The following is a 72,089-nucleotide window of genomic DNA, read 5'->3' as shown; positions in this document are numbered from 1 at the left end:
AAGAGATCAGCTTTTAAGAATTCAGATTTACAACCTGGGTTCTGGAAGGAAAATATTTCTGTCAGAGCATGCTTAATACAAGATTATTTTCTTATTTTTTCTTTTCTTATTTAACCAAAACTACAGTCAAGGAAAACTACTAATTAAGGTAAAGACATCCAATGACAAAACTCTTTAAAGCCTTTTCTTATATTTACAATTTGCTTTGGTACAAGAGCATTCTTTTTCTTCATTTTCTTTCTGTTTTCCTTCCTAATACTGAGCAAGCAGTTCCTTATTAGCAATTCATTTGGGCTTAGATACGGATCATAATTAACAGAAAAATTGTGAGCAGGCACTAAATCCCTGCCCAGGAGTAGAAAAGAGTCCCAGTGGCACAGGTTTTCCCAGCATCAGTTTAATGAACTGCTACTATCTAAATAGACCAGATGACCAGGAGAGGATATGTCTTTATTAGACATACTGCTCAAAATATGCTGTGTGACTGAGAAAACTAATCATCACATTCTATCCTTTAGGAAGGACGTAAGCTTATACTCAACGAGGAATGTGGAAAATGAGTCATACTATAGTCTTTAACAAGAGCAAATGATAGAAAAGATTGTAGTAAGATCTGACTAATAATCCAGACTAAACTATTTTTCCTCTTCTATTTGGAGGCAACATTAACATTTTCTATATTTTGTTTGCTTGCTTTTTTAGTCCAATTCCAATATCTGTATATAGAGTGAGCCGTATAATTAGCTTCAACAGCCAACACCTGATGGTTGAACCTTGCCATTCTGTGAATTCTGTGAATTCTGTGAATTCTGTTGAATTCATTCTGTTTCCACTTAGGATGTCAAGTGAAAGAAATCAAGTTCAAATCAGAAGAAAGAGAAACTTAAAATACTGGTCTTCTATTCAAGGGACCTAAAAACTTACCTGTTGACATCTTACTCACTTAAGTAACACAATAAAGTAAAATAAATTAATCGTAGCTTTGAGACATTTCTAGGAAAAACAACAAACAAACAAACAACCCCCCCAACCAAACAAAACCAATCAAACAAAAAACAACAACACAAAACCCCACCAAAACTGAAATCAAAACAGAAACCAAAACCTAAACCAGAATCAAAACCAAAACCAAAACAAAGAAGCTGACTCAAGACTGTTTCCATGAGATTTGCTGTCTCGGATCTGACATTTTCTGACTGAAATTGAAGTATAGACATGAAGAAGGACCATCCAATCTACCAGAACTGCCTATAGTATGAATTATTGTTTGTACTGTACAGAGCCTAAGTCACAAGTAAGGTTGTGTTGATATATAAGACAATTTAGCTGTGCTTTCCTAAGCTAAAAGTTCTTTAGATAGATGAATTCAATTTATCACATAAAGAAAACAATAAATTCTACTTCCATTATTACATTTATCAAAGCTAAATTATCAGTGCAAGTCAAAATATTATGCCCAGTCTGAATATCCACACCATTTTTCTCTCATTTTCTCTCATTTCTCTCATTTTTGTTTTAGACTACTCACACAGACATCCTCAGCTAGGAAAAAATATGCATTATTTTAAAAGTGTTGGGTGTTTCCCATCCTTATATAATCTTCCACTGCCACTTATTTTGTAAAAGTTGCTGATAAGTTTTGCAGATGTATATTGGGCACTTGTTACTTTGCTAAAAGGACCAGATTCTACAATAGGAACCTGATTTGGAAAAGTGTTTTCTTATCAATTCTTCTAGTGTACCCCTTTTCTTCAATGAAAAATGTTTTCTGTGGCTTAATTTGTTATTTGTAAATTAAACTTGCATTTTTATCTCAATTTACTTACATTTTCTCCCCACTATTAAGGAATATTATAGTATATTGAGATCAGGCAAATCTGTTCTTTTTAACCCACTTTACCCATCATTTCTCTTTTATATTTGGAGAGCAAGACTCTTGTTTGAGACCTAAAGTGGATAAATTTTCCAGATATTCCATATTTGCAACTTTTTCCTCACAGTTCTTGGAAATTTTGTGATGCAGATTACTTGATTTTTATAGCACAAGCACACTATTTTCTTTTGAGTTTTCATTGTTACATGTAGCTTTCAATTCTTTTGTAGTAATAATAGACATTTCCATAAAAATCTTTTGCAAAGTATTAATCTATTTTTAGGAGCATTGAGAGATTATAATTTTGATTATAAATCTTTTCCTGTAATGCACTGCTGTTTCACTCTGGGTTTTCTTGGTTTTTAATCAATTTCTAAATCTAAGGAGGTTTGCTTTTAATTTTTTCTGCAGGGTCTGACTCCTCTAAACTTTTTGACCTCTGACCCTGAAGACAGACTCTTCTTTGCTGGTTTTTAATACCCTTTCTGAAGTCCTGTTCTACAGTATGTCCCCTTTGTCTGAGATACCAATTCTAATTATTCTTTAATCATTAATGTTTTAAATAAATTCCTATCTTACTTTAATTATCTAATCTCAAATCAATTGATTCAGTTGACTTAGTAAAAGATTTCCCTTATTTTCTAGAGAGCTAGCCTTTTGAAGGCATAAACTCTTGCTTGAATTGGTATGTCTTAAATTAGACTGGTTCTTTGGTTACTCAGCTTAATAATTTTCAATTGTTTTGTCAAACATATATATATTCTGTCATCACAAAAATGAAGTTACAGTCTTGTGTTTTGGCCCTTAGTCTTGATTTAATTGGTGCCACTACTAGCAAAATAATTCATGAATAAACTTTCTAAATTATTTGGATATTCATCTGCATTTGAACTTGGACAAAATATTTTTGGACAGTCAGATACTATTTTATGGCCATAGACAATTGTCATAAATAATCAAATTTCCCTGTCAGAATCTGTAATATTGCCCCTTTTTCTTGTCTCTTTATTTGTAACTTTTCTACAATTATAATAACATAAATACAATTTCATGTGGGGAAAAAAAGAAGTAGAGCTGCTGAAATTAATTATGAGTAACATTTTTTTGGGGGATGAAAGATCTGTGAGTGTCTTTGAGATGCTCATTCTACTGCGTATGTGGAAAATGAAAGACACCACTGAAAGGTTCAAACTGATCATTGGAAGATTCTGGCTGTAACAAAAGACAAAACTATGGCTCTCATTTCACAGGCTTCCAAACAGAAATAATTTCAAATTAAAAAGCATGAACACTTCTCTGTCTTATCTCCACAGTAGAGTTCTCTGCAATTCCTATTGAAAAGTGGATTCCTGGGGACAGCTTACTCTGCATAGTGTCAACACTACGGCAAAGGCTTGAGCTACAGAAACATACTATCATCTAGTTGAGCTTGGCCTTCTTAAGACATGTTCAATCTCTGTGATAGAATTCAGAGCAAGAAAAATGAATGCTTTCAGATGCTTTCTCTGTTGGAGACCTTTCTTAAATTAATCTGCAACTATAAGAAAATTAATTTCCAAAAGAAAAAAATCCTGCCTGCTGGGAAGTGAGTACAGCAGAAGCCTGACCTACTTATAAAAGACACCAAAACTGGTTTATTATGGTTTTTACTGTTAGGTATACATGGTTCTTACTTTTAGAAGTAAGGTAAGGTGTACCTTTCCTGCTTTGAAATAAAAACAATTAAGTCTTGCAGCAGACCATTACTTATTAATTTAAATTTAATTAATGATATTTGTTTTAGATGTAAACATGAGAAACAAGATAGACTGATAATCTTTTTTTGATTCCTTGGCTAATTACAACATGATGTTATAGTTTTTAGCTGGGACTCCCTAGAAGTATAATACCAATAAACTGCAAGCCTTTCTTGTGATGAAAGGTTGATTCAATCTCCAAACACAATCATTCCTGGCATTGTTCTTGCAGATACTGCCAACAGTATCAAAAGATATATTAGTTTTAGTCTTTAGTTTTTCTGCTCCCCTGGGACCTTGGATGTTTCAAATGCTTCTCATTTATTCTTGAAGTAAAATTAAATCCTCTCAAAGGAGGAAAGCTGTTTAGATAAATCCACTGAGTTACCTTGTGCTGTTTTCTCTTTTAGCTCACTTTTGGAGCTGTTTCCATAGCCGTGAGCTTTTAATCCTGTAAGACTAGTAAAAAGAACTGAATCTTACTTTGTGTAAAGAAGCTGAAAACACATCTCACTGAGATTAACCTCCTGCTCTGCAAGTTTGAGAAGAATGCTTTAAAGGCAGAAAAAGCTAAAGGTTTACTCAAGTGGAAATGAGAAAACAGTGCAGAAAAATCCAGAGGTGAGGAAAAGGTCAGTAGGAAAAAAAAGGAGGCATTTTGTTAAGATATGGCAGGTTATGCACAGCAGTAATCCCCTTTAATTAGAAATACTTCTGTCTTATCTGTTCTTAAGTACATAAGTATGTACACACAGAAACTTTAAGAAATTATTTATCATTTCAAATTACTCTAATTCTGAATGGGTATGGGAAATCATCCCTTATCAGGCACTATAGTCCTGAGCCTTATATATATATATTTTTTTTTGTGTACTGTTTAGAATTAATATAACAGAATACTCTGTACCCCAACCCAAAGTCAACCAAAATCACTGAGATCTGCTGAACATTTCATTTCTGACAACAAAAGTGCTTCAAGAGGAGGCACTCATAAAAGTTCATCCTAGAACCTCAACAACCGATGGAAAATGTAGGAGCTTCAGGAACACACAATGGGCCAGAAAGGCAGGTTCTATTTCTCTGCATATCTCCACACAGTACCCTAAGCAGACAATTAATGACTGTGCTTCCCCCACACTAGAATTTAGCTCTTTTAAGTGAAAAGGAGCTAATAATTTTCACTGAAGAGAAACAACTATCTGAATTTATTTCTTCTGGGAAGTGACCTGTAAGTCATTCACCTCCACTATATTTGTATTATTCTGTAGTTTCAACTGGTTCTTGAAAAATATATGACTAGTAATATTTCTGTGCCTTGATTAACTTTCAAAGTCATAAGGCATGTTCTGAAGAACTGTTCAAACAGTTATTTATCTTAGGCACCTGGAAAGACAGTTGATTTTGTTTCAGTTCTCAATGGAGGAAGATTCAGTCTTGCCTCATTTAGATTATTGTGCCAGATCATAACCAATGTACTTAATCTTAATCTTGTCCTACAAAAAAAAGAATATTAGTCTATTTTAAAGGCTATTATGAAATAAAAATTGGGGTCATTAGACACTACAGTTATGAGAAATTCATAGACTAACATCCCTAGCTATTTGTTGCTGATCATTACAAGCAATACCATTTTATTCACCAAAATCAACAAAATACATTTCATAATGGATTACTTTAAAAATAGGCATGTTTTCACTTTTTATTAGGATGTTATCTTAGCTTCTGCAATGACCATTAATCTATGTAATTTTTTTTCATGAATACATTAAATCTCAATTCAAACCTGAAAAACATCTGTAAAGTAGAATAATGGAATTTCAATATATGCCTTTGTATTCTAAATCTCCTTTTAAATTAGTTTGAAAATATACATCTTGTTTTATGTATTCATATATATGATGAAACATGAAATTTATATCAATTATGAAATTATGCACAAGAAAATTTATAAAATGAACAGCATGCAACTCAATTACACTACGTTCTCTGTTTCCCATTAAAAAAAAAAAATCACTGTAGTATTCATGATAAAGAATTACAAAACCATAGCTGAAGTTAAGAATTCCGAATGCTTCTTCTTCAGTCAATCTAAGATAAGTAATCACATATGAAGGCATACACACAGAGAGCATAGGAGGGAAAATTCTCAGTTTACAGTCTTATTTTTTTGGGAATACATAGGAGGAGTTAAAAATAAGAGTTCAATATTAAAACAAGATACACTTTCAGATTTAAACATTTTTTGGGTTATGCAAGACAGAAGTGTCGAGCTGTTCCGGATGAAGAGTGCAACAGCAACAATAAAATTGACTCCTAATAGCCAAAAAGAGGTGTCATCCTAACTAATCTACCTACTATGGAAACAAATTAGCTTGAAGTGTCTCATAATTTTAGCCAATATTCCAGGTTAACAGATTCTGTTCAAACTTCATATACTTCATATATATTCTACTGAAAGTTAATCATGCACTCAAAAATAAGACTCTCAGTCTGTAAGTTTGTCACTGATTATAAATTAGAACTTGCAGGTTCTATAAAATACTTTAATAGAATTGAATTAAAGTAACAATCAGTGCCAACATCTCTCCCTTCCCACAGGCTTAGCTCCTGATCCATTTAATGATTTGTTTCAATTACTTAGTAATGCACTATGAAAGCCTTGCAATTCAAGCATCTTTGTAAAACATATTTTATATTACTTTTTACTTACTGACATGTCTTTAGCAGTATGCTGTAATGCAAGGATCTGAGGAAAAAAAAAATTGAAATAACATCTAACTTTACACTTTGTAAATTTGTGAACAGGACTAAATATCTTGCACCCTTTGATCCAAGTATCAGCTATCTAGTGTGCAAATATGATTTCAGTTTTAAGGAGAAGTGCTCTTTGTTACTGCAGTGTAATTTAGTTTCAATATAAACTCCTGCAAAGAGTTAATCTAAATTTAAATTCAGACCTCAACCAAATTTCAGCAAAGGAAAACTTTCTTTCAATCACATCTTAGATAAGAAATGTATCAAATAAGGACATGTTTTGAAAAGAAATAGAAGTAAATTTAATAGCAAGAAAATACTATTTCTATAATTCTACTTGTGCTTATGGGAAAAAGAAGTGTTTCCATGTGTGAATCATCCTGTGCCTTATTTAACAGATTAAGCTAATTTAAAAGCTTCTATTTAATTACATTTTATATTAAAACCTATTATGTTGTTCAAAATGTCAGTGGTATGACTTGTCAAACTTTTATATTTAGTAAGATTTGGTGATGCAACTAAGAGTTAGCTTTGAACAGAAACACTGTAGAACAGAAACTTAATTACAATCTACTTGTAATTCCTTTTTAAATTTCCATGTGCAGGCAAATCATGGAATGCAAAGAGGCTCAAGTCCGCTTTCAGAGTACATGGCTGAAGCAAAATTATATGAATAAGATGAGACATTATAAAGGAAATTGGAGAAAACATATGCAAGAGAGTAACTCCCTTTTGCACAGCATCATAGAGACATAGCACCTATAACAATCACCTTTATTGGTGTTAAGTTTTCAATACATGCATAACATCATTATGAAAGATGTAATTGCTCTCCCACTGCACCAGACAGGAAAGTCTCTCTAACTGTTTTTCACAAACTTGGTAGCCATTCGTACACCTGGTTTCTAGGACAGCTTAAGATTACTGTTTTCAGGTCCTGTATCAGGTTCTGTAAAGACAGATGTAGAAGCATTTTGTACCCTTTTACCCTTCCTCTGGTTTAAAGTATCATATGACATAAGGCATGCTTCATTTGACCAAACCTTTTAATTGTGCATTTCTTCTACTATGCTTACTTCTAGAATTGCATTGTAGATGGATGAAGTAGTTGTACAGTTTCAGTCCATGGGAAAGTTATTAAATTCGCAGTTTTCTTTTCTCACTTGTAATTGATTCCAGAGAGAAAACACACACATTAATACATATTATCTCATTTGCCATACAGATGTCTGATCACAAAGTCATTCCCTATGTGAAAGTCCCGTTGAAGCCAGTCAGTCATGCCTACAAGTGGACAGCAGGTCAGAAGCACATTTACTTTCATAAAATTTTTATGCATTGGCAGAGTGTGTTTACTTTCTAATACATTACAAGGAGTGATTGGTAAACCAGAAAGTTTCTCAACATTTGGAAAAGCACCAAAAACTGTGGATGCTCTTTTGAACTGTATTCCAACTGTCTAAAGCCACTTGATTCTCCACAGCTGGGCTGGAAGATTTGCAAGATTAGATATTTCAGCACTTCTGCTTCCCATCCTAGCCAAGTGAAGACAGTTTAAATTTAAAAAGAAGGAGATTGGGAAGGAGGATAGTCAAGAACAAGACCATGGCAAGCAGTATATATGAACTTGATTTGCATGTTCTTAATCCCAGTGACTCTGGCCCCAGATCATGCAACACTTTGTTTTCTCACTTACATTACCTGTAGAATATTCATTTCTACCCTAGGTTGTAGATTTAGATCCCAAACAATTTGGTCTGATACAGACAGCAGGATGTCAGGGTCAGTGAACCCATTACTAGCAGACACTGTAATCATGGCAGAAATGAGACCCAGTCTCAATTTCATCTGAGTTCTCCTGAAAGTAAAACAGAAGTGGAAACTTTATTTACCTTTCTTATTAGGGATAGTATTCTTTTAGATACTGGAAAATAATATGGCTCCTGGAGGAAGCGTTGTTGAACTTTGCATGGAACCCACGTATCCATCTCTCTGAATCTCTCATTTTCACATTAATGTATTAATCAACCTGAAGTTTAAATAAGCCAAACTAAGTCATATCTGAATTGATATTTTAATACTGATTTTTCTTCATGACAGAATTATGCATCAGATGCCATGTGAAAGTAAATATTGCGCTAGATTAGCACTTTAAATGATATTGTACTGTTTCTTGGACAGATGTTAGGAGAGGCTTATCCTAGCAGATACTGATAATTTTCTTTAAAACACTTTCACAGTCAGTTTGGCTGACTGCTTCAAATCTTCATAACAGATATAGGAAAAGTTCATAGTTAGAACAGCTGCTTTTTCTGCTCCATTGCCATCAATTAGACTATTTCAATAATATAAAAAACTAAAATCCCACAATACATACCTACTAATAATGTATTTTAATACCTAAGTTCTTATACTAAATATTTTAGTGAAACTGCTATTCGCTTTAATAGATTAACAAAAAAAAGTATGCTTGGGTATTTAATTTATATATGTTTAGTTTAAATTTCTTTTTTTTTTTTTCAGAAACATTCCAGCTGTCAGGGAGCAGCAGGAGTGGGGCTGCTCTGAGACAGAGATGAGCCAAGAGCCATGACTACCTCAGCACTTCAGGTTGGGCAGTGATGCTTCCATGTTTCCACAGGCTTGCCATCCTATGGTTCTGGCCAGGGGTGGAGGTATCAACAGATTCATATGACAAATCCAGATAAGACAAGGCAATGTGTCAACCCATCCAGGAAGACCAGTCAAAAATGGCAGGAGACTGGACTGGTGGCAGGAATAGAGATAAGACTATAAGTAAACTGAGTCCAAACTCCATGCTACAAGTGCAGCCAGGAGGGCAGAACTGTAGGTAGCAGAACATGTGCACTTACAGTATCATTTGGGAAGGTGAGGGTGTTGAGACTTTAGCTTAAATTCAGCCCACAAATCCATAGGCAAGTCCCAAGTAAGGATCAGTGCACATTTTGCTTTTTGGTGCCCTCTGGAACCTAGCAGTTTTCATTGCAATGCACTGAAAGAAGAAGCAGGTCCCATATCCTTGAACCCTTGTGAAAAGTATCTCAATATTTATTATTTTTCAAGGCTGGAGAAGGGATAATATGTGGGGTACAATACTATGCAGAAAGGGAAGCTAAGCACTTCTGAAAAGATCTTCTGATGCTGCCCCATCCTCAGTAACAAAAACTTGATAAGCTTGCTCCTGCTGTCTCTCCAGTTATTTGGTTCTACAGTCATGGCAGTTTCAACACAGCTATAGAATGACTGAACCTCAAAATATCTCCTTCTAGCCTAGGTGTGGGAGGACATTTTCCCACCGAGAGCAGACAAAGCTGTCTCAGGCATATTCAAAGGAAAGAAGTAAAGGTATGGGGTAGAAATGAATAATAATGAAAGCAAAAAAAAAAAAAATCCAACACTGAAAATGAAATATTTTTGCATCGTAAACAGGTACAAGACATAAGTACAAAACAAAGTAATGCTACCTGAGTCCAAAGGTGCCTAATGTATCATTCTATCAATGAATTAAGAAATATTTCCTTGAATAAATAAATAATCTTAGGATGAATTTATTTGTTGAGATTTTAATATAATATGAATTTCAGTTTAAACTTTTCCCACATAGGTCTCTAGCTGCAATGTATCTGAACTCCCCCAGTGTCAGCTCATGCTATGTTTTTTCCCCAGTGTGGGGGCCTTAATAAGGTTTCTTTATTTATTTATCTAGCTGCCCAAAACTTGCAGGATTTTTTTATGTTTGAATTTCTTATCTCTTACCCACATGGGAAACTGGCAAAAGGCTTCACACATTATTGAATGCACAATTTAAGAACAACATGAGTGCATAAGCATTGCTTCCATAGAAAAACAGGTAAAATAATCTGGTAACAATACCTAGAATGTTCACTTAACTATTACCATTAAAATAGCAGTGGTTTGGGTTCTTTTTTAAAGCCACATCTTCATAGGCCTGTTACTCTTTTCCAGACATTTGATAGTTGGCAGCTCGGATAAACTGTTTCTACTTAACAGATGTATCTCAAAACACTCTTATATCTCCAGTTTATAATGGTTTAAATAATTTTGTGGCTTTTATACATTTGTGTATATAAAAAAAATCTCTATGTTTATAATCAGAAACATGGACAGAAAGAAATTAATCCTTGAGTTTAGAGACAGGAATATATTCTTTGGTTGTTGCAAAATGTTATGTTCTGTGCTGTACTTATTAAATATATTTTGGATGTAAACTGACATAAACTAAGTCTATTATTACCTTCCATTTTTGTGGCAGAGTCATTTCCCTTAGGTTCTTCTACCAGCTCAGTTACATAATCTTTTATTCTTCAGAAAGAAAAACATGTACCAATTAGCGTCTTAGGATGCAAGAAACCCAAAATACTGAAGTATTTGGTTCAATCAACCAAATTCATTGTCTTATTTAAATCAAAGAGAATAGTGCAGTGTGAAAGGATCCTAAAAAAAAATTACGTGAAAAAGCAAAAGTTTTGGAAATGGCAAGATTTATTTCAGCCAACAGTGTAATCTTTTATGATCATATTAAATCTCTTTATCCAAGTGTAAATTTGGCCAATTTGTTATTAAAGATTTTAGAGTAAAGACAAGGCTTGTTGATTCACTCAAACACCCAGTCAGTATTACTAAAATTCTAACTGTTGTCAGAATTACTCCAGTATTGAAAATATAATAAATTTGGGAGTGAATAACTAATGGAATACTGAAAAATGCTTCTGCTAGATAAAGATAGGCAAAATAATTTTAAATTTTTAACCTACTTGAAAGTTCTCACTTGAAATATCAGCTCAGGTTTGAGTGATTGGGCTTGGGCTTTTCCAGGGAAAGTATGAGATTAAAGGAGGAATGACAGATAAAAAGCTAGGGAAAGCTGTATTTTGGGAGTTGGAAAGAAGATAGTAGGCACAGTAATGATATGGATGTGTTTTACAGGTTTTTAAAATAAAAAATTCTGCACAGAACTGTATTTTTAGTGAAAGCATTATATTCTTCGTAAAGTGAGTTTGAAGTTAGTTCAGTTATGTGCTCATCTCTATCTCAGTTTTCCTCCAACAATTTTCCCAGGCATTTTTGAAGATAGCATATGGGAGATGAATTTACTACTTACACACAAAGCAAGTATCCTTCCTTCCATAAATCTTTTCAATTTTGAGTAAGGATGTCTTGGTAATTACTGTTGTACAACTTTTAGTCCTTTCAAACCTTTTTTTGGTATTCAAATCTTGGCATTTATTTTCTTAATTAAAAGGAAATTTTACTGTTGTGTTCTAACCAGCTTGTGCACTGGCTTTTTTTGAATCTGGTCAGTACAAAAAGGAGTGTCATTCTTACCAAAAAAAAAAAAAAAAAAAAGCAACATATTTTTTCTATTAGATTGCTTTCCCAGTTTATGCTGAGATGTAGAGGAATTTAAATAAGGTTCAAGCAAAACCTAACACCTAGGATAAGTTTCACTATGCTACAAAGAATCCTAATATTTTGTAACATTATCAAAGATCTAAGAAGAAATTTAACATTTAAGAAAGTTAACTTTTGACCTATGCTTCTAAAATTTGCTTCTGCAATCAGTTAAGGGTCTCAGATTCTCATCTCAAATAAATAAGTGCAAGTCTGATGTTTCTCAGATATGCTTGGGAGCCTATTACAAGCTTTTAACTGCAGTTCTTGGTTTTAACAATTCTTTTACTTTAACAGAGGATCTCAGTTGTGCTTTGATACCATTCATACTAGGTCAGATGAGTTTGATTGAATACAGGTCATTAAAACTTCTAAGCTTTTACTTACATACTGATATGCAGATGAACGCAATTTTTTTTACTGTTTCTTACATCACTGACTCTAAAAATGCTGGCACCTTAACTTTCACATAGAGCAAAATACTGTGATGATTTTTTTCCATTTTTACTTCATTCAATTGAATGGAAAGTATGTTTCTTGACCAAAAAATATATATAAAAACCCCAGCCTATGTTTTGTCTTCATTTCCTTTCTCTGGCATGCATTTAACAATCTAGGCAATATTTTAGGTTAAGATAAAATTTATTAAATCATTTTTACAGAAGCTACTTTACTTGCTTAAAACTTTCAAGTGTCCAGTTATTCCTGAGTGATCAAACTTGGATAACATAGTTTTAGCTTTCAGTTCTGAGTTTGGGGGTTGAGGGTTTGTTTAGACAGATTTCAAAAGTGACCAAACCATACCAAAGTGTACAAACAGATCTCAAATGGCAATCCATCCATCCCAGAAGTGGAAGGACAAAGTGACTCAACAGTGGGCCCAAAAAAGGACCAATAAGATAATGGGCAGACTCTCCCCTCAGATGTGATGCCTGTAACAGTCAAGTTAGCCAGGTGAGTATAAGGCCAAGGGGTCATACAGTGATTTTGCCGGACTCAGCCTGCACAGGAAGGGAAAACTAAGAGAGAGAGTGAAAAAGGCTCCATTTTGGAAAAAAAAATCCCTCTTATAACATGGAGCACATACAAGGATTTAGGACATGCTACTTTAACAGGTAATTCCTATTTTTATTCCTGTTAATTCCTATTTTTTACCTGTAACAATTAATAGGCAATGCTATTTCCTGTCCTTTCAATCTCATTTTGTTTCTCTAGAATGTTTTCCATCTTCTCAGGCAATAAGTTGCCATTACAGTTGTGTTTTCCCTTCTCAGTGGTATCTCAGGATATCACAGCTTTCTACATATCCTGAGTGCACTTTGAAGAGGGCAGCTGAAATTTTCAAGGGTGTTTGAAGGACTGGTTGCCAGGTTCCCTGTTCCAAGTGTTTCTGTCAGTACTTTCAGCAGACATGTTATTCTTCATTCTTTTAGTAATTCTCTTCTTCTTGTCAGGCCACTTTTACGTGTGATCACATCAGTGTTCTCCATGGTCAGCAATTCCATCGAGGTATGCATTGCCCTGTCAAGGAGCACCTCCTTCACTTCCTGCCTTGCTGTTCATTTTTCCCAGTCTTTACCAGCTTTCTTCAAAACATTTTTCTAGAAGAGGCTGAGCCATGGTAGGTGCTTTGGGACTGTCTGGAACTGTCTGTGATGGACCCAGAGCAGCTCTGGTTCAGTTTGTCCTCACCATGCCCTGCAGCCCCCCAGCTCAAAGGCACCATACATACATATATATGTAAATGTGTGTGTGTGTGTGTGTGTGTGTGTGTGTGTGTGTGTGTGTGTGTACACAGAAGTGTACACACATACCCAGTGCCTTCATCCATCAGCTTTTGATTACTGAAACTGCTGGAGAAAATGTATTCCTGCAGAACATAAGGATCTGATTCAGTGTGTTTACAACAGGAAAACCCAGTGCAAAGATAACCACCAATGTGTTAGTTTAAGAGAAAAGCTATTCACATGCTGCAATGTGTTCTTCCCTTGAGACTGGGTCTCAAAAGAAAAAGTATTTCTCATAGACACATAAAAAAAAAAAAGTAAAAAAGCCCCAGTTTATTACAAATATCATTGAAAAATAGAAACCCACACCCCTATACCAATGAGGACAGTTTTTGTCTACTTGTTGTCTAGTTCTGGGAAACTGTTCTGCGTAGTGACTTTCCCTTATTACATAATGCATGTAAAAATTCCAAATCTTGGAACAGTTTTTAATTTATACTATGCATATTACTGTTCTATGTCTTAGCCTCTTAGCCTAGTACAAGCAAAAGGTGCTTTTATAATATTTTTTAAGCAGTTTTGTTTTATGTTGAAATCAAGAATAAAAACCTAGACAAGATAGTTTGCCTTTTATGACTATATCTGCAAGGTGCCATTAGATTGTTAAATTATAAATTACACTGACGATACAACATGCCCTATTAATATATTATCACTTTAAACTAAGTGCTCATTAGGACAAGATGTGACATTACATTGCTGACTTCATGGTTTATCTAATCTTATTTTTAACACTATATTTTACTGATAATTACAGACTCTCAAACTAAGATTGACTTTATAACCCCATTTTAGAGTAAATATTTAATAGTTATTTCTTGTAAAAACATAAAAATTCTTTTTGGAAAATGATGTAATTGAACACAAGGTTTCATATAGTGCTAACCACTTAATGTCGCATATAGTTCAGTGAAATTAAGTATAAACAGGGATGCTCTTTTCAATTGATGCCCTTGCTGAAGAAAGCCAAGAGAGATTAAACAGTTCAGTGTTTTCCTGTCTTCTATTTCTACATTCCCATACCTGTTTTATGTAACAAGCTAAATCTAGCTGCTAATAGGTTTCTGCTGAATGTGTCCTTTCTAACTTGAATCTATTTGTTGGCAAAAGAAAGAAAATCTTATGAAAATTATTTACAATAGAAAAATGCATGAGAAGTCAGTTAATGAGCTGAACCATTTGTTATTTCCTCAAGAATACATTCTTTCAAGGTTGGGGTTTTTAAAGTATTTTTCACTATTTTTGTAGAACAAAATAAGATTTGTATTAATTAAATCCTATGAAGTATTGCAAATCTTAAAGGATAGCTATAGCTTCCTGAAAATTCCTGCACAGAACAGTCATATCTGATTTCATAAAAAGAAGATTACTGTCAGTTCAGTCAAATTAACACTGTAGACACTTCATAGGTATTTGGAAATAATCTTGTGTTCCTTGTCATAATATGGTATAACCATAGACTGCAGGTCAATAGAGAGTCTGTTGCTGTAGTTAAGGAATAGGATAAGCTGAAAGAAAAGGAAGTATTACAAGTCAAAATAAAGGAAAAATCCTATGCTTTGGTCCACTTTTAACTGTCTAAGACTGCCTTAAAATCTGACCTTTTGCATACAGTTATGATCAAGCTCTGTCTAGGCAACTCATTCCATACACACTCTGAATATCCTGATGTCTAGACCATTCCTCAAAGTGTTTTAAATTTGTCTGTTTTATTTTGCTGTAAAATGTCTAGTTTCTTGAGACTGTTCTAGTATCTTCACCATGATAGCTATTACTTGGACACAAAAAGGCCACACTTGACATGGTGCACCTACCTCTCACTTGATTCTTTCAGCATCTTGGATACAGGCGGGGAAAGAGAAAAATAATATGTCTTGTCTCCCATCACTTTCACACATTCAGATGCCATGTATGTGTAAATGCATCACTGTGATGTGATGGTTTCCATTAAACTAGGACCTGTTTCCACCAAAGAGGGAAAATTAGGGAGTATCAAGAAAAAGGCAAGGTTTATTGGCTGCATAATTTTTTTTTCAAAGAAAACGTTTAGCTGGCCAAGGGTACATATGAAAATCATCAACATCTTTTAAACAACCAAAAGTGCAGTTTTATAATGAGTTCATATCAACAGAACATATAAATCTCTTTAAATTCTCACATAGCAGTAATGATAATCTATTAAGAATATGAACACAGGTAATGTTATTCTTTATAAAAATCTAATAATATGATCATACACAAAAACAAAGGAATGAGAAAACATTTGTAGCATATTTTACTACTGATTATACATGACAGTGTAGTAGATGAGCAAATAAACATTTTGACTAAAGATCAAAACAGGCTGTCTGGAAAAACACTTTGGAAACCAGAATATTACTTTTGAATTTGTAAAGATTTATGTATATTGAAATCACTGCCAATTTCAACCATTCACAATTATGAGTCAAACCTCAAACAATCATAGGATCAGCTTTAAAATAGCAACACAAAAATGATTACCTGTGTTTCTTTTTACTAACCCTTTGCTTTCTGAGATCATACAAATCATCCAGTACACCCTGTATGGGGAGAAAAATCTGAAAAAGGTAAAGCCCATGGGTTGAGAAAGGAAAATGATAATGGTAATAATAATAATAATGGTGTAAAGGGAGATAAAAGAAAGTGGGACAGGAAAAGTGAAGCACAATATAACTGCTCACCACCCACTGACCAAGTCCATTCCTGAGCAGGAATCAGCCCTCCCATTTCTATGCTGAATATGAAGTTCTATGGTTTGGAATGTCCTTTTGGCCAATTTGTGTCATCTGTCCTGGCCATGCTCCCTCCCCGCTTCTTGTGCACCTTCTCATTGAGAGAGCGTGGAAATCGAAAAGGATAAGCACTATGGAACAGCAACTCAAACACAAAACAGTGTCGGACTTGGTAATCTTAAGGGTCTTTTCCAATGTAAACAATTCTATGACCAGTATGACATCAACATTATGCCCATATTAAATCCAAACCTGAGCACTGTACCAGCTACCCAGAAGAAAATTAACTCTATCCCAGCCAAAGCCTGCTATCTCTTAATTCCTGCTACAGTGACTTTATGAAATGACTAAACATCATAAGACTGTTGTTATGTATATTTATATCTACCTATATATAAAATGAGGGCTGGTATTACAGAAAATTAACCAGCAACTTTGAAGACACACAATGACAAAAGAAATCATAAAAAAATACATTATTAAAACTATTTACACATTTTTTGGCACAGGAGGGACTCAAGGCTCTTTCAAGGCTAACTCCTTAATTAGTGGGAAACAGAAGTGATAGCAACTTTTCTAAAGTGATGGAGGCATAGATAGGCAGTATATAAACAAAAGTAGCCTCTCTGCCAGAAGCAAGGAATCCAGACTGAAAACACAATTTTCATGTGGTTGCATTACTTTGATTTACTACAGCTGATGTCAGAGGAACCTGTGAGGTCACTGGTCCCAGCAGACACTGCATACCAGCCTTACTGCAGCCAGCCTTCCTTCATCCAACATACACTTCCCTTTCAGACTAAATAGAACATAAGTAATCTCTGGCAAATCAGGCAAACTCTCCTTCCTAACTGTCCTCCTTCTTCCCCACCTCCCCACCCTTCACTTTATTAGGAACCTTTCTACATGATATAACAACAATGTAATTTTAAATACAAATTTTCAGGCATCAACTATCTGATAGCTCAGTTTTAGAGCAGCATGGCAGAGTATAGCCACAGAATATTGGAGGAAAATACAAGTATTTTGACAGTAAGATCTCTAGAGCAAAGACTTAATCTTGAACAACCGTGCCTTAAATATATCACTGAATATATCACTGAATATATGTCGATGGTATTCTAATAATAGCAATACTGCCTGTCAAAAATATACATTGGAAAAAGAAGCCATTCTGTTTTGTTTTCCATTACATTTTAGTGGAGGACAGTTGATATTTGGCCCTTTTTTTTTTTTTAGTATGATCAAAATTTCAAAGATGAAAACTTTGGGAAACCATTTCTCTGCAAGTATTGTCACTAACACTGTTAACAATTCTTCAAATGGATGACAGAAATGAAGGCAATCATCACAGACAGAATGGGATATTATCTCAATCTAAAATGTCTGACACATGTGCAGAACTTGAAATTACAGTCAGCTCTATCACTTGGAAAGCCACTTACATGTGGATAAATGCCCTTTTATTACTATTTTCCAAACTGCAGAAGAAAGTAGAGAATGGGCCTTCTTCTCATAGCTCAACATACATAAAAATAATTAGAATATTGATTCATTGGCTCTATATTTCAACACTTCCTCATACAATAATTGAAATACAGTAAGATAAAATTTCACTATAAAGAAAATAGCTGAACAACAAAGTAAAAATTATGAACACAGTAGATGTGCAAAATCCTTTCTGTCACTGTTGCCATCTTAGGTAAAATACTAATTTATCCTTTCCTGTTATAATTTGTATGGTTTTTTATCTCTCTGTTCTCCCTCCCATTATTTTCTGGGTTATTTTGTAATTCTGTTTATCTGACATGCAATCAGACGTCTCCTTTCTCCCAAATCTAGAAAATTTTGATTTAGTTATGTTTAGTCATGCTGGTTGTGTCTTAGAGTTTTGAAAAGGCAAAGGAAGCAAATAACTTTATAAACAAGATTATTAGTATTATATGAAATCTGTGAGAATGCAGAAGAATGACAATAGTGGAGGAACTCATATTAGCACCATAGCCAAATAACACTGTGGAAGCTTTTTTCTGTGAAAAGGCTGATGTGGCAACTGCATAATGGACAGATTCATGTCACACAGCTGTCATTACAGTCACAAGTCACATTATGTCATAGAAGTTACATTCTGTCTGGATGAGTTTTAAATCAGATAGTGTCCATGAATATTAATGAAATCTTTCAAAATCACATAAATCCAAGAAATTTTGCTTGCATATCTCAGTATTAATACACATACTATCTCTTCAGGGAGAAGAAAATAAAAATTTAATTTCATTCATTTTTTGGAGATTATTTTCCTTGCACTTAAAAAAGATTATATGTAATAATATTGGGATACACATTATCTTAAAATGTAAGATATTTGGATCCTATGGTTTAAGACATTTTAGACTGAAACCTTAAATGCCAAAGTCTGGTTACTCTTTACTCAGAGAATGATAGAAAGGACTATTGGAAGAAGCTGGGAATTTTTCAAATCTTTTCAAAGTCAAAATTGATTTCAACTATTTTATGGTTGTCAGATAGTTTTATAACCTGCTTTTAATATTTCCAGTGCTGGAAACTGCATCATTCCAGTACATAATTATTTTTGCATTTCTGAAGACCGCCCTTAGTACAAAATTAGGAATTTTATGTCACCTTGGCTTTTTGCTGGTATTGGAAGTTATGAAGGCCCAGTGTAAACACATTTCAGTTGTTCAAGACAAAACTGAGATCACTGCAACATGGAAATTCAGAATTTCATGTTGCAGGGCTCAAATATGACGAGCAGCCAATAGTGGAGTGAGTAACATTCCTAGCAATATGTTGTTGGACAACTGTGGTTTAATTCCTAAAAAGTGTTAGATTTATTCTTATTTCCTCACATCTGAAACAGGCTAGCATGCAGCAGAGCAGGCACAGGATTATTAACAAAAATCAGGCTGTATTTTATGAGTTCTTTGGAGAGTTTATGAGGTTTTATCACATTTCTTCTAAGAACTGTGATGGAGAAGGAGTTTCTAGATGGGACTGGGTCATTCTGTTCTGCAGTGGACTAGAAAACTATGTGTCAGTATCCATCAAGGAGCCAGTAGGAAAGGCAGACCATGTCAGTCATTTCTTAATGAGCTGGTGATGCAGTCAATTCCTTATATTCTTCCAAAGTGACTGTGATCATTGTTCACATGAGGCTATTCAGATACTAACAAAAGATGTCAATAAAGAAAATATTTTATTAAATTTCCAAAATTATTTGCAATGCAAAGAGCTTTCTGATTTCATTGTTGTTATTCTTACCCTTACTTGTTGAATTAATTTTCATATCAACTAATTTAAGGTAAGGAAAGTACCTCTTTGATTAATGTTTTCCATAGAACTTGCACTGATTGGTACATTATTTCAAGCTAGACCTTAAAGGTCTCCTAGAGATTTTTCCTGTTCATAATTTGCTGTTAAAGCCCTTACAGCAAGTCTGTAATCAAGAGGTAGATGCAATGATTTGATGTTCTGTAGTAATTGTTTTCCATTTACAGCGTATTTCATCTTGAAAAGCACCACTATGAATTAGATGGATAGATCATACTGATGAATCTTTTAAACCCCAAGTTTATAATCTCCACATTATGCTGTAGTGTAGTATTTCAATATAGCACAATAAGCACAATAACTAAGATGAAAGAAAGAATTACTGTCCCTGTTTTATTGATGATAAAACCAAGGATTTATCACAGGACTTGTAAATAAATCCTCTGAAATAGATCAGCAAGAGAGAAAATATACCAGTTCTTATGACAAAATATTTCAGAAAAATGCCTTCCCCCGTGTAAATGGAAAGAGGAGCTTTCTCACTGGACCACTCATCAGTAGAATACTAATGGTAATAACTGGGTCCATTACCTAAACAAAGGCCAGTTCTCAAAAGGAAAAACACACTTGGACTCAAATCAGTCTAGCATCTTCTAAAGTACATTCTCAGACACAAAAAAAACACTGTCCCTCTCATTTGCCCAGTGCAATTTGTTACATTTCTCCTATTCTGAAGAAATGAAGGCTTTGAGAAAACCTAACTGTGCCCTTACCGTAACTTAAGGATACTTTGCATTAGCTATCTAGAATACTTTTATAGCCAATGAAAAAAAAAAAAGCTTTTCAGCATTGTGAATCACCCAACCTACTTTAGATTTATGTTTTTTAAAAGAAATCACTCTACCAGTTACTTTCACTGATAATAACAGAAGTCAAATGGCTTCCTCAGACAAAAATGTGTGGTGTAGGTGGGTGAAATTTTATATATTGCTATCTGAAAGCTCAGTCAAGAATAATTTGCTGAGGCAGAGCAAGTAGTCAGTAAATTACTCATTTGCTGAAATAAAACCAAAGTTATTACACTCTTAAAGTGCCAGCTGAGCCAAGGGTCATCATTGCCTCCACAGCACAGTAACTTCAATTTAAAATTGTCACTCAATACGCTTAATTATGCAGAGGTGCATATCTCATGTATGCTCATCCGCAGTGAATTGGGTGTTGGAGCAAGGAGTGGTAGGACTGGGCACAAGGGAAAGGACCATCTCATCATGTCAAACAGTGGGCAGAAGTTGTGGAGTGCAGTCTGGAATCTTGTTTGAGCTTGTACCCTGACACAGACACCTGCACCTCCTCACCACTCCACGCCACAGCCTTTTTGCTTTCCCTTTTGCTTGCAGTGGTTCAGTGAAGAGGCACTACAAACTGCATCAAGTGCTTTAAGGACACCTCTGACCACTAAGGAGGATGGATATGTAGTTGACCAAATAATTTTAATGTTTGCTAAATGTGATTTGACCTAACAACAAGGTTCTAGAACACTTTTTAGATTTCAAATTATTACTCCACTTCCATCTCTCTTCACTCGCAGCCAGGCCAATGATTAAAAACTTCCAATAGTATCACTTAAAACCTGCAAGCTACATACACATCTTAAGTCTTTTTTGTCCTTTCCTTTTCCTGCTGCTACTATGCTGTACAAAAACAACTACAGAAGGCAGTCTGTAACAAAACATGCACCTGTCAGAGTTTAGTTCCTCTTGCAGCTTTTACTCAAATTGGTTTCCTATCTGTTGCGGGGAGCTCCTGGAGTCTTTCATTTTCTCATGCCAGGAGAGTATTCATGAAGTCATTCACCCAGCCATTTCTTTTCCTTTCCAGGCCCCAGCTGACCCTTTCACCCTGCACAGTGTGACTTTTCACCTAAAGGAACTAGTCACAGCGAAGCACATCCTCAGAGTATTGGTATATGAACTATTAGCTCTGCACAGTTCTGTTTAACTATTAGAGAAATGCACACTGTTTTTTACAAATGCAGTGACTGAGGTGGCAGAGGTTTGTGTGGTGAAAACACCAAACCATTTTTGGGTGGTTTATGGAAAATATTTCATATAACAGGAAAAAACTATCAAATCTGAGACATTCAGCGAGTCTCGAAATTCTAATATCCCCTCTCTGCAAGTGGCCACTAACACATGCTTTAAGGGAAACTCTAAGAAAAGTTGAAGAAAAAGAACAACCTTTCCTCAGAAGAAATGCATTTTTTAACTCTCAGTCTTGGATGACTGCTTATGCTCAGAATCACTGAATCTCTGTCAGAATACTAATAAAAAAAGCATATCCTATGGTTAATTTTGTGGATGGTCCCATGGCTCACATAAATGTCTGATTCATTTAAAGTCAGCTACAGTCTCAATCTCTCTAATAGGCTGCGCCATTCCTCCTGAAGGGAGGAATTCCAGAGGTTAATTATATATTATAAATTATATCCCTTTTCTGTTTAGCTGAATTCTGCTTTCCCCCACCCCCACAATCTTTCCTCACCTTCACTCTTTTGTACTCTATCACATATCTCTCACTTCACTTTTGTTATTCATAGCATATTTTTCCATCTTAATTTTTGTTTTTATGGAAAGCTACAAGAAGACTTTAGGGCTTCACTTTCAATAATTCTGGAGATATGGATTCAAAATATATATTTAGTCTATGCAATCTTATAAATATTAGTATAATGCAAATTAAATCACATCCAGACTGTGAAAACATTGACATGGAGTTAATTCCATTTAATAAAACAGCCATGACAATAGCTCTGAAATAAAATTTTCTGGATCGAGAAATTCATAAATTATGAGAAGATTTCTTTTCCAAACAATGCACAATGAAGTGATCACAGATATATCTGGCAGAATTCCCAATGAGTGTTTTGTTTCCATCTACTAAGTACCAAACAAATTTTCTCTGTCCAGTGATGCAGTTAAGATTTAGAATATGGTCATTGTGTGTCATGTGAAATGTGTCTTATTGCAGTGTTTTATGAATGAAGGTAAAAATTTTTACTAAACTATCACGGTTTTTACCTTTTTGCAAGATCCAAATATAATATTTGCATTTATTAGTCTTACAAATAAATATAGAATAGAAATAGATGGAAATATTTGGATATAATATAATAGATATAATAGATATAAATATTTGTAAATAAATGTAATAAAATCTTGGTGTAGATGAAACTATAGAAATAATTTTAATTTTTTTTAGCCTGACAGTGGTATATATTTTTATGCAAATTTCTCCATTTTAATTTGTAAGTGCTTAAGGCCTTGGGGTTTGTCATTTTGAAACTCATTTAGTAGTAATGACCTGGATACTAAGTGAGTATTAACACATCAACCACTTCCTCTTCTCCTCCCTTTCTCTCAGTCCAATAAAGATTAAAGAATTAAAGCATGTTTTATTGCATGCTTTCCTCTTAAAAACAAAAACAAACCAAACTTAAGCTAGGTAACATGATACCAGGAAAAAAAGCAGGGAAGGAAGTGAACATAAAGGGCAGAAGCAGAAAGTAAATTAAAGAAAAAATAAATGTGAAAGAAGCAAATGTCTTTTCTTTCATGACAAACGTGCAAAATAATTATCACCTGAGAGGGCTGTGTGTTGAATCAGGACGCAGAACAGTTGTGAAATCTGAGAGACACGAATATGTTTCTCTTGCCATAATTGTCTTTCTCAAGTTCAGATAGCTCAAAAGTAGAGTTTCAGCAGTTTTATGCCTGAGAATTGTCATGATTTGGCATGATTTTATATGTTGTCACAACAGAGAGTATCTAATGAATTCTCTTAGTTCTGTATTGCTAATGCACTTATAATGATCACTGGAAAAAAGGAAGAGTCCAAGTTAGCCTTGATTTTAACCAATATTCTGCATATTGATTAATTGTAAATAGTTATTTGGTTAAATGGCAAGAGGTATTCTGAGATACTTTTATATGCAACTTCTCTATGTCTGTTATTCTATGTCTGTTCTTCAGTGTATGTTCTTCATCTGAGCAGATAGAGTACAACTGTTGATATTATTCTATCCATAACTTCACTGGCTGATAATCCAAAAGCAATTTGAAAGCATAAAACACATTACAGTGATTATTATAGCTTATTGCTGGTCTGTTTTTATTGTTTTCTCCTTTACATTGTAGAATTAAACTGATATTTGTTCCACAGTCATGTCCCACAGAGCAGAATGGAAAAACAGAATTTTACCAAGAAATAGAACACATTCACACATACTGCATAGGAAAAAATGAAATAACACTGTTATGGTTTTATGAGGTGTAAGTTGTGCCAAGTTCAGCTAGACAATGCATACACATCTAAAGCTTTAAAAAGCTCCATCTTGCAGAAATGTATTTTATGTGAGTTTAGTGTTACTCAGTAGAATTGACCCTCCAAGGAACACAATTTCCTTTATGAAAAAGAAATTTAACTCTTGCAATTTTATGCACAGTATGGTTTAAGAGAACTGAAACCTTTAGATAAGCTCGTAAAATTACAGCTGGAAAAGTATAGAAGCAAAAACATGAATAAAGAAACAAAAAATTGCTAACATTCTTTATGTTTTTAAATGTTAACTTTTCTGCCCTTATTTCTGTAACAGGAATCATTGAAGCTTAAGATCTGTTCAATAAATATTGTTTTCTATCATTTAAAAGCACTGAATAAATTAGATTGGAACATGTCCCTGAAGCCTATCTGATCCAAGGCCCTGCTAACATTATGACTAAATTTAATGTTTGATCAGACTTCTCTGGATCTTGTCCAACCTGTTCTGTCTTCATCTTCTTTATCACAATCTATTAGGTAGTTGAGTGTAGCAGCAAGACTGCGCTAAACTTAATTCCTCAGACTGAAAAGAAGAAAGAAAAATTCACCTAGTTTCTCAAACTCTTCTCAGAAGCGTTGTCAGGCACTGGAACAGGCTGATGATGGAAGTGGTTGGGTCATCTTTCCTGGAGGTATTTAACAGAAGTGTGGATGTAGCACTGAGGAACATGGTTTTGTGGCAGATTTAGTTCTGGGTTAAGAGTTGAACTTGATGATCTTAAAGGTCTTTTCCAACCTAAACAATTATTTGATTCCATTCTCTAGCCATCTTTGTAGCTGTACCAGTAGTTCATCATTTTGTGAATGCCTTACTTGTATTAAGGAGCCTAAATTTCAATGCAGCACTCAAAATCTGGTTTCAGATGCCAAATAGATTGGGATAATTCCTCTGTGGATAATTAATCCCTTCTCTCACCTTTCTGTCTGTACTCTCACTAAAGCTGCTCAGTAAGTAGTTACCCCTCACAGCTGCAGGAATGACAGTGCTGACTCAGGATTAACTCATGGCCTTCAGGACTTCCAGACCCTTTCCCTCAAAGCTGCTTTCAAGCCAGGTAGGCCCTTTCTCTTGCAAGGGCTTGTTCTACTCCAAAAATTGTTAAATTTCATGAGATCTCCATTATTCCCAGAACATTGAATTCCCTTTGTAAGGTCACTTTTTCCTCCAGGACATCAAGTACTGCTCCCCATTTTGTGCTATCCATAAACTTACTGAAAGTACTTTTCATCTAGTCATTCTACCTGTTAGTGAAAGACGTTAAAAAGCATCACCTATTTTTCCATGAAGAACACTTCTAGTAATATAAGGCAGCCTCTTCAGAAGTCTTGGCTTGCTGTATTGTCCCATTGGGGTACTATTGTCCTATAGAATTTCACTAACTGTGTATTCAAAAATAGTTTTATATTGCTTCAGTTCAGAATTCTCTCTTCATCCATGTTGCTTTTCTACCTCATTTTTTTGCCTTCCTGTACAAAATGGTGAAGAATTCTTGTGCCATGAAGAAATTATTCTTGAGGATCGTCCAACTCTGCTGGGACCTTTTGATCTTCAGAGCTACCTCCTAGGAGAGTCTCCAGGTATTTCCACAAAAAAGCATAGGTCAGCTCTGTTGAGGACAAGAGCTGCTATTCACAGAATCACAGACTATTTGAGGTTTTCTGTGACATCTTTACATTGTCAAGTTTAACCTCTCCTGCTGAAGCACAGTCAGCACAGGCAAGTTGCCTAAGATTTTGTCCAGCCCTAACCCCTGTCTCTTAGGATTTTAAACTTTAACATCATAAACACAATGGAAGCTTCCATTAGTCTCCAAAACCCTGACTATTTTTCCTGCTGTGCATGGAAAGCCTAGCTGGCTTGCCAGACTCTTTGCTTGTGCCCTGCATGTCAAGCAGATACCAAGTTAAATTTCTCGTGAGTACCACAGCTTTCAACCATGGGGCTTCTTCCTCTGAGATCTATACAGAACTCTTCATCTGTTCCCTCCTCTTGTTCAGGTGCCCTATAGGGAATGTAATACGGAAATGTTCTAGGGAAATGTTTCTCTCTTGTTGGTTTCCATTTTTTAACCTATGTGATTCCAGCTATCTTGTTACTCCTCCCAGAGAAAAACTCTATGCAGTCAGGTGCTTCTTGAAGATCTCCATCATGTCTTCCTGGCCTGCCTTTCCCAAAAAGCCCATATCTACCAATGTACTCCTATGTCTCTGTGATCTCAGTAAGATTATATATTTCTGAGTGCACAAGAACTTCCAATTTTACTTCTTTGTTTTCAGTGATGCACATATTCATGAACAGGTGCTTAGGACAAGGACACAGATGCACAGCTTTGTTCAGGAAAGTGTGATAGCTTCCCACATCACGCTGTCCTTGAGAGCCTCCTATGTTCCATACCATTCTTTAATTTTTCCATGTACTTTATGTACTTTTCCATTCTGAATATCCATTAAGACCTCCAACATCTGGTGAATCTATATCTTGTCATTTAAATATAACTTCAAGCCATCTGTCTTTTGATATAATATGGATTTGGGATTTTTTTGCACCTACAAGGTCTCGCCAAAGATACTTTCTGTGTCCTTCTTCTCCTCCCTGATGTTGCACCATGTACTCAATTTCTCCCACATCTCTTTCACTTGTCAGCCCTGTGACTCTTAAGGTGTACAACCCACAGCTGTCAGCCCTGAGGCAGGAGAAACTACAGACACCTCTGTCATCCTGGTACTTGGTCAACCTTGTCTTTCCTCGGGAGCTATGTCTTGGTCAAAACCAGATCATCCTGGGGTGGGGGATGGGGAAGGGCAGTCAATGCATATTCTGTTGGAAAATACACTTTTTTATATACCTTTGTTGTTGCAGGACCAGCTCTAGTAGTCTCATGTGGTCACTTTCACATGCCTCTGGGTGTCCTGCATGTCCTAATCTATCAGCACCTGCTGCTGAGTATTATTCTGATTAATATCTTGTCTTGATATGCTCCTCTTCTACAAATTGTTGGACCTAGACTGTCCTGGGAATGGATTCAGGCTTTACTTAGTGGTTCCAAGCAATAGGACAAGTGGCAACAGGCAGAAACCAATGCACAGGAAGTTTCACCTGGAAATAAGGAAGAACTTCTTTACTGCATGGATGAGTGAGCACTGGCACAGACCGCCCACAGAGGTTGTGGAGTCTCCCTCAATGGAGATATTCAAGAAGCATCTGGATGCAATCCTGTGCTATGTGCTCTAGGGTGACCCTACTCGAGCAGGGAGGTCAGACCACATGACCCATTGTGGTCTCTTCCAACCTTTCCCATTCTGTGACGGTGAAACCTGCTTTAGATTATTTTTGGTAATTAACTTAAGCTGTATGGTTTTTACAAATACAAATCCAGTGTTTCAGAACTGAGAAACAGCAAGAAAGAAGGACCTCCCTGCAACACAGTAACAAATGATCCTTCCGTGCTAAAGGAAAGTATTTTGCACCCACCTCAAAGAATTGTTTGGTTTTCCTTTATTTTTTTTTCCTTTCAAGAGACTTGGGATAATATATATAAATAGAAAGATCAACAACTGTGAAATATTTGTTTCTCGGGAAATCTTCCTGACTACAAAACTTAGTTCCCATTTATTTAATATGCTATAGCCTGTTTTGAGATATTAAAGGGCAGATGCTCCCCAGCCCTTACTCCTCTAGCAGTTTCAATTAAATGTTTTTAAATGGTAGCTATATGAATAACAATTTTCAGCAACAAAGAGCATAATTTTAGCTTGTCAGAAATCGGCACTTAGTGTATAAGTTCTGTGTAAAAGCTATTTATTGTTCTTGACTATTAAGTAATTTGGATTGGATGACTTGTTACTCATCATAATATTCTATAAATATAAATTAGGCTGAGCATTATTAAATAGCAGTTTTAAAATAAACAAAAGAAAGTGCAAGATATGATAAAATTATGGAAGTAATTTTCATAAGATATTGTAAATGCCAAAACATGGATTTAGGAAGGATTAGGAATATTCATGGAAGAAAAATCTGTCAAATACAGTTAAACACAAAGATATGGTCTATGGCTCAGAAAATACTAAAACTGCTGATTAACTGCTGATTTCTAATATGGCCATATTCTTATAACTTTTGTGTCAACCCAAACTCTCCTTGGTCAATACAGACTGAAAAGTTGTATTTGCTTTTAAAATTTCATCAGCATTCCTTTGCTCCAATCCAAAGTGCATAGGTTTTCTAATGCAGAAGGGATGTCTGACTGGGAAATTTTAAAACCACTTTTGAAAGCACTGATTTGAATGAAGCCAAATCTGATTTCATGTATACCTCATCTTAGGTGATTAATAACAAAACACCTTTGTGACAAATATGCCTCTGAACTTGCTTACAATGTACATGAATATTACATAACATAGATATGTCCTCAGTTTGAATCATTATATTTAAACTAATCTCACTTCATTGTTAACACACAAGGTTTACATTGCACAATCCTATGATTCAGTTCTTGACATTCCATTTATACAGATACATTCCATGTAATATGCTAAATATTTTTTAATCCTCTAACAAATTAGTATTTCAGCTAGGAAGCATGGTGTTGAAATTATTGTATTAACATTCATCCATGAACTGAAATAGATTTGTTTCCCAAGAAAGCAAGAAGTATTTTATGTCTATTCCAAATGCCTACCATTACAAAATGAGTTTAATAATTTCTAGGGCTGGATGAACAGTTGCACTGATAGTCGTAGAAAGGGACTTTTAATCTTGCACACTTGAAGGCTTACACAAGAGAAATTATCATTTATGTGAAATTACATAATAGATGGGATAGTAAGGATCCCAAATCTTCCAAATTTTTGACACAGAGGCAATTAAGCAAGCCAGGCAAGAGTCTGAGTCCTTCACAACTACAACCAAGTACACACACAATTACTTCACAGCACCTTGACATATTGCATTAATACCCTGTACTACACAAAAAATCCTGTAGAAACCTATTTTTTCCATCAATATTACCTTTGGAAAGGCCTATGTCACCTGGAAAGGTAAACCTGTAGCAGTTTATAATACTTTCCAATGCTCTTTTCTGATACCACTCATCAATTTTCTTTACCCTGTACAAGTTTCAGGGCTAAAATGACTACTGTAAGGTCTCCCTTTAGCAATAGTATCAAGTGGTGTGGCAATGCAAAATGTGCAACTGTCTCTATTTCACATTATTGTACATACTGCATCATGTATCGCAAAGCCATGGCCCTGTTGAAGACAGTGGAAATTTTTCCACATTTAGTGATCTTGTTCTTCACAAGATTTGAACAGTTTGAATATATAATGTCTTTTATGACCTTAACAATCATTTTTAACAGTGATCTGAAACTAAATTAATGTATTTTAAGTATCATGTTCAAAAGTAACAATTAAATCACAAATACAATGAAAATTTATTTTAAAATCAGCTTCCAATAAGTGGGAGAATATCATATTCTTTCAGAAGTTAGTAGATAAAATGGTTTTTAAATACTCAGCTACCTTTATTTATTTATAACTTCTAAGATGCCTTTCAACTTATTTCTAGACAATTTTCAAAGTCTGAAGTGAACGCTCAGTACTTTTGATCAGTCACAGATAACAAAATCCAGAAAATATAGTTTTGTGATGCATATTCTCTAGGCTGAAGCCAAACTACCACCAAGTTTATTTATAAATGATTTTCACCTCTTAATAACAGCATTTAATTAAATTCTGTTTCTTGCACATGGATTGAGCAGGAAGGAGAGGGAGGAAATTTAGGTAACAAGTAATCCAATTTGTTAGTAAACCCCATTTAATAGGAGAATGAGAGAAGAGATAGTGAAAAACCTTCTGATTTGCCACAATGTTATTGGACTGTTTTTTATTTCCACTCACCATATTTCCTATATTTTGAATTCACATTTTCTTCTTTGTCATATGATTTAATGAGGCTGAGTTACCAAAGCCAGAAAGATATCTGAGACAACATAAGGACAACTTAGTAATGAGTATTTTATTTCTTGGAAACTGTATGTAATGTATTTTCTGAATTAGAAATAACAGCTCTAATGGCAATTTTAAATATGACAAGAAATGGAAATGCCATTTCCTGATTTTCAATATTCATGCAAAGCAATCACTAATGATTATGCATTATATGACATTCCATATAAATCAGTGCATTTAATCAGCAAATATATATCCATCTTGAAGTGTCTTCCATTTGTTAATGTACATATCTGTAGTAGAAAACCAGAACAGTCACTTACCATTGGCTTACAGCTGTTATCTGGTGTGTTATGCCTATTAGAAGTTTTGCTAAAGGCAAGAGTTTCATCTTTGTAGACCATTCATTCGTAATTCTCATTATTACCCATGTCTTTCTAATCAATGCTACAGACTCAAGCCTGCAAAGTTCTTTTCTGGCTTTTTTTCCTTATTAAATTTCATTGATACTAAGCTTGAAATAAATAAATTAATTTTAAACCAAAATTAGTCCAAACGTACATACTTTCTGAAAATAAGACGAGTTCTCATATCAAAACTACTGACTTTTGCTGTATATTCAGATATACCATTCCCCTGTGCACCACTAACAAATTCCTTGGATAAAAAACAGCTGTTATCCTAAGAATACGTATTTTTGCACCTTCCTGTTCTTTTGTTTCTTGCCTATACCTCATTGGAGATCTGCGGTTTCCTTTTTTGAGTAAGACCAGCAGAAAATGTGACTGTAGCAGGTAGTAGCAGGTCTGATATACTTGGTTCTAGTTAAGTACTCTCTTTAGAGACATTTACCTGACATTTTCTGATTCAAGAGTCTCAAAAGCCATGAGAGGTTCACAGAAGGAAGAAATGAAATAGTAGCTATACAAGATTCTGAAATTATTAACAATCCTTTTTACAGAGCAGTGAGCTGGGAAAAGATGGAAAGGCAAGGGACAATAAACAGCAGGGACACAACAGACTCAGGCACACTGGATACACTCAAATCCCTGGAACAAAATGGGTTTCATACAAAAGGGCTGAAAGAGCTGGCTACTGTGGTTTTTTAATTCAACTGTCTGTCATCTGCAAAGAACTATGATGATGAAGGGAAAGTGCCTGACTAGTAAAAATTAGGAAACAATGTCTAATGCTATGACAATTTTGCCTTTATAAAAGACAAAGTAGCCCATAGTAGGTCCAAGTAATCAGCATCACGTCAACCCCTAAAAAGGTCACAAAATATTTACTCTTAGATTCTATTCCAAGAATATTAAGGATAAGTGTTTCTGGAGTAGCTGGCACAGATTTACAAAGAGCTTGACAAAACAAAACTTTCTGCTATGAAAAAGTTATTATTCTGATGAGGAGATGGACATGTTCTACCTTGTTATTAGTAAAGCTTTAACAGCATTTCCATTTGAAAATTGAGAAAACATAAACCTGGCTTTGGAAAAATGAACTACTAGATTAATTGAAAATTGGCCGTTCCGCCAGGCACAAATAGTAGTGATTATTGGCTTAATTTTGGCTGAGAGCCTGCAGCCATCAGAGGCTTGCAGAGCCCAATATTTTGCCCCATTTGTATTCAACATTTTCATCAGTCACTTGGGTAATAGCATAGAATGTACCCACATGGAAATTTGTAGATGACTATAAACTGAAGGGAGTTGTTGGCACAAAATTTCAGACCAGAGGGAATTAAAAAATTTGAGGCATGCGGTCAACAAACCCTTCCTGATTTGTGTTGTGACAAAATTCAAAGTCAGAAACTATGATGGAAAGTCCTACACGTTTTTACAAAGTAGGAGTTAACAACCAAATAATGTCACTTCTGGGAAGAGCTTTCATTGTGTTCCCATGACCAGATTTTGGTAACAGGATGAGTTCTGTGTGAAGCTGCCAGAAGCTTCCCCCATATCTGGCAGAGCCAATGCCATCTGGCTCTAGAATGGACGCTCTGCTGGCCAAGGCCAAACCAATCAGGAATGATAGCAACACCTCTGTGATAACATATGTAAGAAGGGAAAACAAGTTAACGTGCAGATGTAATTTTGTACAGAAAATATGTGAAAGGAAAAAGTCTGTGGACACCAAGGTCAGTGAAGAAAGAGGCGGAGGAGGTGCTCCAGGCACCAGAGCTGAGATTCCCCTGCAGCCCATGGTGAAGACCATGGTAAAGTAGCTGCACCTCAGCAGTCCATGGAAGTCAGTAGGAGCACAGAGATCCACCTACATTCCATGCAGGAGACCAATCCTCCAGTTCAAGAAGAATATGGAGAAACTAGAGAAGTTCAACAAAGGGCTTCCATGATGAGCAGGGACACAGAACACATGTACTGTGAAGGGAGGATGAGAGAATTGCTGTTCAATAAAGTGTGAGGGGAAATCAAGTAAAAAGTCTATGGCCATTTGCCATTTGACAATTGCAAAGACAACAGAACTCTGCTCTTCAAAGTAGCACCAAACAACATAACAAAACAAAGTTGCCATAATTTAAGTCTTTGACATTTTAGGCTGGAAAAAAAATTATTAATAGGTCAATAAAATTGCCAGCATGATACAGCATTGGAACTTGTTGCCTATTGAGGTCAAGGGACTTCTGTTCTTGGAGATTTTCAGTGCTCTTCTGCACACAGTCATTGCTGATCTGGCCTGATATAGGCAACAGTATCCGTTCAGATAGACCGTTGTACTAGATGACCTCCAGAGGTGCTAATTCTTGTTCTTTTATTGCAAATCTGAGCAATTTTTATAGGTTAGAAGAGATTTAAGATCAAAATCAAAAGAGATATTGACCACAAGATAGACCAAACTTTCATTAAAAAAAAAAAAAAACATAAAAAATCAAATGTGTGGAGAATCTTCATGCAAAGCAAACAAAACCAAAAAAGGAATCAAGACACAGAAAATATTTATAAAGAAGCCCACCTGAAAAGTGTTTTGATATTTCATATGTTTTCCTGGTATTTAGGAGCCTTACCCATGTTCTGCAAAATACAAAATGTGATTTATGCAAATATAATACAGTATGTAATATCATGTTCTGGCACAAAATGAATGTGCCAGAATAGAAATAAAAATTATTTCTTGTCTTCAGAAACAGACAAGAAAAAGAATAATTATTTAAGGTGATTTTGTTTATTTATTTGTACTTATATATAGGCAAATTATTTCTTGCATGTCACCTATACAATGAAATTCATACATAATATGAGTTCACAAGAAAAGCAGCAGCATCCTGAGATGTTCAGAGGCTTTAAAAGAAACAATAAGGCATTAGATGAGGTAACATAAATCGGTCACCTCATCAAGTGCATTATAAAAAAGAAACTGAAAAAAAAGTGGGTTGCATTATCCAACAACATTACTCTCATACCTCATTATTATAAAAATTTTTCAGAGATTTAAAATTATTGAATAAACATGTTCTTTCATCTTGTAGGATGCAGTTGCACATGCAAGTATGTTGCACTGGAGCTCAGATTTTGCCCCGAGTAGTTAAAAATGTAGAGCAGTAACCTGATATTTTTCTGAAGCCCAAGGACATCAGGCTTATCCAAAACTAGGCAGCAAGCATTTAATAAAGGTGTAGTGGTAGTAGATGGAATTGCTCTTTATTCTGCCTGCTCCTTTTCAGATAATTTGTTTCCAGGAGCCAGCAAGCACCAAGATTCCTGTGCTCATAGGAACAGACATCATCAGCCTTGTGCAAAGGCTAAGCAAAGAACATTCTGACTCCACTACACTTCTGTTTGCCAAAACTTCCTTTAGCAACCATAGTTGACATCCACTTTTTTTTGGAAAGCTGCCCACCACAAGATGTGCAGTAGAGTTTATATGACTTTGCATTGTGTAAAACTAGGGTGCAATAAATAAACTCTGTTTTCCTGCTTTTCAATTTTCACACATTCAATAAGCATTACCTTGGATACCTTTCTACTATATATTTCTGGCAAAATGGCAAATGATGCAAAGAGAAAATCAAATCCTGATGTTTAGTCTGAGGCCTGAAATTTCTTTCCCATAGAAGCAGCTTGAACAGGAGTGTTTCCAGAGGTTTTGGCAAATTTTGGTTGCTAATGTAAATTTCTAAGTACAGTAATAAAGAAAATTTGAAGCTGAAGACTGGCAGAGTGATTGCTTGCTGTTTGGCTTCTTGTGGTTGCAATCAGAAATTACTTAATAAAGCACTGTGGTTCAGGCTCTGCTTTGCAATTTCAGTGTTATCTGTGAATCAACAACATTATAGTTGTCTGTTAAATTGCATTCCCTCATCTGCTCCTTGTTGCAGCTTTGTTGTACTCTCTTCTTTAAGATACAAAATGGAAAGAGGATTACTGAAATTCAGAGAGGCAGTGTCAGATGAACAGAAAGGGAGCTTATCACCCTGATTGATCCAACATGGATTAATTTTGCTGACTTCTACCAGCTGTGAAATCGGCCATGCCATACAACTGAGAATCTGCATGGTGTAAGCAACAGAGGAGTGCAGCTCCACCTACAAGCCAGGATTGCTGGTATTCAACAGTCTGTGGGTGCAATGGATGAGATATATGTGATATGTACTAAACCCATTAGGAGAAAAATGGCAGCCCTTATCACAGGTCCCATAGAAAGGCTTGGCTTGGGAGGAGTCTCTAAAGATCACCTGCTCTAACAGTCCTGCCAACAGCAGGAGTTGTCTTTCACTTGATCAGGTTGATCCACTACATCCAGTTTACCCTTGAATGCTTCCAGGGATGGGGGGGATCATCTTTTAAGAATTAGAAAATTAATTTCAGAATTTCCATATTTTTCAGAAAATTCGATGGATAAAAGGGTAAGAATACAAATTTTCCAAGAGAAGAATTCAAGTTAGAAACATATGGAAATTTATAATATGTAAATATTAAATAAAGGCAATGAAAATATTTCAAATGGATAGCAGATAAATATAATGTAGAATTTTAAATATACATATTAAGAATCTCGTTTTAGGAGAAAATTTCTCTCAGCTCTTTGCAGAGGTTATTTTATTCTGGAAAAAAATCTGTACATTGGAATATAAACAATTCCCTTTTCTATTATAAAGATAATGTGTTTCAGGTAACAGCTTCCATTCTTATAAGAAGAGTTAGCAAATCACATCTTCCATGTTGCAACTTGTACTATAAACTCTTAAGAATCAAAAATGCTCTCTGCTATACTGATGGAATTTTTCTTTCAATGATTGATCTACATTATCCTACATTTACTGTACCCAGGTTTACAGTGCAGCTATGTCACTGGCAGCCTCCTTTAGCATGCAATATTAATGCAATTGTCAGTAAATATCTCTTGTACCTCATTAAAACATTTACAAAACAGGTGATACTCTGAAAGGAGCAAAATCAACAATATCATCTGATCCTGAATCAATGACCTCAAGAGCTATGCCAGTGTGCCAAAACAGCAGCCCATTGCTACTAGTTTTAGATACATAAAAAAGCATTTGGAAATTGTCCAATTAATTTCCTCAGAATCCAAAGGGTTATTTTCCAATATTCTTGAAGGATTTAATGTCTCCCTATTGGAGAGAAATAATAAAAGAAATACCTAATATTTTTATTGTAACCACCCATCCTGCTGGCAAATTTTTTTTTCAGTCCTACTAAAGAGAAAGTGGGGGATTTCTGGGTTAAGACTCCTGCTTTGTTTCTCTGTCTGTTCTGGAGTACTTGCCTTGCTGAACTAAGTCACTTTTCTGTATGTTCTGCCTCTTACTACAAGGACTGACATTTACCTTCTGTAGGATTTTCTCTGTTTCTATGCAAAGGAAGGATTTTCCATATTAAAATCTGGTGCAACTCGAGGTGGTCCCCATGAGCAACTTTTCAGAAACCTAGTTGGTACTTTGTTTCATTAGGGTTTTGCTCCAAAACACTTCACATATTTGCATCTTCCTTCATTTCCAATGTTAAATGGCAATGCTTAACTTTTATTTGGATTCCAAGATAGGTGGAATCCATCCCAGAGCTAAGAAGATTTGGATTTTGAAATTAACAAATTATTATAATTCAATAAAACATGCAGATCAGCCTTTGGCACAAATATTCAGTGAAAAGTATTATGGTAATCAATGTTATTTATTAAAGTACCAGGGATATACACTAAAGCACACTGTCCTCTTGTAAAATACAATGAGGGCACTGGTGGATGCATTACATACAGAGGAAGAGTGTTTTCACAAAAAAAACCGCAACCAACCAACAAATCAAGCAACCAACCAAATTATTTGGCATACTGTTTTTGAAGATTGAGTTATGTGGTTCTTTTTTTCCTCCCCATGTTGCACTGATTGGCACCAGATAACACAAAAAAAAAAAAAAAGTTGTTTTTTGTTGTTTGTCCCCTTACCATGTAGAATTTGATAAGCTGTACTGCTAAGAAGTCTCATTTTGTATCTTTTGATGGTTTTTTGGACTAGCAATACATTAAAGTCTATATAGCATGGAAAATAACAAGCATTTTGGCTACAATGACTGACATTCCCTATGGACTTAGTCCCACTGTGAGTAGGAATTCATGTGAATTTTGTACCCCCTTTAGTGCCCTCCAACCCCACTTATTAAAAACCATTATACTGTACCTTGCTCTACTTATTCTAGTCGTGGACACATCTAGCTCCTGAACTTTAATAATTTTCAGAGTCTTTGTAATGCTTTCAAGTGTTTGAGTCCTTTTCCTGTAATATTTATTTTTCTCAGAGAATACTTTGACTGTATAGTTTAAGTTTATGAAATTTCTTCAGATTGGTTATCCATAAATATTTTATTTTATTGTGTAGATTCTTTTTGCTTCATTGTGTGTGGGGTTTGTTTGCTGAAAGCATGTTGAGAGTTGTATAATATAGAAAAATGTTGAGGATTTTGTTTAAAATAGCAGTCTTTATGAACACAGGCACTGAGACAAATAATGAGGATTTTTTTTCTTCATTTTATATTTATTATCTAGTCTTATGAGGATTCTATACCCCCTATTTGAAATCAGAAAATGTCTACTTTGTTCTGAAATGTGTGTAGTATAAATAATGGATATTGACAATACGAATTACAACATTTATTATTTCCATAAATGCCATAATTTCCAACAACTTACAATTCTTACATGGGATCAATTTTTCACAGCAGGGATTTTATAATTCTAGATAAGCCACCCACATATGTAAGCACAAAAACCACAGACACACACAATTTGTTTCATGTTTATGGCTTTGACAAATTTGAGCACTGACATTTCCCCTTTTAGTATATCTCATTGTATTAAGGCAATAGAGAAGGTATGAGTTGTAAAAGTAGACACTTATGACTTTCCAGAGAAGGTCAAAACACTACTGAAATTGTCCACATTTCTTATATGTGAATTGTTTTACTGTGGGTTGCTTACTTTGTTCCATTAACTTTAAATCCAATACATTATAATGGAATTAACAATCTTTCTTAATTAATAGTTGAAAGCAATAAAGCACACTCTCATACACACACATCTCAGAGAGCTAATGGAAAGGGAAGTGAAGGAAATGAGAACAATGAGAATCAGTGAAGGCACACTGAGAGTAGTCTCAGTAAGGGCTTACCAGCCCTGTTGATTTTAGATGGACAAACAGCAATTATCACAGGTCAATTGTAGCATGCCTATACAGGGAAATAGTGGGTGGTCAGGACTTTTTAGTTTTTTAGAAGGAAAAACCAATCAAAAAGCTGTCTCTGGTTAATTCCGATGGACACCCTGCCCGCATTCTTAAGTGTGCTTTGTGGACTACAGAAACTCATTTGTCTCGAAAGGAATATCAATTAACACATAAATGTAAACCAAAGCACATAAATAGAGATGGCCAGGAGATTTGCTTTGAAACAATGCTGAAACTTTGAACTGGAGCCCTCCCATTCATTAGAGAAATCCTTGTGCAAATGTAGGTGACAATAATGTACAACAGCCCTGGTAGAGGGGCCCCCTTTAAACTCATTGTTTGTCATATTTAACAAGAACTACCAAGTTATGATTTTCAACTGAATACAAAGGGACATAAGGAAGATTTTAATTCAGATATGAAAACTTCCTTCTCCACCTTCATGGCTACAAAGATGGTCTAGCGATGAGAAAGGTCGCAGTCTGTGATAGGTTCAAAAAAGGATTCCCACTCTATTTAAGATTTTTTTTTTCCTCTCCAATGCTCCATAAGGCTTTCCCATTAAGCAAGACTAATATAACTGCGTTAGAGACTTGGTTTTGAAGATATTTGAATGAGAAAAGTGCAACCACTACTCACAGAGTCATGAGGAGATTCAGCCGTGATGCCTGTTCAGGCAGCCTTAGGTTTCTCTAGAACTTCTGCTTCATGCTGCCAGGCAATATAGTAAGCTAACTCTTAAACTAATTGTGGTATTAAGGTGCTAGTGCTATCAATCCTACAGGTAGATGGTAATGTCTTGCTAAGAATGAAACTTCTTTCCATCCAGTTTACGTTTAGTAGCTTTGAAATATGCATTACTGGCTTCTGCATATCAAAGATCAGTGTATGAAACTCTTTCCTTGCCTCTTCCTCATTTCCCAGAGCACTGCTCAGCATAATTTCTTGCCATTTTCCCTCAATATTTCCTTTAGAACACAGCACTCCAGTGTTAGTTTGTTTTCCCAAAATCAAATTGGATAATAATTAAAAAATCATCATGGGCAGTGGTCCAATGCTGTGGTACATATTAGGAGGAACTCCAGTATGAATTCTGAATATGATTTAAGCACATCTTTGATTTTTCAGGAAAGTAATCCAGCCAAAATCTTAAAATTTGAAGTAAAGCAACAGACTTCTGTTGAAATATCTAGGTACAGCTTTCATATATAAGACATATTTGAAAAACTGTCCTACTTATGCCAACTTCTATTGATATCACAAGGGCAAAGCACCTTCTGGAAATTTTGTTCTTAAAAGATTAAGGCAATGATATGCAGTATGATGGTAAAGCGGAATAATACTGCAAATCTGGCATGTGAAATTTCTTTATAAATGAATGGGCATTCTCTAGTCTGGAAGCTCAACCTATTTTTTCTTTCCTTTCAACTATTTCAAGATCTAAGGGTAGCAATAAAGCTTCTCTTCACAACAGCATCAGGAAAGAGAACCAAAAACCTGAAAAAAATTAGTTTGGGGAAATTCGGGATGAAATGCATATCCATGCAATATAACATATCAGTTGTCACCTTTTTCTTAAATGCTGACTGAGAACAAGCTCCAGAACTAAATTTAGATATGCAATTTGTAAGCCAGATTTTCCAAAATACTGAGCATTTAACAGCTCCCATAAATTCTTGCAGGAGGTTGCTGAATTCTTGGTATTTGTAAGTATTAAAACCCATATGTCACTGTCTAAAAAAATATTTGGAAACCTAGCTTCACACATCTTTTTTGAAAAATTGTATTCTCTAGCTGAATGCATCATGGGGTGATGTAGTCTTGATTTTATTCATTGCAAGGAATGAATAATCAAATAATTGCTAACTGAGAAGTGAATACAAATTTATAGTTCAGGAGCACATCAGGTATCTAGAACATAGAAAAATTCCTTTTTTTTTTTTTTTTTTTTTCATCCTGGAAACAGCTCACTGAAATAGGGATACTGAAAATACCATTATGAAGTTTTAAAGTATGATTCAGTTTGGTTGTGTGTTGGTTTTTTTGGTGTGTATAAAACATGTAAACTTATACATATTATGGTTTTATGAGTTCACTTTAAAAAAGAACAGTTATTTCTTATGGACACTTTGTTGTATTGTAAATGGTTTTGAATTTGGATATTCTGAAGCCTTAGTAATGGTCACTGGAAAGATAACACCTTTTCCCCTCAGGCATATTTTGATTTGATCTTAAATCTTCAAATATACTGCATTTCACTTTCCATACAAAAAAAAAAAAAAAAAAAAAAAAAAAAAAGTAGAGGAAAACTCACCATCCCATCATGAAAGATTTGCCAATGTTGTCTGAATATGTTACTTATTTTCTAGATAAATAATGATTATTTTCAAAATAAATTATGAGTAACAGCTTCTATTTTGGTTTCATAGAGCTTAATGACTTTATTGCTATTTATTTCAATAGCTACAGTTTTCAGTTCAAATATTTTCCAATTTGTTTCTATCTATTTCCATTTCTACTGTTTAAACTACAGCTCTGGGAAGACAAGGAAAAACTGTTGACAAAAAAAAGCCTCACAGAATTGCCAAATTCACTATAGTTCTCACTGTATACCAAAATTATTAACAAATTCATGAAAAAAAATCATAGAAAGGGAGAAAAATAAACAAGTTCAACTTGAACATTTTAAATGGTATGCAGAAAAATTTAATTACAGTTTGGAGTCCAGAATCTGTGCAGAAGATTCTGTTATTTTTAAGAATTTTACTGGCAAATCTTACCTGTGGTATCCTGGTAGCAATGAATCATTTCTGTATTTTCACATCTATTTCTAATGAGAACAGTAATCTTTTATGGTTATTTAAGACCATAGATTTTCCCCAGAGTCGTCCTATCCAAACATCCAGTGCTGTTGGAAATGGTTATTTCCTCTCACTACAGACTTAAGAGGCAGTTTCCTCAAGGTTCACTACAAGGGGTAATGTGAAAATTTTTGCTCCTCAACTCTCCTTCCACAGGTACCCTAGGGTAATTTTCAAGTTCTCTTTGACTTGTACTATATTTTGAAAATTATGATTGATTTCAAATACAAAATTATTCAGAGCATATTTCTGTGAACATTTATATTCCGGGCTTCTGTCTGAATGTCTCCTCTACATTTGTATATGTAGAATTTGCCTCAGGGAAAACACCTTAAAAAGAGCATAGAGAATGTAATAGTCTAAAAGTATGCAAAATAATAGCAGCTCAGTATCCTTATCACTGAGTTTTAAACTTGTTTAATTAATATTACTCGATGCAAACAAACCAGATAACATATGCCTTTTCATTCTTGGTTTTGTTTCCTTTTTCCTTTAACTCACTTGCACTACACTTTAAAATTTTATATCCTTTCAGAAAATAGTCCCCTTCCATAGAGTTTCATAGTAATGATATTCCAGATGCCTGTTACACAATTTAATAAATGCAGCTTCATACACTCCCACTCTTTTGTGAAGAGTAACATTGAATTATGAGGGTATGAAAAATCTATAAAAAAGAGAATTTTCAGGAGTGTTTTGCTGATATAGAAAGCTAATATATTAGATGAACGGTAGCATGTGAAAAGAAGAAAAAAGAGGAAAAATAGTTGCTAAATGAATTCTTTCTGTACAGTCTGATGACTGTAGTACATTGAAATTACTGAAATATTAATTTCTCATGAAAGTGTCTTAAACTGAGTGTCATGTCTTTAAACAGGGAAATAAAAATCAGTACTATTTAAGAAATTAGAAAAAAATGTATCTCTACTATAGCTAAAAATTTTACAGCTTATTCTTGTTCTTTTTTTTTTCTTTACAACTATTTTTTTTAAAACAAAACACTGAAAGAGAAAAAGAGAAAGTATAGTTAAGCATCTGAAGTAAAGATATTCATTAAAATTATCTAGTCTTGCATTTAGGATATACCAATATCTTTTGAAAGCAGAAATGATGCAATAAGGTAACATATAAGCTGGATTTTCAAAATATCTTTTTCACTTTTCTTTAGCCAAGTATTTCATACATATCTGAGTTGAAATTAATACATAAGTCTATGGAGATATGTCATTCACTATTACTTATCAACACTAAAATGCAATCAAGCATTCTCTTTGGGAACTGCATTCCCATCAAAATGCTATTAAGCAATCAATTATTTAAAGCATAGCACATGACATTGACATTGTTCATTATTTTATAAGAGTCATTAAGCTTCAGAGCAATGATTGCGTCTAATTATATTTATCCTTGCTATCCAGTGAACACTGCTTTCCCCTTACAGCTCTCTGAATAATGCAAACCAAAGTACTTGTTGATACAGAACAAGAATTTCCAATTTGGTCCACAAACCATTTAGGCTCAAATACAACTCGGGTATACTAGAGATATGTACTTATCCATTATCTCTAAAGAAAAGTTTCAGAAGCCATTGAAACTATGAGAAATCTCTCTCAATTCCTGTTCTTTTGCATTCAATACTTCATGATATCTTTTCTGATAAGATTTTTTTTTTGCAGTTATCACTTTACTTTCTATCTCTTAATTTTGATCTTTCTTCCAAAAATGGGAAAGGTTCACAATGTAAAATCTTGATATCTCTTTAGCCAACAAAAAGTTGGCTAAAAGTTTGAGCCTTTATGTTGAACCTCTTATTTGAGGACCAGAGGATAATGCTTGAAAAATACCAACCCTCTTTTTCAGATACCACAAATCAATAACTTTTTAAACTTAATTTCCTTGCACTTTCTCCCTGTATTAGCTATATTTCGGTTTATATAACTATCACAATGTTATTTTTATTTTCTCCATAAAATTACAATAGGAGCCAAAGATCAATAATTGATCTTTTAAAATATTCAAATCTTAAGTTTCCAGGCTCCAGTCTCCAGCCTCCCCAGTCTTCTGGAGGCCTGACCTTCAAGTTTTATTTTTTTTGTTTTTGTTTTTGAGGCCAGATACCCACCAAAGCTGCTCTATAACTCCCCTCCTCAGCTAGGCAGAGGAGATTAAACATGAGGAAAAGTTCATGAGCTGAGATAATGAGAGGGAGAGTGAGACACTCACCTAATAGTGTCACAAGCAGAACAGACTTGGAGAACTTAGTTAGAATCATAGACTATTCTGAGTTGGAAGGTACTCACAGACATCATCAAAGTCCAACTCCTGGCCCTGCACAAGACAACCCCAAGAATCCCACCATGGGCCTTAGAGTGTTGTTCAAATATTTCTTGAACTCTGGCTGGCTTGGTCCTGTGACCAATTGCCTGGGTGTTCTCCACCTCCAGGGCAAGAACCCTTTCCTATTATCCAACCTAAACCTCCCCTGACACAATTTCAGGCCAATCCCTTGGGTCTTGTCACTGATCACCACAGAAAAGAGATCAGTGCCTACCCCTCCTTTTCTCCTCACAAACTGGTCTTTGTGTCTGCAGAGCTGTTCCTCTCATATATTCACACTTTTCAGACAACTATAAGATGTACTGTTAAATGAAAACACTTCATCAACAAGTGTGCCCAAGCCCTCCCTAATCAACTTTTTTCTTTATGGTGTTCTACTGTGGCTTTTCTTTTACCTGAAAATTTTATCACCTTTTTTTGTTTATTCTTACTTAGCCAGCTCCTCAAAACACTTGGAACCAAGAGTTTTGAGGCCTCTAATTTGAATTATCTTCTCTCCAGGGAAAAAATAAGAAACTGGATAAATATGAACGTCAACCATGCAGGACTACCAAACACAGACAGTAAGGGGAAAATAACAGCAACCTGCATTCTGTCATATATGGATGTCTGCATGACTGGTGGATTTCTTCCGTAAGTAACTAAGAAAAACAAGTCCACAGACAGATAGCTTGAGTTCACTTAAAAAGGAAATGTATTTCCACCCAACTTTCCTTTTAGGGAAGCACAGATTAAGAGACTTGTATTGAGAGCTTTATTATATACCAGTTGTTACTTCTGAAATGAAGACAGCAAGAATGAAAGGAATAAAATACTCTTGAGTCATGAGAAAAATATAGGAGCAACACTCATTGCATTTTCAATAATCTGTGTAAATACACTAAATAAGACTTTTTGATTATATTTACAGAGTGAAATACAATGAAAAATAAATGAGACAAAATCACAATCTATTTATAGAAAAGCTACAAGGAGAATAAAGGACTAACTTAATCATATACACAATTTAAAGCAAGTTATTTACTCAACTGTCTCTTTCTATATAGTGCTGTTTCTGTTTTCCATGGCAGTTTAGACTGAACAGTCACAGTTGTCTCTTCTTCTTTCAATATTAATAGAGGGAGCTCTTCTGGAGACATGGTGGCTGACCCAAGCAGAAATTGTTTATGGCCATGTACTATGTAGGTGTCATATTGTGTTTATAAACACTCCAGTAAAATCATAAGGTATATGAAGACAGACAGGGCAGCAGTAGCTGTTTGTATTTACTCTTTTTTAATACCTAAATCTCTGGAAGGTTTTAGGTTTATTAAGTTTTGACTGAGTTATTATACACTATTTTTAATTGAGTCAGAAAGGAAGCATAGCTGGAAGGTGTAACCAGAATCAGTTTTTTATATTCCTCTCTTAGTACTTCTTTAACTAGACCAATTCCAAGATCATTTGAACACTTCCTTATTTTGAGTATCATCTGGAAAAGAATAATCTTTTTTTTTTTTTTACACCTCATATCAAGTAAAGAACGATTACAGTCCATTCATTAGCTTTTTAATTTTTAGAACAACTTTCTTAAGAAGAAATAAGATTGAGTATACCCTTAAAATTAAGTGACTAAGTTCAAAACCAATACAAGTGCACAGAAAACAAGAACACATCCATTATCAATTAGGACTTGACTGCAGTAGAGTTTTGATTTTTAAATTCAAATCCATTTAGGGAGGCTCTTCAATTTTGTTCACATGTCCTCTAAGTTAAATTCTGGTACTCTCAGAATTAATGAATAAAGAGATACTAATTAAGCATTCTTCATGTAAATTTTTCACTCAGCTGAAGCATCATTCTTTAAATTCATTTTTGCAAACAGATTGAAAATTTTTCCTGTTGTATCTCATTGCATCAGTCTGACTCTCAGATCTGTTGTATAGTGAATGGTGCCAAACATATTGGCAATGTTATCTGATAAATACATATTAATTTAAATAAATAACAGATGTTTTACTTCCCTCTGCTTACTGAGCAATTTGAGCAATTGACCTTTTTTACATGAAAATAACATGATGTGGAATTAAATTTCAATCTATAGTGCATTTTAATTCTAACTTTATTTGAAGGCTGATTCTAAGAGCTGCAAGAAATAAAAGAACCATCCATAACCCCAACCTCCCCCCATAAAATAAACAGAAAACAAACCCAAACCAACAACCAAACCTTTGCTAGTTACAATTCATAGATAATGCATTTTTTTTCCTTAGGAAGCCACATACTCTAGATGTTTTAATATCTTAGCAAACATTCATTTATTAAGATCTCTACGAGTCACAGTGCTAGAAATTGGAACAAAACTATTTTTTCATTAAACGGTCAATTAATTCTCACTCAGTTATTTCAATGCCCAGTCTTCATATTTTTCATGTAATTAAAATTTTTTCAAGTTTGAATTTTCAAGATTTTAAGTTAAATACAAGGTAGCTGAGGCAGATTGGATTTGATCCATAGTTTGGATTAAAGTTATTTTTATCCTGTCAGATAATACTATTTTAACCAATAAATCTAACAAGTGTATACAGTTATACACTTAAAGCCAGTGCATAAAAGAAATACATATATAATACACTTACCATATATTTGATACTTCAGAATTATTTTATCTTTATGGATATTCTTTCAGGACATTTCTTATCCCTTTGACATTCTGGCAATAAGACTTCATCTTCATCTCATTCTTTCAGTAGGTTTGTCACTTCCAAATTCTGCCTGCCAGAATTTTATTTGACCTCAGACTTTATTAAAACTGGGCATTCATGCTTATTTATATGAATGCTCATGGGCTGTGATCATTAACCCTGCTTAATGCCATTTAAAGTACCATTTATTTTGAAAATAGAGCAAGGTAATTTACTGTGCTTTTAAAACAAAGTTAACTGACTGCCTTCCTTGAAATCTTATCTTGTCGCAGTAAATTAAGCCAGCTTTTGTTCTGTAATAATTTTCTTTGCTAACACCTTGTCATCAAGAAAATCCTGTCCTTACTCTGCTGTATCTGTTTTCCCTCCATCACTCAGGCCAAGATCAGCACCAGATGTTCATCAGTGACCTTAACTAAAGCACTCAGAACCAGTAGCTTTTTCCATAGCAAATTATCTAGTTAACTTCTATTGGGGAGAGTCTGTGGAATTTTTACCTACCTTCATCCTGCTTCACTATGTCAGGTTCTATAAATATTATCATTACAAAGCCCCAGATAAACTTATATTTTAACAAGTTATTTCTGATATTTCCAAATTTATCAATACCTAGTGATCTGCATACTTTATTCTAAGTAAATATCAAATTTACTTAGAAGTTTTCAACAAATTTGAAATGAACAAGTTCTGAGGAACATGTTGATTCTCGAGAAAAAAGAAAGACAAATTTAAAAGAAGAAAACCCAACACACCCAGCAAACAAACAAACAAAACCAAACCAAAAAACACAAAGGAAATATACCTGAAAAAAATGTTTTGATTTACCTAACTGGATTTTAGGTATTTATTTTGAGGAATTACAAAATTAATCCATTCCTACTCTACTAAATTACAAGGTGCCTCAGTAGAATAGGACTACTAATTAATGAAGATACAATTTCCATGAAACTATGATCCATCTCAGAAAAATATTCACATTGCTGGACTTTCAGGTATTTGACTAGTAGAATGGAGTTGCTTTTCAACAAGGACAGAGGTCCCAAAGTCATCTAAACTTTCATTTTAGTCTGGTAAACTAAATCTGACATAGAGACAACACTGAATCACAAAAATCCATACACCAATAAATCACAACAGATGATCACAAAAATTGTCTAATATCTCCAGACACAAAGCACCTAAGTTCATTGATGGAAGCAGTAGGACACTAAACTAAAGTCTTTTTCAAACAAAGCTTCTCAAAACACGCTACTGAGTCTACCTATGGCCTGTTTTCTGATTATGGCCTATCAGAAGGTTTTTCAATCATTTGAGTATAAAAATTCAAACATAATTAATGCATTAACATAATTAATTGCATTTTACTAAGTTGGTAGGGAAAGAACTTTGTTCTCAATAAACTCCACATATTCATCTCCAAATTGCCTTGACAACCTGAATCATACATTTCTGGTAAAGGCTGTAAAATGTTTAGAGCTATGGGGCTTTTTGACAGTTATACAAACCACCAGATATTGATGACTGGAAAAAATAACAGATACAGATGTAATACAGATTAGGTCATAGTAAATTACTTCATGCTGTCATTAACCTTTCAGCTCTCAACTACCTAATGGCCAAGCTAGACATTATTTATTTATATTTTAGTGGGAAGATATATTAAAATGGAGATTATTAAATTTATGTCTCATTTCTATCATCAGTGTTGATAAAAATAATGGGCAAATTAAATGCCCCTATTTACGGAAGTGTTAAAATTTTCCCAAAAGTTTTTTAGCTCTAACATAAATTATTTTCTATTTGAAATAAAATATCAACCTTGCAGGTAACAGAGGCTGTCTTCCTTGAGCTGACACATTTGAAGTGTTTCACATGGTGTTTATTGTTATTTCACATGGTCTTATTTTTTCCAAACAGAACTGTCATCTTGAAGTTATTTCTTATCTAGGCACTTAACTGTACTCAACTGATAATTTCAGAGGTTTTGACACCTGTTTTCTGATTGTATTACAAAAATAGAATATCTACTTATTTTTACAGTTTAAGTATCATATAAAACTATATATATTCTGGGTAGGAAAAAAAGTTAAATATACAATATGAAATCAATTGAACCAGCCATGAGACAGAGGAATCTGGGATTAAGCTTTTCTATTACATATTGGGAGAATTTGGTAATGTTGCCTATAATATCAGATAAAATCATTGAAAAGCTCTGATGCAAGATGAACTTGCAAAAGCTTTGGTATAGCTCAGCTGAGAACAGAAAAGCTCCTGAGGAAGATTTTCAGGATTTTCTTTCTTTTCGTTGAACCCTGGTGTCAAAGGTAGAACTCCTTTTTCAGAAATGCTTTTTTCATAATGTGAAAACATTCCAGTCACTATTGAAGTTAGCTGATGTGTAAAATCCTTTGTGACAAGGTTTTTTTGGGAGAGTGTATTTAAGAGGCAATGGAAGACATATAGTGGCACAAGAGTATGACTAATAAAACTGACGTAAAGTATTTCCTTATGAAAATGACTTGAGATAAAAGAGACACAATTCTCATTAAATTATTTCATTTCTAATGCAAAAATAAATGCATTTAGCAAAAGAAGAGGTTTGAAACCTACCCCAAAATAAGCTATACCTCATGTTTCCTCAGCTAGCATGAGAAGTAGAAACAACCAAACCTCCAACCAGAAATAAGAAAAGCAGAAGCTTAGCACTAAAAGTGATATCCAAAATCAAGATCTATTAATAGACCCTCTTCCTTACAGATCTACATGAAAAATATCTTTACCATCTGCCATCAAATGGGTCACTTCATCCTAAGACTGAAAGAAGTACTCTACTAGCTGCAGTTAATCCATGCAGTCAATGCATGACAGGTTAACTTCAGTTTTATCCATGAAGTTGTGCTTTGAGATCCCCTTGGAAGCAATGTCATAGTAGATCAACTTCATTTGCCTATGGAGTGTGTTTATTCCTTGACTGACCAATCAACAGACCAAATATGCAATAATTTCAAGGACTTCCCCTGAGGAATTAATCTGGTACAATTTTTGTATGTAGGATCTTTCCAGAAAATTAAGGTGTCATCCTCAGTATTCCCTGATTTTATTTGATTAGTTTGACCACATGGGTGATTTAATATATCTTTTTTCCTAGAGTCTTAAGAACTGCAAGCCATGTGTTATCATCTCTGTAGCTTTGAAAATGCAAATGTAGAAAAAGATTAGCTACTAATATAGACTTTTTCATTTCATACAGCACCGGATGACGTGAATTTCCTGGGTGATTATGGCACAGCCTCAAAATTCTATGCATAGCAAAAGGATGACACTTTGAATGCACAACACATAGAACATTATAATCTTTAATAACATGATATGAACCAGATCTACATGAAAAGTATCAGAAGCCTTTGTTTTCTAATAATAACTTTAATGTAAATTTTCTGAATGGAGACCCTTTCATATAACTACCTGTCTAGACTCCTTCCTGTTTTATGAAAGTTTATGACATAAATGTCCCTAGGGTGAGCACATATTTTTCTCTCTAGACCGATGATTCTGAGCTCATTCATCCATCTCTGTAGTATATTATCTGAAGTGCACAGCTGCCACAAGACTTTATCATCTGTTTTTCCTCATTACAGCTGCAAAGTTCTTCTCTAAGTTTCACTTAAATGCCATATTTTTGTTCTTTTTTACCTTTAGTTACTTTGGGTGATTTTTATTAGAGGGTTAAGTAAAAATATTTCTATAATCGAAATGCTGCAGAATATGAGTTCAAATTATTTATTCTTATTATTGTAATACAGCCAATCAGCATAAAATAGGCTAGATTTTGTATAGATTGTGATAGTTGTTTGCAGGGTAATCTATTCTCTAGACAATTTTAGAAAAATTTGGAATACAGTAGATCGAAGGCATGGCACAATAATGACATTAAGAAAAACTGTCAAAGCATTTTGGTCAGATAATTCCTGTGTAATGCCAACTGGCTTATAACGTATGATGAAAGTTCATTCTAGAGGTAGTTATGCCTGAAATTAAAAATAGGTTTTCAGCTGCTCTTTGAAAAAGATTTTACTTTCAGTGTTTGAGGTACTTTTTAGAAACAGGATTAATCTTGTATTATATCTCCAAGATTGAATGTGTATTCTTTAAAAATACAGACATATATGGTAAAAGTACTAGTAACAATATATGTGTCACCAAATAGACCATCATCTAAATTTGGAGACTTGTTTATGTTACAGGTATACAAATAGTAATTGAAAAACACATGTATTAAATCAATTCATTATTATGTTCCTCTATCTACAATGTGAGGGAATTTCACACTTCCATGGGAGCTGCTGTGTCCATGAAAGAATGAAAAATATCCAAGAAAGTGTACTGCTTACAGTCAGTGGCATACGTTTTCAACAATCAGAACTATGAATATGAGGTAAAATATTTTTATCTTCTTACTAGGATCTAATTTCTATTCTTGCTGTGATCAGGCCCTCTTGGGGCACTGACCAGCAGCAGGCAATCACTGCTGATATTTCTGTGACTCATTCAAAAGGGCTCTGTCATGTGAATAGCTCATGCCATGTTGTTTCCGTTCTTTCTTCAGGGTATCTAAAATGATGTTGAATAACAGTCAAAAGTAGAAATGGATTTTGTTAAACTGTAAACCAACAATGGTTTTTAAAGTGGTTGTTTTGTTGACTCATTTAATCCAGGGAAGGAAGGGAAAAGGACTGGAACTAATTCGGGGCATTTCTAGTTCTTTCTGCAGATTCCCAGAGATTCAATGGAATTATTAAGTAATATAAAGTAATAAAGTCTTCCAAGAAGTTAAGACGGATGTGCATGCTTTTCAGGTCTATTTTTTTAAAGTTGGAAGACAAAATCGATTGCTAAAACCAAAAGATTCAATTCAAAGTAACACAAACCTGAATAACAAATCTCCAGGATATTACAGACAGTCTCAGAGCATCTATAAAATATGAAAATAACTTAGATGTAATTCAAAACAAACCATTTAAAGTCACCAAAACCACTCTAGAATGTTCATAGAATTTACAATGTACAAGTACTGTAAGTGTAATGATTCTTTGTAGAGGTCCTGAAAGAATCTCTGATTCACGTACAAGGTGAAAAAATAAACACTTGTATTATTGAAGGACTTGGAACATTCAGATTTTCTGCTGATGTGAGTTTTACTATCTATATAATATTATAGAAATTTCAAAAGGGAATAAAAAAATCTGAGGAAAAAATCATAGATAAATCAACATAACTTTAAAAGATAGTGCTAGAAATGAAAATCATACTAATCATTAAAATAATTTGTTTTATGGGAAACCTATAATAATTACAGTGAAAAACTACAAAGAGCAAAAATCTATGAATCCATAGGAATAACATTCCTATGGATTGCATAAAAATATTTTTATTAGTTGATAACACTAGCTGGGAAACAAATGTCATTGACCCATACACTAGGTAGTTTTAAAATACTGCCTATAGAAGGAATAATTGACATTACAGGAATTTGTGTACAAATGTGTCTGTAGTTCTACACCTTCAACAGTTTTGAATAATTGAAATTAAGTGTGGGTAGGTTCTATCCTCTATCACTGAAGGCAAATATTTTTTCAAATCCTGAAACATTTTGGTTTCTGCACTGTAATAAGATCAAATTGTGGACTATGTACATCAAGTACCACTTTTTCCTAAACTTTACATGTTTGTTTTTACACATAGTCCAAGACTAAATGAGGAAAACATTGACCAACCCAGGATGAGAATTTTTACTTTAGTCTCCAACACAGATGACATTGAGCAACATAATTGGAAAACAGAAGCAATATTTAGGTACAGTTAGCTGATACTAAGTCAGAGTGGCAGACTTCTTTATATCTTAATAGCATTTTTATGTAGTTTTTGCATTCAGTATTTTCTCAGTGGATTAGCTTATACATTTCTAATCATATTTTTCCTTGTAAATCTCTTTACACTGCCAGGTAACATCACACAGTGTGTGCTTTCTGCAAAATGCATGTGCTCCATAATACTATATTCCTCTTCTGAGGTTCAATGTTTATGTAAAGCCAACTGACAAGATCCATTGTTATTGCCAATGTGTTATTTTCTTTGTATTTCATTCAGGGAGATTTTTTTCTGATAAATTTGAAAAGCACTTTGCAAAGTATATAATAAAAATTTGCACTATGTTATTACCTAAGAAATTGCTAAAATGGTTGGGGTTTTTTGTAAATTGAAAGTAATGACATGGTGTCTTGGATTTCCAGCTAATGCATTGGAAAAAATGTACTGTTAAAATATTCATCTAAAAGGAAAACTTAAGATTTAATACTTCAGGGAAGCTTCAGTTGAAGCTGAAAAAAGCTATGCAACTCTAATGTAGGCAAAATGTATCTGATTTAAAAGTGATTTCAAGACAAAATTAGAATAAAGAAAGAAAGAGAAGTGAACACCCAGTCATTCGTTCAAACTCAGTATAATTTAATTAAGTCAATTAAAATTCTAGGATTTTGTCAAATTTAAGCTTTACTTCATTTAAAATTTTAGGAATATTTTTTTCTAATAACGAGTCTTGCTTATATTTTACTTTAATAAGAAAACAGAAGAACTGAATAAACATATTTATTCTACCATGCACAAATGAGTGGACAACTGTGGACAACTTCACTGTGCTTTTTTTTTTTTTTCTTTTGCATCTATCAAGTTAAACTAATAATAAACATAAATACAGGACCCGAACTTTGGAAATACAGTTTTTAGAATCCTAGCATTGTCTCCTCATAGGATCTAAAACAATAACTCATTTTTTATTTAGAGATTCATCAGTCATTTCCCTGAAGTGCAGTCTGTAGTATTTCACAAACTCCTAGGGGATTTTCAAAGACATTTTCCATTGTGTGTAATGACTCATGTATTTCTAGTTCAACAAATTGAATCAATCCATCACTATATCCAGAGTGGCAGTATATTATATATTATACCTTAATTTCATACCCTGAAAAATCTACTTCTTGTTTCTGATATTCCCATTTTCTGTGGGGTTAGACAAATATTTTCAGTATGTGTAGCATCAAGACAGCTTTTCTGAGCTACAAAATAAATTAGAATGCATATATAGGTACACACGCAAAAAATCTCTTATCATAATATTCTTTTACACATAGTATTCCTCAGTTGTCTTCTTACTCATTCTCTCAGTTTTCCTATACCACATGCTATGAAGCAATGCTTTTTTTCTTAGCTTTGCCTCAATATTTTCAAGAGCCTTTCCTGTCCTGCTTGGAGCTCATATATTTTACTAGCAGATTGATAGCTGGGTGGCTCAGTGGAAACATTTTTATTCATTTTTGATTGCAAGCATCATGATTTTGAATGAGGTTTCAAGCTTGGGGAAGAAAAGTATACAGTTTCTTGAAAACATTCAAACTGTTTTGAAATGCTCCATGTCAGAGTAGTTATAATCTCTAATCCCAGAGAATGCTACAATTCCCCCAAGGACTTGAATACAGATAGTAAACACTCTACACTGCAGATATTTGGAGTTACATGTCCACTGTCCAAACTCAGTTGCTGATTGACTCTCCAAACCCTGCCAAGCAGAATTCCTGAAGACTGAATTCAGCCTATCATTTACTTTTCCTTAGTACTGATTTTCCAAAAGGTTGTAGAAACCAAATAATCTCTGATACTTCCATATTTTCATCAAATTTCTTTGAAATGGTCAAGGGTTTTATAGTTCTTGCAGATGCACTCTTGGAAACTTACAGTCACCTTCCTTTGAAAGGGTGGAGGAGGAAGAAGAAAACAGCCAAAATTTGAGCTAAATTATATTTTTATAAATATATATATGACATATTTATACAACAAAATGTGAATATAAATATCAAAGATGATGACAGAGAATTAAAGTATTCTGATACATTTCTTTTTTAAAAAAGTCCCATAGAAGAGTAAATTTCCTTTTAAGACAGATATCCTAGAACATTCTTTAGTTGAGAAAAATACAGTTCTTGAGTTAATCCAAGTTAGGGAATAGAACTACATTTTTACTTTAATAAGTGTTTTTATTTGAAGAAAATATCAGCTTCAATAGCTCATAATGAAGATATTTATTAGCATTATCATTTTCATCCTCAAGGTATTTTGAAGATCTTGAAATAGCTTAGAAGGTCAGTTTGGGAAACACTCCAGAAACCAAGTAGGCGAGTGGATTGGGCCAAGAGATTAGACAAGAGACTAACAATCCTGCAACATAATAATATTAAAACTCATGCTGTAGTCACATTAGCAGTATTTGACAATGGTTGTCAATAAAAACAGGGGTCATGGGCAACACAGGGTAGAACATAAGTGTTTAGCATTGTAGAATGGTTGAAAAGACAAGATTCAACTGACTTTTCAAAGAGCAGTGCAAAGCTGTCATAAAGTGTGAGAATCAACATAAAAATGTTTCTCAGAAATATATGTTTCTTTGCCTCATCAGAGGCAATTATGAAAAGGAACAGATGTAGTTTACAGCTATCATAAGTTATCCCTGTCTGATACCAGGATTCCTATATTAGATATACTAAAGATAGATTTTACTAATATAAAAATAGTTTTGGTTGAAATCAGGACATCTTCAAATTTTTACCATAGAGGATATTGCTTGATTTGTCTCTTAAATACCTTTTCTAGGTTCATAGATAATTCAAGTCCTCTTCAACCATTCTTTCTCTTATATAATCCTCAATAATATGATATATAAAAGCAAGACATATAATTACTGGCATTAAGATTATGGTATTTAGGAACAGCACGAGTATTTAACTTGGTTTTTTTGAAGGCTACTGTCAAAATAATAGATTAAATTCTATTAGTCAAATGTGTTAAGATCATCTCCAAGAGAATAATTCACAAAATCAGCGAACAGTTATGATTAGAAGGCACCTCTGGGGATCCTAATTTTCCACTTTTCTATGTTAGTAAATATAGACTTGGGAAACAGGTTAAAAAAGCAAAATTAAAAGAAAATTAAAATATTTTATTTGAGAGTCATACAATACAATCAATTCACAAGTAAAATTGAGCATGAGAGATAGAAGAAAGGTTGAAGAAAATTCAGTAAATAGGTAGTCAGTTGTTTAAAATTATAACATTCAAGCTTGGAACATATGGACTGCAACTTGATTGCAGAGGTATAACAAATTCAGTGAGCTTTATTTTATTTATAATGAAAATATTTCAAAATTATGAAAAAATAAATCCATTATATGTGACTAACACATGCTTATATTAAGGTATTAATATGTGAAGATCTGAATAAACAGGTCTGCTTAACAATGGAAACAGTTTACATATAATATACTTTGACAGTACATATGCTTTTTTATTATTATTCTTTTGCACAGAAATAAGTTTTATACAGTATCAAATACCAGCATGGTGCAAATTGAGGTAAAAAGGGGGGTTAAATTAAAAAATATCAAGGAAGGTTTGACCATAATTATTTTTATTATTATTTTTATTTTTTTAAGGACAGTTCTTGCTGTATTTCTTGTCTTAGTGTAAGGTTCAAAAACATGATTTTTTTGGTCTTTTTCATTCCACTGCCTCCCCCAAACACTATTTTCACAAACACTTTCAGATCCTAGTGCTGCCAACACAAGTCTGTCTACAATGAGCTTGTTCTTCCTAGTTACCTTTTTAGCACCTTTTGGAGGCACTACTTTTGCCACTTGTTGCTGTTTAGGAATGATATTCCCCATTTTAATGTTTCTGTTGAAGCACCCCAAATCATGCACTGCTCTCTCACTCCCCATTCCCCCTCCCTGTCTCACTCCCCATCCCCTGTCCTGGATGGAACCAGGACACCTTTGAATTACAAGTTTATACCTAGGGTTTTTTTCCAGAAAAAACAATCAAATGGATAATTAGTGATTATTTAAATTACAGCTGACCTGGAAAAGAATAAATTTACAAGAAGCACAGTGCACCACAAAGGTTTATTTATCACCACATGAATTTCCAACACAAAAAATGCAGACAATTACCATCTCTATGGAGTCCTTGCATTACTCCTGTTACAGCAATCTCTGAGGTCCAGCCATAAAGGATGACCACCAGAAGGTACCAGGAGAGAATATAAAAGTTCACATCTTAAATACATCAGATATTTGGTTTTGTAACAAATGAAGCTGACAGCACCCCAGATACAGCTCACCATTGTATTGTCCCAGCACCTCCTGCTCTAGTTAATTAGGAACATTTTTTCACAGGTAATGATGGAAGACTGGCAAATGTTAAGCAACAAGACACCTTCTATGTGTTTAAAAAAATATACAGCTGTTCATTAGTCTTAGCACATCTTTTCAGCTAAGGAAAGTGCATGTCAAAAGCAAAAGGTTTCAAAACATAGTGATATCATACTGTCAAACTTACTTAATGAGACTGTCTTTCTGTTATAGCAGAGATGTAATGAAGTTTAAGTCAGCACTTCAGTTCTAAACTCTTCTCTCCAAGGGAGTTGCCATTCAACAATGTGAAACAGGAGTGAAAGGTGGGTTAAAGCACATCATTCTTTCAATCTAACAGGCACTTTTTAGTGCTGAGGATTTTTATTTTGTTCAGCTTTCTGAATTGAATTGGATTCCAAGTTCACATCCAAAAATTTTAGTTTTCTCATGTAGATTTATATTTTACATTTTGATATTCCAAAATATTTTTCTTTGAAAGTATATATGTGAAACTTTTTTCTACTCAAAATAAATAAATATAGATACTAACCAGTGAATTCCTCTGTTTTTTTCCTTTTATTATAATAGTTTTAGGTAGGGAAACAAGTTTAGCATGACCTAGCAATCAATCATTTCTCCATGCAGCAAATGTAATGTTCTAATGTCAACCCAATTATATGTATGCCTCATTAAAACGAGGATTTAATGGAGTATATGATAGTTCTTATTTCCACATAATTCCCACTTGAATATATGGTTTCATAGTTATTTACAATCCACAGGCAAGAGAGCATGTAGAATTGAGAAACCAAGCTTACTGGTCATTCCCAGCTGATCATCCCAAAGCTCATTATTACCTCTCAAACCAGACATTGTCTAAGGAATAGTTTTCCAGCTTAGTCCCATGATTACAGATACTTTCTTTGATTTTCGATTCCCATTTTTAAAGAGTGAGAAGAGAAGGTCTGCTTACTCAGGTTCCTCATTTAAGAAGGGCAAAAACAAAAGAAAGGAGAGGAGTGGTACAAATGGAGTCAGACTTCAGGCAAGTATTTACTGTTGAAAATAAGGATGAGAAAAGAAGGAAAATTATGATCAGGCAATATTTGAATCTAGGCATCCCCAGATTACCTGCCAGTGTATTTAGTGCCAGCAAAAGTTGCTGGTCTTTGCCACTTCCCAGGGAGCATGTAGTTCCTATAAGATGTATGTAGAGGGGAAATGTACAGAACTTAATGGCTGCCTGGAGAATTGAGTAGAGGTGCATGTGCAATGCCCACCACATCTGCTTGTCAGAGCAGAGGTAATGTGAGCACACAGACATAATCCAGAGCTACAAAATGGACAGCTGTGCAGAAGTGTGAAGTAAATAATTTTATCTGCAGCACATCCCCATAGCCTGAAGGCATGATCTAAAATACAAAATTAATTCATGTTAATGTACCTTTTTCTAGTGTCATCCTACAGGCACTATAAACCCAGGAGGAAGGGGACTATAGTATACTGGGAAGAAGAATATGAAGATATGAAGAGAATATGAATATGAAGAGAAAAGCAGCAAGAGCAACAACAAAAAGAAAAAAGAAATATGGAGGAATTATCAAGCAAGTCAGGACCTTCATAGGCAATCATAAAAGACTTTGTTTTCTTATGTTAAAAGTTAGCATATGCAAATATGTTCAACATTAGTAATCTATCTGTTCAAGTTTTTTCATCATAATCTCAAGGATGGGTTATTTTGAAATGCCTCTTTCTTTGGTAATTGATTAAAATGTTCAGTAAAACCAAAATGAAATCAAGTCAAGGGAAGGGGCACTCCATCTTTTATAATACAGTATTAATAGTAGATATAACAGCAAACTGAAGGTAAACATAAGGTTTTTATGAATCATACTGGTTCAGTTTTATGAAAAAATAACCTTTGAACTCCAAGTTTCCAGATGTTAGTGTTTGCTGTGTAATGGCCAAACCAGATCCATAACTGTGACACACACAGAGAGCTGGCAAGTCTCTGTAATCAAGCATATCATGTTTTTTCAACTATAAAGGGTGTGGTGCATATATATGGACAGAATTTTTCATAAATCATTACAGCTCAATAGTCTCCAAAGGGATATATGAGAACTTAAAATAATTTTCTTGAAATAGTGTATTTAATTTCTTTTACTTTGGTTAATCACCTGATAAAATAATTTTCCCTAAGAGATTTAGGAAAAAAAAAAAAAAACAGTAAGCAAAGAAAAATTTTGTGTTATACTGATTTACTGAAATGTATTTAAAATAGTTGTCTATCCCATACTTCAATGCCTCACCTTTACATCTAAATGCACAATAACACAATAAAAATGTATAGGACATAAGATTAAATCAAAACTGCCATTCTCTCATTTCCCAGATTTGTGGAGACTTGTAATCCCTAAGAATTTGGTATCCAGAAAGTCTTTTGGGGTGAGAAGGAAGAGTGCATGAGAGTTCAGGTCTATTTTCAGAGGTAGGTACAGACATTTCCACATTTGTTAAGAAAGAAATGTCTAGATCTTATTTACTGACCACAGCTGCATATGCAGAAGTGCTTTTCATTCAAATCTGTGCTTAAAAGTAATCTGTGTGGAATAACAAACAGGACAAAAATCACCATGGGCAGAGCTCAACAGATGTGGAGGTGAAACCAGCCACCCATCTTACTGTATCTTGGAAAATATATGGGAATATATTTATATCTTTTTTGGGGGGGTCTCACAAAAACACAACCTTCTTTTAAATCACCAAAAGCAGAGTGCTTCAGATTGTTTTATACTGTAATCGAGTCTCCAGTGCTCCATGCAACCATACAGACAATAAAAAACCACAAATAGAGAGGAGCTGGAAGCTATGGTGGTGATCTAGCAGCACAGCATTGTCACAAATTTGTTTTTATTTTCAACATCATTAATAAACATCCCTTTCCATTGTTCTGATTTGTTGATTTTTGAGGTTTTTTAATAGACTATTGCAACTTAGAGACAAGAATACTATTGAAATAGTAACTAAGCAAACAGAAGAAAAATTATTACCTGTCCCCAAAATATTTGTACTCTCATTGTAAAGTGATTATAAATAAATATATACAGATAGAGAGATGTGTTAGTATCTAGTTGGTTGACCTTGTCCTGGTAGCTAAAAACATAAAGGAAAGGCCTTTTGCTAACCCAGCAATGAAAACACGCAAGAAATTAAGACTTTAGGAGATATATATGGGAATTTATTTCTCAAATAGAAAGGATTATTTATAATTTCTCTTCCTACTTCAGCTCTATATATTATAAAAATAAGATTTCCATGAAGAATAGACTTAGAGGAGATTGTCATAAAACTAAGGAGAATGTCAAGGTTGATAGAACAAATGGCTGTTTCCCCAACCCTTTCTCATGTCTTTCCACAAAGTTTATGTAATTATTAATACCTTTTTTTTTGCTTTTCTCTCCCTTTGAAAGGCATGGCTTTTTTTCCTATTTCTTGAAAGGTCAATGATGAAAAGTCAATGTTTTTAAAGGAAAAATTAGTATAAATCAGCCAACACTTGCAATTAATACACAAAGTTTGATAAAAACAAGTATTTAAACATAATGTTTATGTGAGGTTGCAGATCACTGTAAAAAGTTACTTTTGAGCTACTAGGAATGCAGTCTGATTTCTCTTTCTGGAGGACTACATATGAATAGAAATTTGTCTTTTTTCAATTTATTTTCTTTACTTTTTTTCAGACCTGTGTAATATTAAAAAAATTAAAAATAGGTGGAGCAAAACTCACTGAAACTTATGAGAGGTAAGATAGACTCATGGGCAACATTAAAAGTTCATGCTTACTCCACGTAACAGCTTTGAACACAGTTTGTGGGGACTCTGTAAATGAATATATTTCTGTACAAATATTTTTAAAGAGGAGATTTAATTATGCAAAAATACATAGAGCTCACTGTTCAGTGAAATTGTAAAATTAATATCAGAGGTAATGAAGAAGAATTTCAGTTCATAAGAAAATCAAATAACTGCCTGTTGCAAATGTAGACTTAGACTGAGAAAAGAAGAGCCCCGTATGGCTGATGTTTCAACTTACTAAGAATGTTTACAATTCTCAGTTATGTTTGAAGAAAGAGATAAATATATTGTCAGTCCATATGTTACCTGTTGCCTTCATAGTCTGTAGATTTTTAACAGACCTTTATATATGGTCTATAATGTACATGGTGTGTTTATTAATTAATATCTTATGATTCTAAGTATATTAATTTTTTACATGAAGTATATCCCAAATTTTGAAAAAGGATGAAGATAATTATTTTGTGTCCACACTTGAAAGGAATTATTTTCTTGTTTTTAACATTTACTGAAATCTTGTTCAATATACATCTGTTTCCTCTAAAAGTTTCACTTGCCCAGAAACAGTTTTCTAGTTTAGTTGAAGTTTCCTTTGCATTCATTCATTTAATTTAGTATAATTTTCACTTAGATGTCTATGAAAATTTAATAAAAGAGTGAATTAAAGAAAGAAAAACCTTCCTTATAAGAACATTTTGAGTTTTTATAGAAAAATTTGCCATGAAGAACAGACTAATTAATTCCACAATTCTGGCTTGCAATATAAATTGAGAAGAATTATTTTAAATCTTTATTTGCATGACAGTACCAAGGCTGTACTTAAAACTCTTTCCTACTTCATAGAGCTATTCAAGAAAAAAATATATATATATGTATATTCCAGAATTCACATAAACATGATTTTGCATAACTTATTGTATAACTTATTCTTAGGTTGAATTACACCCTTAACAACTGGAAAGAACCAATTTTTTTTTTCTTTAGTCCATGGTTGGGTTCCTTTGTGTTTCACACTATTAATCATAATGAAAACATACAAAAAATTGTTTGTCTAATACACAGAAATAAAGTATTTACTCAGCAGGACGTATCAGAGCAGATAGTCTCCCAGAGTTCTGTAACCTAATTCTAACCCATTCAGACATTTAATTTTATTGCAATTAGCATCCTTTTTGATGAATGCTTTTCAATCTTTTCAGCTACTATAAAAACTGTGAATTGATCCAAATTATATCCTCTGATCTAAGTGGAGTCTGGATTTAAACTTCAAGAAGAAGCTTGGCATAGCTGATCTTCTCCTAAAAGGCATTCAGTATAATTCTGAAATATTTGTTTAGATAGGCAATGACTGAAATACGTTATACAACAAAAAATAATTTCAGTTAACTGTATTATCCCAAATTACTACTTTCATGCTGCAAAATATAAAGTAATCCCAAATAGAACTTAATTTCTTCAATCACTTCATTTCATTTTTGTAAGTATGGCAAAATTGCAGTGCCAAAGCTTTATTCTCTACAGTACCACTCCTTTTCCCCGCTACTTGCATCCTTACCTACCTCACAGTTTCAATGTCATAAGTAATCAATCATGTTGCATGTATTTTGTAATGCTTCTGATAGTACTTCTTTCTCTGTAGGGGATTCTTGCTGTTCTTCAGGCATCTCACAAGCACACAGCCCTAAGAGTGTCACTGAGAGTCTGACTGATGCATGAACCCATTTCAGGAATTTTCATAATGAGACTTCTTTCATATACTAGATCTTTCAAAATGTCTAATTATTGTTTTTAAAATTAACTTTTGGTTTTTGTGCAGAGATGATTCATGTAGTATATCCATCTAACTGTGCTTCACCTCAGACTCCTTGAAGGTCCTGGGAGAGGTGTATAGGCATGGCTGCCAGTGAAATCAGCCTGTGAGGATAACACGACACAGCTTTTCAGCAATTTCAGCTATTTTCCTCCTGTTACTTGTCAATCCATTACCTATACCAAGACTCATCACACTTTTTGTCCTCTCTGCACAGTGTACTCAGGGACTGCATTCTTAATGCTTCCATGAAAGCAGGGCAGATGAGAAGCATTTGAAGGGGATCTCTCACTTTCTACTAATTACAAAGAGAAACTGAGAGGTTTATCCCAGGTGCAGCTGTCCATGATAAAGATGCTCTTAACTAAATGAAATTAATCCACTTCTGATGTGATTAGCCCTTTCAAGATGATCGTTTGGAAGCAATAATAGAAGCAGGCATAGTGTTTGAATATTTAATTTTTTTTTCTAAATGCCAAGGTTATTTTTAAATTGTAGTAAGTCAACCAGATCAAGGACTGTAACTAGATGAAGTCATGCTGTGCTCTGCAGTATTCCTAACTTTTTATTTGTTAAGTACAAACTGAGAGATGCCAGTGGAAACTAGTCACTTCTCTCAAGCCATAAAGAATGTTGTAAAATTAGCCAAATAAATACATCTCAGTACAGAGAACCTGTGTTTTTGTTAGCAGCCTTTTTAATTAGAAGCTTTTTTGGTGACATTGGCATTAATGACCATGTCAATACTAAAAACCCGTCCTATGCACAGTTTACTTCTTGTTCACCTTTTTTCTTATAAGCTGGAGAAAGAGAATTAAAATGTTAATAGTTCAATTGTCAAATTAAGAAGAAGAAATTGCAACCATTTTACTTTTTCTGATGTCTTTCTCTCACACTGTCAATATAAAAAATAATGCCAGCTGCTGCTTAAATTAAATGGGAACTGGAATATAGATTTTAATTAAAACTGCTTTCCAATATATGTCATTCTTTGTATATGGCAATGAACTCAGCTTGTGAAACTGTTCCAGGATAGAATTTTGGAAGTTTTGACACAGGGAAGTCAGCTTACAAGAACCATCTCAGCATCACTGATCCCTGAGGAGCATAGGATACTTAGGAACAACAAGGTAAAAGAGGCAAAGGTCAGTCAAAAAGGAAAAGATCACCCCAACTTTTCGAGGAAGTTAAACCTTGTCTCCTTGCTCTATGAAGCTGTGCAGAACAGGCATCTGACAGTCTACCTTGCCACACCCAGGGCTGTGCTGGCAGGTGCAAGTGGACTGCACAATATCTTTTGGATAGTCAGTGAAATCATGAAAAGATGAAGTAAGCATTTTCAAGTTTACAGTACTGTATGATTACCCAAGGGGATTCTTCTCAGGGAAAGAGAGGTCATTCAATATGATCTGATATATTTATTCCAAAACCTGTTGTATAATTATTATTTCAGCTGAATTTCTTTTTCCAGGCTTAGGTAGGAGTGTTGAAAACTCCACTGGGGAATGTGAGTATCTGCATCATACTGAGCTTTAATTTGTGTGAACAGTTTAGTTGCAATTCTGTAGGTTAGTCTTGTATTCTGTATTACTATTTTTATTTATTCAGCAGATTTTTCAGAGCAATCAGCTTTCTCTTAGTGTCTGCTGAATTTTCCATGTATGATACCTATTTCATTTTCACCATTTCTGACTTCTCCTTTTTAACTGTGTTTTCACATAATCACAGGATCACTGGGTTGGAAGAGACCTTCAAAACCATTGAGTCCAACCCATGCCCTAATACCTCAACTAAACTATGGCACTGAGTGCCACATCCAATCATTTTTTAAACACCTCCAAGGATGGTGACTCCACCACAGGCAGACCATTCCAGTACTTTATCACTCTTTCCATAAAAACTTTTTCCTAATACCCAACCCATATTTTCCTTGGCGCAACTTGCGTCCTCCATTCTGTCTTCCAAAGTCTTTTGCTTCATACAAGGATTGTCCCTACCTTCCTCACTCTTATGAGGAAGAAAAAATAACAGTTAGTTTAATAGCCATAGTAGAATCCCAAAGACCAGATAGGATCAGAGACCCACATGTCAGGAATTCATGTGAATGTTCATTGCAGAACCTGTATATCTTCGCTGCCCCTAAGATAAATCATGGAGAATTGAACCAGGTATCAGGTGTATCTAGCTTATAACTTTAGCAGAAAACCTTGTTTTTCTGGGATCTAAATTTCCTGTCCACTTGGAAATTCTGTCTTCAAAGTATACAGCTCTGACCTCAGTAAAATACTCTTTTAGGGCAGAATTCATCACACTAAGAGGTCATAAGCTGAGCATGTAATATGTTAAGTTTGGTTCCCCTTTTAATGTATGCACAGAGAGGTCAGGTTACCTCTTTTTCTGATGGAGATAACATAAACTATATGTTATATTTTTAAATTAGATTATTTTAATTCTTTCTACTCTAGGCAGGCAAAGGGCTTCAAAGAAAACAAGTCCATAGAAGAAAATTTCAGTGTTAAACTGCATGAAAGAGTGGGGTCAAAAAAGAAGCAGTCCAGTACTCCTCTTGCTACTCTACAGCCAGTCCATCTGTACTATGACCTCCTTCACCTTACCTCAAACAAAATATATTTGTACTTCCCTGTTTGCTCAAAAAGTGTTTGTAAGTCTTCTTCAACCCTGGAAAATTTTTCCAAATCACATGTGACTGAGCTCAAAACCAGCGAATCTCATTGGCACTTATCAGCACAGTTTTATAGCATGATTGTGCTCTAATATATACTCACTTAAAAGAAACCAAATAACTTTTTCCAGATCATTTTCCATTCTGAGGCAACAGTTTCAGACAGATATTTATTTATATTTTTTCTTGTTATATAGTTAGGTGAAGGAAAAAAAAATAAAAATAAATAACTTGAGCCATCTTAGTTCCTATTCCTGGATATAATATGTTATAAACAAAAAGGAACTTTCCCTCAAGAGTTCTCCCACCCTTTTGTAGTCTGAAAAGTTGTAAAATAAACTCTTTATCTTTCTTTTCATATTTCAGAATGAAAACACTGTTTAAAAATAATAGATCCTTAGAAGTACAAGGATTTGTCTTATTCACAGTAACACTGAAAAAACCTAAGTATACTGTTAAAAAGATTAAATTGATAATAGGAACTCTAAATTCTAACAGGTATTTTCATAAAGTTCTTCCTTAGGGATAGTGAAGAAAATAGACACTGTGTTAAGCACTTGCTTTTAGTTCTGATTCACAAGATTTTAAAAATTTAGTTCAGATCATTTAATGGATTTCAGATGCTCTCCTATTAAATTAGACTGTTGTACAATGGTAAGGGATCAAATTAAAGACATTTGTAGACTCTGAGATAATTAAGATCAGTATTGATACATCTTATATCTTATCTTACATCATATTACAAAAATTAGCTTAAAACTGAAGCCTGTCTAATATTTGAGGCCTTGTTACTGTGGACTTTGGGGCTGGAGAAAAAATTTCCACTAAGATAAATGGAAGCAGAACCATGTATTAAACTAAGTTATCTACTTTTTAATCTGCCATCAGTGAAGTTTTTTATAGTGGAAAAATCTCTATAGTGGCATTTGAAAGAAAGACCCACACCCCCAACAAACAAACAACATCATCTTAAACGGCTCTTAAAAGTAAATAAAAATAAATTTTAAAAATAATTTTTAAAGTACTTGATTTACTGCTTTTTCTGAAGATGTTCAGCATTGAAGTCTTTCTATTTAAGCAAAAGTTCAATTCCATTTTTAGATACACTGAAACATCTGCCAAGTTAGTAATTTCTCCAGATTGCTAACTAAGTCCTAAGGGGCTATCTTATGTAGAAGGCTGGTGTTGTGTTAGAAAGGTTCCTGGCATAATTTCATTTCATTATTCTGTCTCCCTAAATTCTTATTTTTAACAAAAATTCAATTTGATTTCTAACTGTATTTTAAGTACTAAGGAAAAGAAAAATAATCTTTTCTTTCAGGGCTCTCTAAAAATGGAACACTAAAACAATAGTTTTAGACATAGAATCTGAATGGATATATATTCACCCCATTTTAGGAGTGCAAAAATTGATCGTTCTCAGCTTCCTTTTATGTGGGGAGTGAAATTACTCTTGTACATGCTTCCTGACCTGTATGTAAGCCTAACTCTTTCTCTGTTTACACCCTGTGGAAAAGCAAGGCATTTTAAAAGAGGCAAACAACACAAAAGTGACCTTTGCTGTGTTGAAATGGTTTCATGCTAGGGTGCCTTTTTTTCTGCCTAAACCCCTAGCAGTGCATCCTGTGCTCTGAGACTACCTTTGGCATGCCTCAAGACCAAAGGAACATCCAACAAGTGACATTGTGCCATCACCAGGTGCCATTCTCAGGCACTCTGTCCCTGTTTTCCAGAGACAGACATTTGAATAAGACAAAATAAGTTTGGAAAATTAGTTCAATAATAAGAAACCTAAGATTTATTTGAACAAATTATTTGATAAAAATTATGTAGTGTTTACAGAAATTATGACTGAGTCATGAATAATTCAGAAGACAGCAGATTAAGTTTGTTGGATAACTTGACAACAAATAATTTAGTTAACTGAAAATCATGTAAATCTCATATAAAATCCCCATCTGCTATCTCTGGAAATGTTTAATATAGGAATATCCCAGTGAGAAAGATCAAACCACTGTCAAATGTCAGAGGGTTTCATATTTGTTTGAAAAGTATGTGTAGATTTCTAAAAATATAATTAAATATGCATAATTAATTAATTATGATAAATAATAAACAGAAAGATTTTGTAAGCTAAAGAGAAGACTGTTGGAAACAGAAAATTACTGGAATAAAATTAGATATCAAACTAATCAGAATGTGAGAATGTCTTTCATGTGTTCTTTTTCTTAAATGCATCACATTTGCCAAGTAAAGCACATAAGCAAAAGACAATGATGAAGGACATAAGGGATGTTATAGAAACTGAATAATATTGTATCTGGTTTGTGAAGCCAGGATTGCTCAGGTAGAAAACATACATAGCTACAATGATTTAGAAAATTATTGCAATGTACTGTTTGATATACTTGCAAAACCCTGGTATGATGCCAGTATAATGTACATCCTCTTCCAGTTGATTTCACTTGTTTCTCAGGATAGCTTTATACAACACAGTCTTGATTTGATAGAAACATCATTTCACTTCATTTTCTATTCTCAGAAATGGAAAATTTATTGAATTCAGGCTTTCAAGTATAGTATTCATTTTGTTTATATTTAGCTGGAGTTATTGCATGAAATATGAACTGCTGGCAGACTCCTTCAACAATTTCTGGACTTTGTCATAAGTACACCTACACTAGTGTATGCAGAACAGTAAGTTTTGCACCCAGTACAATTATACCAAGGATATCTTTCCTGTAAATTAAAATAAAATTTCAGTACTGACTTTTTCAATGCACAATGTATTTTCTTATGTGTGTATGTTTATATATATATATGTGTAGTAAGGAGCATGATTCTACAAGATCTGATTATTATGCATATGAGCCAATAAATTACCTAAATACATATCTAATTTATCTAGATCTTCAAAGTTAATATTCATGGTTAATGTTTTGTACTGTGTTATGTTATTCAATCTTAGGTTTTTTGGTGAAACAGTGACATAGTTTTCAACATTTTGCAGGATCAACACCTAATCTCTGAACTTCAGAACATATATTTTAATAGACTTTGAACTGGATTTGGGAATCAAATGAAGAACTCATAGTTTTGAGAAAGCTCTGCTTGGATTTCCATAATTAAACACAACCCAGAGTCTTGAGACTAAAAGAAGCAGATTCTAAGTAATTAATAGGTTAAAATGGAACATGCTGATTTTATATTGAAGGCTTTCAGGTATTCTGTCAGGACACAGCTCGGGTTGTCTAGAAATGTTCATGTGATGAGGCCATGGTATTGCAAAATGCCACAGCAGTGCTCTTGAGGGCAGCTCAATGAACAGCACTGTAATTTCCCTCCTGTTTCAGGAAATGCTGTCTGTTGGAACTGTGTTACCAGATTCAGTCATTAAATGGACTACTTGTAAAACAAAAAACTACATTCTCCACTGCAGCCCCCTTCTCATCATGTCCCTTGTGGTCCTAACATAGGAAATTCAGCCTGAACATTCAGCCTTAGGTTAAGTGCTGTTACAAACTAGACAGGAGCACTTCTTTGGCTCATTTGGGACACCAATTGTTTTTAGCTTCAAGGAGCTGGGAAGCTGATGAGGTACTGAATACAGAGTGCTTTTGGGTTTTTAGCCTGTGAATTTACAACAGCTCTGCAAAGAAATAGGAATCAAGAATAAATGGGCAGGTAGATTAAGATCTCAAGTTTCTTCAACAATTCATAACTGACCATAACTATGTGGCGCAGCATAAATCCCTGTTAAGCTATAGAGATCTTTAAAAACAAGTAATTAATGCCTGTTTTATAAGTGAAATCGGCATGCAAAATCTATCTATGAGGCTGAAATTTAGTGACTATCTCTCTCCCTTTCTATAGAAGGGAAAAAATTTAGTCAAAGCATACAGACATCTTCCTATAACTCTTTTTTCTATTTTTGCTTTGAAAATTCAAAGTAAACTGTTAAAGAGAATTTTAAAGAGAATTTTAATTTAGATTAGTGAGATTAGTTGAAAATCAGAGAAAGATTTTGTAGTCTGCTAATCTGGTGTCTAGAATGAAAAATTGGTGTGAAAATTTGGCACTGTTGTAATAGTAAAGGCAAACCTCATAGCACAGAGGTGATAAAACAGAAGAAATGTTAAGAACATACCTGATAATTTTGCATAATATTCAGTGATATTTTAAAGTTACTATGGATTTCAGGAAATATTATATTCTTGATTAATTTAAGTATATAGAAAAAATATATTGTTTCACAGGTCTGGTGATTCTGAGACCACAATAATTGAATATTCTTTACTGTAGCTATAGAATTACTGTGAATTCATCATCTTTCCTGATCTTTTTCCTCTTGTTCACACAGAACTAGAAGATACCGAGTTAAATTTTTTTTTACAATTTTGTTATAAAAATAGATAAATAACACATGAGTTTGTGCTTAGATGTTGTGATTTCATTTCAGCAGTTGAACCCCACACATCCACACAGTCACTCATCCTCCCTCCCCACAGTGTGAGAGGAAAAGAATCAGATGAACGATCAAGACTGAGAAAACTCCCAAGGCCAGTTTAATACGTAAAGCAAAAGCTGTGAGTGACAAAAGAAATCCATTCACTATTTCCCATGGGCAGGTGTTCAGCCATCTCCAGGGATGCAGGACTCCCTCAGACATAATAATGGTGACTTGGGAAGACAAATGCCATCACTTAGAATATCTCCCCCTTCCTTCTTTTTACCCCAGTTTTTATTGCTGTGTGCATCATGATATACTACGGGAAATCCCATAGTATTGGTTATTTGGGGTCAGTTGTTCTGGCTGTGTCCCCTTCCAGTTTTCTGTGGATCCCCAGCCTCCTCGCTGGCAGTGAAGCACGAGGAGCAAATTTTGCTGTGTTAGCAGTGTTCAGCAGGAGCTAAAACATCAGTGCTATCAAAGCTTTTCAGTGCAAACATGAAGCATAGTAATGCATAAAGTTCTTTGAGAAGAATTAACTCTATTCCAGAGATGATCCATAGACTAGAAAGAACAGAAAGAAACAAAACCACAGAAAAAATTAAAATAAAATAGAATGAACAAAACATAAGCCAAACCACAACACAATAATTTTCTCTTCATATACAGTGGATATTAGTTAAAAAGGGGATACAGATGGTAATTAAAAGAGAAAGGTGAATGAGTACATTATATCCTACTTATTCAAGTAGAGAAGAGAGCTTGGTTATCTTGACTCAAAAAGTCAGTGATAGAACCAAAAATAGAGCTCAAAAGAGGTATCCACTGTACATCTGTTACAAAAATGCTAAAACATTCTCTGACTTTTTAGAGTTTACCAAGGTCGTGATGAAACTAGGTAGAGGATTTCAGCAGGCTATAGCAGAAATATCTAAGAAGGTATAAAATTTTTTTTCTAAAGAATATTATCATGCAAGGACAGCTGAAACAATTGTAAACAGTAGTAATCATGGGACTCACAACACGAGAAATTCCCCTAGATAAACAGGCAGGTTTTCCCTGAGCCAACTTTGAGTATGGTTCTTAGAGATTAGAGATTTAAAGTTAGCAGATTATTATTCTGATGTTAAATCTGCCTGTGACATGACAAATTCATGCATAAACACATAACCTTTGTAACATGATGATATTTGCATTGATGGTGTTGGTAAAAATAGAATGTTATTGGTTTCTCAAGAGCAGATTACTATGTACTAATTTTATCAGACAATATAATAAAATTATAATCAAGTACAATGAGCTTCCATAACATAATCTTTGATGTAAACTGGATGGGAAATAATTTCTTCCTATTCCATATTAATATTTCAATATAAAGGATGTTTTTAGTTTCAGAATTAAAATTTGATGTCTGCTTATATAAATATATAATTGTGATGATTTATGTCTTCAACGTCCTAGAGCAAGCTCTACATTCCCTGTTTAAGCACTTGTACAATCACTCCCCTGCAACCTATTCAACAGAAGTATTCCAGCATAGACCTAAACATATATTTTATGTGAGGATGGGTTATACTACAATCTTAAACTCCAGTGTGAAAAGAATTCATGCTGAAAACCCTATGATTTCCATTCTTAAAGGAGACACAAGAACAACTCCATGCTTGCTACTTAAAGAAGCTGGGAGTTGCAGAACTTAGAAAGCTCGTTCTGCATGCCAGAAGAAATTATTCAGCTGTGTCCTGAGCTCACACAGAGCATGGACTGAGCAAGCATGCAAAAGAATAAAGAGGCTTACAGAAGCTCCTTTTTGTCCAAAATGCAAAGGAAAACTCTTGACCTATTGGAAAAGATTTGGAATGCCAGTACATGGAATGTTAGCACAGTTCAGCTAACACAGATATGGGAAAGAGCCTGTCTATAAAAGAATTTTTATAGACCAAGGTTCCCCAAGACACTGAGCAGACTAATAGGGATACATTGCTTTGTTCTTCCTAAGTCTCTAGGAGGGTTGGGAGGTATCAGAAGGCCATCAAATATTTTCTATTTCCTGATCATTAATAAAAGGGCAAAAAGACAACATCTCCATGTTTTGCAAAGAGTTAACTTCTTGTGCTCATGATCAATGTATATCAGCAAACAGCTGCTTAATGCCTGCTGACGAGACATGTGGCACAAAGGTTCTTGCTGCCTCATAATTATGGAAAACTTATCCCTCTAATTTTTCTGTGTCATCTTCAAGAGCAAATTTCAGTGGCTTTGACAGAGCTTCCTTCAGCTCTGAGGTAATTGCATTCCTTTTTGCCTCTTCTAGTTGTCTGATATGTACAAGAAAAGTGTAAGCGTTTATTCAGTTGCAGAAACTGCCAGAGAAGAATTGTAGATCTAGATGATCTGCAGCTGAAACTACAGCAGATGCTGAGGTGTTTGACTTAAATATATAGCCTTGTTACAATGCAGAGACCGTGGGCTCTTTATAGCATGAAATGTCAGAAATTAAGTTTGGATATGCACTTTTTGTCCTATCTGAATGCTTCTTACACCTTTGGCTAGAAGAGCCAAACTCTTGCCCCCACATGAAATGGTGAAAACTTGATCTGAAATATTCTTATTAGGGTGAGGTTATTAAATCTAGTTTTAGATGTTTGTGTATATTACAGATATCTGAATTTTTATCTATATCTTCAAGCCTCTTCCTCATCAAAGAGACATACACTCTTCAGGACCCAATACAATTCACCAGTTTCTGCTATTTTCAGCAGGAAAAATTACACCATTCACATGCCTCTTTCCACAGTTGTATATTAGTAATATCTAAAACAGTAGATAAGGAGTGGATCCTTATTAAATGGAAAAATCTGAAACACTATTTTGATTATAAAATCTTATTCTGGCATTCCATTGCCCTACTGAGCTAAAAGGTATTTAGATTAACAGGACATTTGGGAAGGAACAATCTTCATTTCCTAGTGGCAGTTGTAGAGTGAAGGTAATGACATTTAAAGGAAATTTTTAGGCAACTGAACTTCTTCATTTAGATACATTAATTTTTATTTGTTTCCCAAAGGACAGACCTTTGGGAATGTTGTCCTCCTGGTCACATGCATTTTTCCTTTTAGTTATATTTAAGATTTGAGTCAGTTAACTTATCCTGCAAGGAAGATAGCCAATTTATGTATTACTGAAGACAAAATACTAACATTTGGGATCATATTCAAAGGTAGTAGCTAAACAGGTATTGAAATTTAAACATTACATTTGGTACACAGTGAACTTACCTACTTGTTTGTCATGCAATATCAGCAAGAGAAGCTTCTTTCTTCAAACTTTGTTTCTCTTACATTTTGTTTCATCATCAAAAAGAATGAAAAAAAACAAAGAAACCAATATCTGAGTCAAATATATTAAAACTAGTTATATGATTATGAATGCATGAGCATACCTACGTATTTTTGGAGCAGTTTTCTACTTTGTCCAGTAAAATACCCATTTCAAATCCATACATAACACATGGAACT

The sequence above is a fragment of the Lonchura striata genome, chromosome 5 (genome assembly GCF_046129695.1).
Source record: "Lonchura striata isolate bLonStr1 chromosome 5, bLonStr1.mat, whole genome shotgun sequence".
In the NCBI taxonomy this organism is placed as follows: Eukaryota; Metazoa; Chordata; class Aves; order Passeriformes; family Estrildidae; genus Lonchura; species Lonchura striata.
Note: the sequence above shows the minus strand (reverse complement) of the source record.